The sequence below is a fragment of the Arachis ipaensis genome, chromosome B8 (assembly GCF_059453495.1).
Source record: "Arachis ipaensis isolate K30076 ecotype BB chromosome B8, ASM5945349v1, whole genome shotgun sequence".
Classification (NCBI taxonomy): Eukaryota; Viridiplantae; Streptophyta; class Magnoliopsida; order Fabales; family Fabaceae; genus Arachis; species Arachis ipaensis.
Genome location: NC_142443.1, coordinates 115,169,202 through 115,241,290, shown reverse-complemented (window position 1 = coordinate 115,241,290; position 72,089 = coordinate 115,169,202). Strand labels below are relative to the sequence as shown.

The 72,089-nt window shown below is 36.7% G+C and overlaps 6 protein-coding genes across 6 annotated transcripts in view; 3 read left to right on the top strand and 3 right to left on the bottom strand.

Annotated features, from left to right (window-relative positions):
• The window catches only part of LOC107611380 (uncharacterized), an 855-nt gene extending 556 nt beyond the window's left edge, over positions 1-299 (bottom strand). Inside the window, exon 1 of the mRNA XM_016313316.1 lies at positions 1-299. This exon is cut by the window's left edge and continues 556 nt beyond it. Within this exon, the coding sequence (XP_016168802.1) occupies positions 1-299 (299 nt within the window).
• Positions 300-35,151: 34,852 nt separating this feature from the next.
• On the top strand, positions 35,152-36,488 carry LOC107611381 (uncharacterized). The gene is made up of 2 exons (XM_016313317.1): positions 35,152-35,829; positions 35,880-36,488. The coding sequence occupies exons 1-2, from the start codon at positions 35,152-35,154 to the stop codon at positions 36,486-36,488; spliced, it is 1,287 nt and encodes a 428-aa protein (XP_016168803.1).
• Positions 36,489-38,117: 1,629 nt separating this feature from the next.
• On the bottom strand, positions 38,118-38,498 carry LOC148549335 (uncharacterized). The gene has a single exon (XM_088496542.1). It carries the CDS (start codon positions 38,496-38,498, stop codon positions 38,118-38,120), a length of 381 nt encoding a protein of 126 aa, XP_088352668.1.
• A 7,433-nt stretch (positions 38,499-45,931) lies between these two features.
• On the top strand, positions 45,932-48,600 carry LOC107611382 (serine/threonine-protein kinase RHS3). Its single transcript, XM_021109658.2, has 3 exons — positions 45,932-45,968; positions 46,126-46,919; positions 47,601-48,600. Exons 1-3 carry the CDS (start codon positions 45,951-45,953, stop codon positions 48,490-48,492), a joined length of 1,704 nt encoding a protein of 567 aa, XP_020965317.1. The 5' UTR covers positions 45,932-45,950; the 3' UTR covers positions 48,493-48,600.
• Positions 48,601-49,266: 666 nt separating this feature from the next.
• On the bottom strand, positions 49,267-53,933 carry LOC107613515 (isocitrate dehydrogenase [NADP]). The gene is made up of 15 exons (XM_016315553.3): positions 53,574-53,933; positions 52,548-52,591; positions 52,346-52,455; positions 51,790-51,827; positions 51,619-51,696; positions 51,475-51,528; positions 51,293-51,394; positions 51,023-51,114; positions 50,819-50,922; positions 50,627-50,695; positions 50,427-50,542; positions 50,237-50,271; positions 49,994-50,136; positions 49,741-49,863; positions 49,267-49,637 (listed from the first exon to the last, which is right to left on the bottom strand). The coding sequence occupies exons 1-15, from the start codon at positions 53,620-53,622 to the stop codon at positions 49,544-49,546; spliced, it is 1,251 nt and encodes a 416-aa protein (XP_016171039.1). The 5' UTR covers positions 53,623-53,933; the 3' UTR covers positions 49,267-49,543.
• A 16,791-nt stretch (positions 53,934-70,724) lies between these two features.
• LOC107614460 (Acid phosphatase/vanadium-dependent haloperoxidase-related protein) overlaps positions 70,725-72,089 on the top strand; it is a 4,542-nt gene continuing 3,177 nt past the window's right edge. Inside the window, exons 1-4 of the mRNA XM_088496099.1 lie at positions 70,725-70,912; positions 71,058-71,306; positions 71,707-71,841; positions 71,938-71,975. Of these exons, the coding sequence (XP_088352225.1) occupies positions 71,097-71,306; positions 71,707-71,841; positions 71,938-71,975 (383 nt within the window). The 5' untranslated portion in view covers positions 70,725-70,912; positions 71,058-71,096. The remainder of the gene's footprint in view (positions 70,913-71,057; positions 71,307-71,706; positions 71,842-71,937; positions 71,976-72,089) is intronic.

Here is a 72,089-nt window from a genome sequence, read left to right as displayed (position 1 = left end):
CTCTTGAAGTTCTGATCCCTCGACGCATAACTCTTGCCTTGATCCCTCTTATGGAACTCCCGATGGTCACCTCTCTCTACAACAACCTTTCTTGAGCACTCCTCTACAACCCTACTCTTATTCACCAGCTCAGAGAAAACTTGGACCTCCATAGGCCTTACAACACTCAATATGTCACTCTGTAATCCACCATCATACTTAATGTATTCCCATTCCTCGTAATCTTCTAGAGCACCTTGATAGACTTTAGAAAACTGGCAGAGCTCCTCAAACTTGCTGGTATACTCTACCACAGTCATTGAGCGCTACTTCAGCTACAATAACTCTAACTCCTTCACTGCTCTCACCGAGTTTGGAAAGTGTTTCTTGTAGAATTCGACTTGGAAAGCTTCCCAAGTTTTCACCGCAACGCCTTGCTGCAGTAGATGACGAGCTCCCTGCCACCAGAACTGGGCTTTTCCCACTAGTTGGTATGTGGCAAACTCTACATACTGGTCTTCAGGAATGTGTTGAGCTTGTAAAGCCCTCTCCATAGCTTGAAACTAATTGTTTTCTTCTGTAGGGTTTGTCGTGCCTCTAAAGATCAAAGGATTAACTTCTAAAAAAGTGGCTAATGTCATTGGGACTCCATTGGATCCATTTACCCCATTACCATTTTGATGAGCGGATAATTTATACGCTTTTTGGCATTGTTTTTACATAGTTTTTAGTATGATTTAGTTGGTTTTTAGTATATTTTTATTAGTTTTTAATTAAAAATCACATTTCTAGACTTTACTATGAGTTTGTGTGTTTTTCTGTGATTTCAGGTATTTTCTGGCTGAAATTGAGGGAGCTGAGCAAAAATCTGATTCAGGCTGAAAAAGGACTGCTGATGCTGTTGGATTCTGACCTCCCTGCACTCAAAGTGGATTTTCTGGAGCTACAGAACTCCAAATGGCGCGCTCTCAATTGCGTTGGAAGGTAGACATCCAGGGCTTTCCAGCAATATATAATAGTCCATACTTTTCTCAAGGATAGACGATGTAAACTGGCGTTCAACGCCAGTTCCATGTTGCAGTCTGGCGTCCAACGCCAGAAACAACTTACAAGTTGGAGTTCAACGCCAGAAACAGGTTACAACCTGGCATTGAACGCCCAAAAACAGCCCAGGCACGTGAGAAGCTTACGTCTCAGCCCCAGCACACACCAAGTGGGCCCCAGAAGTGGATTTCTACGCTATCTATCATAGTTTACTCATTTTCTGTAAACCTAGGTTACTAGTTTAGTATTTAAACAACTTTTAGAGATTTATTTTGGACCTCATGACATTTTTAGATCTGAACTTTGTACTCTTTGACGGCATGAGTCTCTAAACTCCATTGTTGTGGCCTCCCTGCACTCAAAGTGGATTTTCTGGAGCTACAGAACTCCAAATGGCGCGCTCTCAATTGCGCTCTCATCGCGCTCTCACTGCAGAGTCAACCAAAGCCCCCACAGTCAAACTCTAAGTTTGGTGTTGGGAGGCCACAACCAAACTCTAAGTTTGGTGTTGGGAGGTCCCAACCTTGCTCTGATTATCTGTGAGGCTCCATGAGAGCTCACTGTCAAGCTATTGACATTAAAGAAGCGCTTGTTGGGAGGCAACTCAATGTTATTTAATTATATCTATTTATTTTCCATTGCTATTTTATGTTTTCTTTAGGTTGATGATCATGTGAAGTCACAAAAACAAATGGAAAATCAAAAACAGAATGAAAAACAGCATGAAAAATAGCATACCCTGGAGGAAGATCATTCTGGCGTTTAAACGCCAGAAACAAGCATCTGTCTGACGTTTAACGCCAGAAACAAGCACTAAGCTGGTGTTTAACGCCAAAAACAAGCATCAGTCTGGCGTTAAACACCAGAAACAGGCTACATTTGGGCGTTTAACGCCAGAAACAGGCAGCAGTCTGGCGTTAAACGCCAGGATTGTACAGTAAGGGCATTTTGTACGCCTAATTGGAGCAGGGATGCTAAATCCTTGACCCCACTGGATCTGTGGAGCCCACAGGATCCCCACCGATCTCACAATTCAAATTCAAACCATTTCCCTCCCAAACTCACCCATTCACACACTTCCATCTCCTTCATCTTCTCCACTTCTTTCTTCTTTTGCTCGAGGACGAGCAAACCTTTTAAGTTTGGTGTGGTAAAAGCATTGCTTTTGTTTTTCCATAATTCAGTGGTAGAGCAATTGACTGCAGATCAAAGAGCTATGAGGAAAGAGCAACAAAGGCAAGGAAGAGACATAGAGGAGCTCAAGAGCACCATTGGTTCTTCAAGAAGAGGAAGACGCCACCCTCATTAAGGTGGACCCATTCCTTAATCTCCTTGTTCTTATTTTCCAGTTTTTCGTTTACTATGCTTCATGCTTAATTATGTTTGTGTCTTTACTATATGATCACTAATATCTAAGTGTCTATGTCTTAAAGATATGAATGTCCTATGAATCCATCACCTTTCTTAAATGAAAATTGTTTTCTGAAAAAGAAAAAGAAGTACATGAATTTCGAATTTTAAAATAGTTTAATTATTTTGATGTGGTGGCAATACACTTTGTTTTCTGAATGAATGCTTGAACAGTACATATGTCTTTTGAATTTGTTGCTTATGAGTGTTAAAATTGTTGGCTCTTGAAAGAATGATGAAAAAGGAGAAATGTTATTTGATAATCTGAAAAATCATAAAAATGATTCTTGAAGCAAGAAAAAGCAGTAAAGAACAAAGCTTGCAGAAAAAAAAAAAAAGAGAAAAAGCAAGCAGAAAAAGCCAAAAGCTCTTAAAACCAAAAGGCAAGAGCAAAAAGCCAGTAGCCCTTAAAACCAAAAGGCAAGGGTAAATAAAAAGGATCCCAAGGCTTTGAGCATCAGTGGATAGGAGGGCCTAAAGGAATAAAATCCTGGCCTAAGCGGCTAACCAAGCTGTCCCTAACCATGTGCTTGTGGCGCGAATGTGTCAAATGAAAACTTGAGACTGAACGGTTAAAGTCAAGATCCAAAGAAAAAGAAGAGTGTGCTTAAGAACCCTGGACACCTCTAATTGGGGACTCTAGCAAAGCTGAGTCACAATCTGAAAAGGTTCACCCAGTTATGTGTCTGTGGCATGTATGTATCCGGTGGTAATACTGGAAAACAGAGTGCTTAGGGCCACGGCCAAGACTCATAAAGTAGCTGTGTTCAAGAATCAACAGACTGAACTAGGAAAATCAATAACACTATCTAAATTCTGAGTTCCTATAGATGCCAATCATTCTGAACTTCAAAGGATAAAGTGAGATGCCAAAACTGTTCAGAAGCAAAAAGCTAATAGCCCCGCTCATCTAATTAACACTGATCTTCATAGATGTTTTTGGAATTCATTGTATATTCTCTTCTTTTTATCCTACTTTGTTTTTAGTTGCTTGGGGACAAGCAATAATTTAAGTTTGGTGTTGTGATGAGCGGATAATTTATACGCTTTTTGGCATTGTTTTTACTTAGTTTTTAGTATGATTTAGTTGGTTTTTAGTATATTTTTATTAGTTTTTAATTAAAAATCAAATTTCTGGACTTTACTATGAGTTTGTGTGTTTTTCTGTGATTTCAGGTATTTTCTGGCTGAAATTGAGGGAGCTGAGCAAAAATCTGATTCAGGCTGAAAAAAGACTGCTGATGCTGTTGGATTCTGACCTCCCTACACTCAAAGTGGATTTTCTGGAGCTACAGAACTCTAAATGGGGCGCTCTCAATTGCGTTGGAAATTAGACATCCAGGGCTTTCCAGCAATATATAATAGTCCATACTTTGCTCAAGGATAGACGACGTAAACTGGCGTTCAACGCCAGTTCCATGTTGCAGTCTGACATCCAGCGCCAGAAACAAGTTACAAGTTGGAGTTCAACGCCAGAAACAGGTTACAACCTGGCGTTGAACGCCCAAAAACAGCCCAGGCACGTGAGAAGCTTAAGTCTCAGCCCCAGCACACACCAAGTGGGCCCCAGAAGTGGATTTCTGCGCTATCTATCATAGTTTACTCATTTTCTGTAAACCTAGGTTACTAGTTTAGTATTTAAACAACTTTTAGAGATTTATTTTGGACCTCATGACATTTTTAGATCTGAACTTTGTACTCTTTGATGGCATGAGTCTCTAAACTCCATTGTTGGGGGTGAGGAGCTCTGCAGCGTCTTGATGAATTAATGCAATTATCTCTGTTTTCCATTCAAACACGCTTGTTCCTATCTAAGATGTTCATTCGCGCTTCACTATGAAGAAGGTGATGATCCGTGACACTCATCACCTTCCTCAATCCATGAACGTGTGCCTGACAACCACCTCCGTTCTACATCAGATTGAATGAGTATCTCTTAGATTTCTTAATCAGAATCTTCGTGGTATAAGCTAGAATTGATGGCGGCATTCATGAGAATCCGGAAAGTCTAAACCTTGTCTGTGGTATTCCGAGTAGGATTCAAGGATTGAATGGCTGTGACGAACTTCAAACTTGCGATTGTTGGGCGTAGTGACAGACGCAAAAGAATCAAGGGATTCTATTCCAACATGATCGAGAACCAACAGATGATTAGCCGTGCTGTGACAGAGCAATTGGACCATTTTCACTGAGAGGACGGGAAGTAGCCATTGACAATGGTGACACCTTACATACAGCTTGCCATGGAAGGAGCCTTGCGTGTGTGAAGAGGAGTACAAGAGAAAAACTGAAATAAAGAAGACAAAGCATCTCCAAAACCCCAACATAGTCTCCATTATTGAGTAACAAGTATTTGTTTTATGCCTTTGACTTTTTACAATTAAAACTAAGAATTATTATTGATATTATATCCTGACTAAGAGTTACAAGATAACCATAGCTTGCTTCAACCCAACAATCTCCGTGGGATTCGACCCTTACTCACGTAAGGTATTACTTGGACGACCCAGTGCACTTGCTGGTTAGTGGTACGAGTTGTGAAACATGTGATTCACAATTCGTGCACCAAGTTTTTGGCGCCGTTGCCGGGGATTGTTCGTGTTTGGACAACTGACGATTTATTTTGTTGCCTAGATTAGGAAAAAAATTTCTTTTTGGTTTAGAGTCTCTTATTATTGTTCTTGTTAAAATTTTAGAATCCTTATTTTCTTTTTCAAAATTTTAGTTTTCGAAAAAAAAAATTTTATATATTATTTATTTATACCTTGTTAAAACACTTTAAATTTATAGCTCAATTAGTTAGAGCGTGGTGCTTATGTTCTTGGTAATTGGCTATCCTTTTTTTTTTAAAAATCCTTTTTTTCAAAAATAAATTTTTTTAAAATCTTGTACCAAACTTTAAGTTTGGTGTTTTCTTGTTGATTTTTCTTTGTTTTTCGAAAATTTTAGCTTGGTTTTCTAAAAATTTTAAGTTTGGTGTTCCTTCTTCATGTTCTTGCTGTTCTTGTGAGTCTTCAAGGCGTTTTTGAGTTTTTCTTGTGTCTTGATCTTAAAATTTTTAAGTTTGGTGTTCCTTGGTGTTTTCCCTCCAAACTTTTTGAAAACAAGGAGCATTAGATCTAAAAATTTTAGATCTTGTGTTATTCTATTGTTTTTCTCTTTCCTCATTAAATTCAAAAATATCTTTTCCCTCTATTTTGAAGTAGTTTTTCGAAAATCAATTTTAAAATTCAGATTTTTTTTATTTTTTTTATTTCAAAATTTAAAACCCTTTTCAAAAAAAATCATATCTTTTTTAAAACTTCCTAACCACTTTCTCTCTCCTCATTTTTTTTGAAAATCTTCACCCATTTTTATTTATTTTATTTTAATTTATTTATTTTCGAAATAAATAAATAATTAAATAAATAAAAATATTTTTTCTCTATTTTACATCATCTCCCTTTCTCCATCATGGATCTAAGTGGAAATGAACAGTCCAAAAGGACTCTGGAGTCATACGCCAATCCCTCTACTGGTTCATATGGGAGTAGTATCTGCATACCCTCCATTGGAGTCAGTAGCTTTGAGTTGAATCCTCAGCTCATTATCATGGTGCAGCAAAGCTGCCAGTATTCCGGTCTTCCACAGGAAGAACCTACAGAGTTTCTGGCACAGTTTTTACAAATTGCTGACACAGTACATGATAAGGAAGTAGATCAGGATGTCTACAGATTATTACTGTTTCCATTTGCTGTAAAAGTCCAAGCCAAGAGGTGGTTAAATAACCAACCTAAGGCTAGCATAAAGACATGGAAACAGCTGACAGAAAAATTCCTGAATCAATACTTTCCTCCAAAAAGGATGACACAGCTAAGGCTGGACATCCAAGGCTTTAAACAAGGAGATAATGAATCTCTTTATGATGCCTGGGAGAGATACAGAGAGATGCTAAGAAAATACCCCTCTGAAATGTTTTTAGAGTGGGTTCAGTTAGACATCTTCTATTATGGGCTTACAGAAAGAGCTCAGATCTCTCTAGATTACTCAGCTGGTGGATCTATCCACATGAGAAAGACAATTGAAGAAGCTCAAGAGCTCATTGATACAGTTGCCAGAAATCAGCATCTGTACCTAAGCAGTGACCCTTCCATGAAAGAAGAGGTTAAAACAGTAACTGCTGAACTCAGTCTTGTAGAACAAGCTGCTGAATTCAATCAGCAATTGGACTTTCTAACACAACAGTTAGCCGAATTCAAAGATAGACTACAAGAGACAAGGATGGCTAATATAAATATGGAAGAACAATTGAAGCAAACAAAATAGCAGCTGTCAAAACAAATAACAGAAGAATGCCAAGCAGTTCAATTAAGAAGTGGGAAAACATTAAATACCCCACCTCAAGGCAGTAGGAAGCCAAGAAATGAGCAAACCACCCAACATTCATCTGAGGACAGTAAAAGCCCAGGAAAAAATAATTCTAGCGTTAAAACGCCAGAAATTGGGTGGAAGGCTGGCGCTGAACGCCCAGACCATGCTCAGGACTGGCGTTCAACGCCAGAAACAAGCAAGGAACTGGCGTTGAACGCCCAAAGGAAGCACAGTTCTGGCGTTTAGACGCCAGGAACAGATGAGGAGTTGGCGTCTAACGCCACTCCAGCTTCCAACCCTGGCTTTCAAATGCCAGTGAGGGATCAGACACCTGCAAGTGCTGATAATAAATCCCTCAAGAAGGCTTCTCAACCTACCCCTGTAGGAAATAAACCTGCAGCAACTAAGGTTGAGGAATACAAAGCCAAGATACCTTATTCTCAAAAACTCTGCAAAGAGGAGCAGGATAAGCAATTTGCCCGCTTTGCAGACTATCTCAGGACTCTTGAAATAAAGATTCCGTTTGCAGAGGCACTTGAGCAAATACCCTCTTATGCCAAGTTCATGAAAGATGTCTTGAGTCATAAGAAGGATTGGAGAGAAACTGAAAGAGTTCTCCTCACTGAAGAATAAAGTGCAGTCATTCTGAAAAGCTTCCCAGAAAAGCTTAAAGATCCCGGGAGCTTTATGATACCATGCATATTAGAGGGTAACTGCACCAAGACAGCTCTATGTGATCTTGGGGCAAGCATCAACCTAATCCCTGCATCCACTATCAGAAAGCTTGGCTTGACTGAAAAGGTCAAACCAACCCGGATCTGTCTTCAACTTGCTGATGGCTCCATTAAATACCCATCAGGCATAATTGAGGACATGATTGTCAAGGTTTGGCCATTTGCCTTCCCTACTGACTTTGTAGTGCTGGAAATGGAGGAGCACAAGAGTGCAACTCTCATTCTAGGAAGACCATTCCTAGCAACTGGACGAACCCTCATTGACGTCCAAAAAGGGGAGATAACCCTGAGAGTCAATGAGGATGAGTTTAAGTTGAATGTTGTCAAAGCTATGCAACATCTAGACACATCAGACGACTGCCTGGGCGTTGATATTATTGACTCCCTGGTGGAAGAGGTCCATATGACTGAGAGTCTCAAATCAGAGCTAGAAGACATTTTTAAAGATGTTCAGCCTGATCTGGAGGAACCAGAGGAAATAAAAGAACCTCTGAAAACTCCTCAGGAAGAGGAGAAATCTCCTAAATCCGAGCTCAAACCACTACCACCATCCCTGAAATATGCATTTCTGGGAGAAGGTGACACTTTTCCTGTAATCATAAGCTCTACTTTAGGGCCACAGGAAGAGAAAGCACTAATTCAGGTGCTAAGGACACACAAGATAGCTCTTGGGTGGTCCATAAGTGATCTTAAGGGTATTAGCCCAGCCAGATGCATGCACAAGATCCTATTGGAGGATGATGCTAAGCCAGTGGTTCAACGACAGAGGCGGCTAAATCCCGCCATGAAGGAGGTGGTGCAGAAAGAGGTCACTGAGTTACTAGAGGCTGGGATTATCTATCCTATTTCTGATAGCCCCTGGGTGAGCCCTGTCCATGTTGTCCCTAAGAAGGAAGGAATGACAGTGGTTCATAATGAAAAGAATGAACTGGTTCCTACAAGAACAGTTACAGGGTGGCGTATGTGTATTGACTACAGAAGGCTCAATACAGCCACCAGGAAGGATCATTTTCCTTTACCATTCATAGACCAGATGCTAGAGAGACTAGCAGGTCATGAATATTACTGCTTTTTGGATGGGTATTCCGGTTACAACCAAATTGCAGTAGATCCTCAGGACCAAGAAAAAATAGCATTCACATGTCCTTCTGGAGTGTTTGCCTACAGAAGGATGCCTTTTGGTCTGTGTAATGCACCTGCAACCTTTCAGAGGTGCATGCTCTCTATCTTCTCTGATATGGTAGAGAAGTTTCTGGAAGTCTTTATGGATGACTTTTCAGTATTTGGAGACTCATTCAGCTCCTGCCTTAACCATTTAGCACTTGTTCTGAAAAGATGCCAAGAGACCAACCTAGTTTTAAACTGGGAAAAATGTCACTTTATGGTGACTGAAGGGATTGTCCTTGGGCATAAAATTTCAAACAAGGGAATAGAGGTGGATCAAGCTAAAGTTGAAGTAATTGAAAAATTACCACCACCTGCCAATGTTAAGGCAATCAGAAGCTTTCTGGGGCATGCAGGATTCTATAGAAGGTTTATAAAGGATTTTTCAAAAATTGCAAAACCTCTGAGCAATCTGCTAGCTGCTGACACGCCATTTGTGTTTGACACAAAGTGTCTGCAGGCGTTTGAGACCCTGAAAGCTAAGCTGGTTACAGCACCAGTTATTTCTGCACCAGACTGGACATTACCATTCGAACTAATGTGTGATGCCAGTGACCATACCTTTGGTGCAGTATTGGGACAGAGGCATAACAAGCTTCTGCATGTCATTTATTATGCTAGCAGTATTTTAAATGATGCCCAGAAAAATTACACAACCACAGAAAAAGAATTACTTGTCGTGGTTTATGCCATTGACAAGTTTGGATCCTACTTAGTAGGATCAAAAGTGATTGTGTACACTGACCATGCTGCTCTTAAATATCTACTCACAAAGCAGGATTCAAAGCCCAGGCTCATAAGATGGGTGTTTCTTCTGCAAGAGTTTGATATAGAAATAAGAGACAGAAAAGGGACAGAGAATCAAGTAGCTGATCACCTGTCCCGGATAGAACCAGTAGCAGGAGCATCCCTCCCTCCTACTGAGATCTCTGAAACCTTTCCGGATGAGCAATTGTTTGCTATTCAGGAAGCTGTGTTTGAAGATATTGCAAACTATAAGACACAAGGTTCTCCTTCTATAACCATGGAGAGGAAGCATGAAAAGCTTCTCTCACTGCAGAGTCAACCAAAGCCCCCACAGTCAAACTCTAAGTTTGGTGTTGGGAGGCCACAACCAAACTCTAATTTTAGTGTTGGGAGGTCCCAACCTTGCTCTGATTATCTGTTAGGCTCCATGAGAGCTCACTGTCAAGCTATTGACATTAAAGAAGCGCTTGTTGGGAGGCAACCCAATGTTATTTAATTATATCTATTTATTTTCCATTGCTATTTTATGTTTTCTTTAGGTTGATGATCATGTGAAGTCGCAAAAACAAATGGAAAATCAAAAACAGAATGAAAAACAGCATGAAAAATAGCATACCCTGGAGGAAGATCATTCTGGCTTTTAAACGCCAGAAACAAGCATCTGTCTGGCGTTTAACGCCAGAAACAAGTACTAAGCTGGCGTTTAACGCCAGAAACAAGCATCAGTCTGGTGTTAAACGCCAGAAACAGGCTACATTTGGGCGTTTAACGCCAGAAACAGGCAGCAGTCTGGCGTTAAACGCCAGGATTGTACAGTAAGGGCATTTTGTACGCCTAATTGGAGCAGGGATGCTAAATCCTTGACCCCACTGGATCTGTGGAGCCCACAGGATCCCCACCGATCTCACAATTCAAATTCAAACCATTTCCCTCCCAAACTCACCCATTCACACACTTCCATCTCCTTCATCTTCTCCACTTCTTTCTTCTTTTGCTCGAGGACGAGCAAACCTTTTAAGTTTGGTGTGGTAAAAGCATTGCTTTTGTTTTTCCATAATTCAGTGGTAGAGCAATTGACTGCAGATCAAAGAGCTATGAGGAAAGAGCAACAAAGGCAAGGAAGAGACATAGAGGAGCTCAAGAGCACCATTGGTTCTTCAAGAAGAGGAAGACGCCACCCTCATTAAGGTGGACCCATTCCTTAATCTCCTTGTTCTTATTTTCCAGTTTTTCGTTTACTATGCTTCATGCTTAATTATGTTTGTGTCTTTACTATATGATCACTAATATCTAAGTGTCTATGTCTTAAAGATATGAATGTCCTATGAATCCATCACCTTTCTTAAATGAAAATTGTTTTCTGAAAAAGAAAAAGAAGTACATGAATTTCGAATTTTAAAATAGTTTAATTATTTTGATGTGGTGGCAATACACTTTGTTTTCTGAATGAATGCTTGAACAGTACATATGTCTTTTGAATTTGTTGCTTATGAGTGTTAAAATTGTTGGCTCTTGAAAGAATGATGAAAAAGGAGAAATGTTATTTGATAATCTGAAAAATCATAAAAATGATTCTTGAAGCAAGAAAAAGCAGTAAAGAACAAAGCTTGCAGAAAAAAAAAAAAAAGAGAAAAAGCAAGCAGAAAAAGCCAAAAGCTCTTAAAACCAAAAGGCAAGAGCAAAAAGCCAGTAGCCCTTAAAACCAAAAGGCAAGGGTAAATAAAAAGGATCCCAAGGCTTTGAGCATCAGTGGATAGGAGGGCCTAAAGGAATAAAATCCTGGCCTAAGCGGCTAACCAAGCTGTCCCTAACCATGTGCTTGTGGCGTGAAGGTGTCAAGTGAAAACTTGAGACTGAACGGTTAAAGTCAAGATCCAAAGCAAAAGAAGAGTGTGCTTAAGAACCCTGGACACCTCTAATTGGGGACTCTAGCAAAGCTGAGTCACAATCTGAAAAGGTTCACCCAGTTATGTGTCTGTGGCATGTATGTATCCGGTGGTAATACTGGAAAACAGAGTGCTTAGGGCCACGGCCAAGACTCATAAAGTAGCTGTGTTCAAGAATCAACAGACTGAACTAGGAGAATCAATAACACTATCTAAATTCTGAGTTCCTATAGATGCCAATCATTCTGAACTTCAAAGGATAAAGTGAGATGCCAAAACTGTTCAGAAGCAAAAAGCTAATAGCCCCGCTCATCTAATTAACACTGATCTTCATAGATGTTTTTGGAATTCATTGTATATTCTCTTCTTTTTATCCTACTTTGTTTTTAGTTGCTTGGGGACAAGCAACAATTTAAGTTTGGTGTTGTGATGAGCGGATAATTTATACGCTTTTTGGCATTATTTTTACTTAGTTTTTAGTATGATTTATTTGGTTTTTAGTATATTTTTATTAGTTTTTAATTAAAAATCACATTTCTGGACTTTACTATGAGTTTGTGTGTTTTTCTGTGATTTCAGGTATTTTCTGGCTGAAATTGAGGGAGCTGAGCAAAAATCTGATTCAGGCTGAAAAAGGACTGCTGATGCTGTTAGATTCTGACCTCCCTGCACTCAAAGTAGATTTTTTGGAGCTACAGAACTCCAAATGGCGCTCTCTCAATTGCGTTGGAAATTAGACATCCAGGGCTTTCCAGCAATATATAATAGTCTATACTTTGCTCAATGATAGATGACGTAAACTGGCGTTCAACGCCAGTTCCATGTTACAGTCTGGCGTCCAGCGCTAGAAACAAGTTACAAGTTGGAGTTCAACGCCAGAAACAGGTTACAACCTGGCGTTGAACGCCCAAAAACAGCCCAGAAACATGAGAAGCTTAAGTCTCAGTCCCAGCACACACCAAGTGGGCCCCAGAAGTGGATTTCTGCGCTATCTATCATAGTTTACTCATTTTCTGTAAACCTAGGTTACTAGTTTAGTATTTAAACAACTTTTAGAGATTTATTTTGGACCTCATGATATTTTTAGATCTGAACTTTGTACTCTTTGATGGCATGAGTCTCTAAACTCCATTGTTGGGGGTGAGGAGCTCTGCAGCGTCTTGATGAATTAATGCAATTATCTCTGTTTTCCATTCAAACACGCTTGTTCCTATCTAAGATGTTCATTCGCGCTTCACTATGAAGAAGGTGATGATCCGTGACACTCATCACCTTCCTCAATCCATGAACGTGTGCCTGACAACCACCTCCGTTCTACATCAGATTGAATGAGTATCTCTTAGATTTCTTAATCAGAATCTTCGTGGTATAAGCTAGAATTGATGGCGGCATTCATGAGAATCCGGAAAGTCTAAACCTTGTCTGTGGTATTCCGAGTAGGATTCAAGGATTGAATGGCTGTGACGAGCTTCAAACTCGCGATTGTTGGGCGTAGTGACAGATGCAAAAGAATCAAGAGATTCTATTCCAACATGATCGAGAACCAACAGATGATTAGCCGTGCTGTGACAGAGCAATTGGACCATTTTCACTGAGAGGACGGGAAGTAGCCATTGACAATGGTGACACCTTACATACAACTTGCCATGGAAGGAGCCTTGCGTGTGTGAAGAGGAGTACAAGAGAAAAACTGAAATAAAGAAGACAAAGCATCTCCAAAACCCCAACATAGTCTCCATTATTGAGTAACAAGTATTTGTTTTATGCCCTTTGACTTTTTACAATTAAAACTAAGAATTATTATTGATATTATATCCTGACTAAGAGTTACAAGATAACCATAGCTTGCTTCAACCCAACAATCTCCGTGGGATTCGACCCTTACTCACGTAAGGTATTACTTGGACGACCCAGTGCACTTGCTGGTTAGTGGTACAAGTTGTGAAACGTGTGATTCACAATTCGTGCACCATATTTCCATTTCCATTTCTGACTCATTGCCCCAAAATCTCATTGTGGCCTTCATGGTAGTAGCCATGTTTTCTAACGCAGTCATAAAATTCACCAGGTTGTTGCCGGTTAGTTCCGGTTCCGCATTATTTCTCCGACCTCACCCTCGAACTCGCTCGCATCTACGAGATGCCATTCGAGTCCTATTCACACCAAACAATTGATATCAAGGTGATCATTCTCAATATCTCAAGTCTAGTGCTTCAAAATCTCAAAGATATGCTTATGAACATGCTATGTTTATCAAGCAGATATCCTAAATAGCATATACACACAATTCAGAGTATGTTCAGAAACATAGTCAGTCCATCCCTCAGAATCTACGAGAACGAACTGCTCTGATACCATAACTATAACACCCTACCGCATAGAGTTTTATGCCTAGGTCGTAAATCAAAGGTGGTGAGGTATTACAACCTTCAAACAAAAAAGTACATACATGTATATATGAAGAATAGTTTAGCTAGGAGCCTTGAAAGAAAGTATAAGCACAAGAAAACAGAAATCGTATCACTTTCAAAAACATTGAGGTAGAAAGCTTGATACGGAAAGCCAAAGAGACATATGTATAAAGATATAGAATTCCAAACGGGATACATAACAAGCTCTAGTCTGGACCTGCGAAGCAAATGCCAGCTAGAATATATATATATATATATATATATATATATATATATATATATATATATATATATATATATATATATATATATATATATATATATCTCCAAAATCAACCTCTCAGAGGAATATACACGTTAATATACAAAAGTGAATAATACATGTATATAAACTAAGTACAAAGATTCAACTCTCAAAATGAATCTTCGCTTCCAAGAAAGCAATCAAGCACGCTTAGCGCGGTGCATCACATCTTGTATCTGAAAAACAGAAATTTTTCAAAATAAGTGAGAACCCTTCCGATTTCCACCAAGGTAAAAGTTCCAAATAGAGACAATATAAAATCATCGAACCCACTAGGCAATCCTAACCTCCAATAAACAGGATCCAAGCCTAGGGTCATAATAATCCAAAAACAAGTAAACATACTACGTACTTAAGCTCTCTCCACTACTCCTCTCAACCTGTCTCTTTCCAGTTCCCTCAATTTTTCCTTATCCTGTCTCTTTTTAGTTTGATACCATAGAATTTTGGAATCGAATATAATAAGGCAAACACAAGTAATAAGATGCAAACACAAGCAAGAACAGTTATATCATATATTGTAATTAACAATTAAACAGAGATATACAGGTACGCAAACCAAAACAATGCACACTCAGACAATGTCGCGTAAATGCATATGATACAAGTCTTTCCTACTGGCCATGAGCTCACGTGTCGATTACATTGCCAGAACCCGATACATCTAGTAGCTAACTCAGACATGGTCTCTCTGTCATGCGTATAAATAATTAAGCGCATTACGGGATATAGTGCCCGATCACACTCTTATGGGATATAGTGCCCGAGCACACTCTTACGACCAGAAGGAGCCACAAACCAAGTGGGATTTTACCAACCGTCCTTATTTTGGCATAGCTCAGCTCAGCGCAAGTGGGATCATACCACCATCCTTGCCACATCCTTTCCAAGAGTAAACATCAGTCAGAACGCAAGTGGAATAAACTACAGTCCTTTCTAAAATACCAGTCGAGTTAAATATGCAAGCGGGAGTTAACCCCGGCCCTTGCCAATACAGTAAAATCAGACCAGCATTAACCTTATGATTCGTGTCTTAAATCAATTTGGTATTTAACAAGTCCATTGACCATAAGTTCCCATCGTCTTATCATTCACTTAGGTTCCTCAATTCTCTATCACACTCAAACATATCAGTTTAATCTGTTCAATACACTCTTACTCGTTCTAAAGCTGGAGAACTTGTTAGGAGACTTTAAACAGGGGTTACAGAGGTGAAAAAGCAGGCTGGATAGGCAAAAACAGCTGAAAACATGATTTCTTGAAAAATAGGATAATCGTGCGCATGCATGCCTTGTGTGTATGCATGAACACCCTTTTTGTGCGTATGCATGAAACACGCACATAAAAGATGCAATTTAGAAATGCAAGCTGTGCGTATGCATGTCTTGGTTTTTTGTGTATACGCATGGTATGCACGCAAAACTCACACCAAACTCTTCTAATTCTGTAACACCCCTCATGCATACGAATGAATCATGCATACACATGACCTCAATTTTCTGCAACTTCAGCAGAATTCAGTTTTTAACCCCAAACTTCAAACGCGCATAACTTTTTCATTAAAAATTATTTTTCATTTGTCCTTCGAACGTCATAAATTACTCAAACCCAATTTTCTTTTAAAATAAGTTTCACAAGATTTGAGGGTCCGAAAACCAAGTTATGGCCCGTCGAAATTTGTCAAAATTTCACTTTTACCAATTTCATACCTTAACTCAAACTCACCAAGTTCTCAATCCTATTCAAACCAAACCATACCAAAATATTCCTAAACATTCTCAACATGTATTCACTCATTCTCTATCCCTCTAACCATTCATCACCTAACAATTCAATTCCTGATTCATCAATCAATCCAACAATTCCATTCAAGTAATAATCAAATCTGAAATCTCTCATTACTCAAATCAATAATTTCATACACACTCACCTCGTGGGAGACTTCTCACTCCATTCATGGCCTCCGCCCCAATATTTATATACATTGTCATAATAAAAAACACAATCAACCATCTCGTTCAAATTAACATATATCACACCCTTAATCATCTAATTTACAACTCACACTAACACATAGCCCATCATCAACATACAACATTTCGTTCAATCCTATCCTAGGGCAATTAACCTAGACATTCACATAACTTTACACAATGTTTATTCGAAACTCAAATATGTACCTTAATGACGGTGGTTTTTTCCAACACTTGGCTTTCTTCCGGCAAACTCAACGTCCACCAAAACATCACCACTTCGATTCTGCAACCCAAATCTGTAACAATTCCACCAAAACCAATTCCAAACAAGCCAACTAAATCATATCACTCAATCAATATAATTATTTTATCATTCATACTTAGGGTTTTTCATTCAAAATTATGGGTAACTAAGAGATTGAGCTTTCTTACCTTGTACTACTCAATTTCGGATAAAAAATCTGCTTAAGATTGTGATTGAACTTTCCCTAAAGCATCAAAATCACAATTCTCTCAATAAATTATCCCAAAAATTCAAAATTGAAAACTGAGCAAGAAGTTCAGAATTTCTTACTACAAGACTTAGATAGAATTGAAGAGGATTCTAAGACAAATGCGTGGCCATAAATAGCTTGTCAATCGAAACTCCGGATTGCAAGCTATGGTAATTTTGTTTGGGTGTGTGAATAGTGCACTAGGACACTCTTTTTTCTTTCACTTCAGCTGCTCTCCCTTACTAATGGGAAGGGTTCGTGCTGAAATGGCTAAGTTTAAAGGTTATATGAGTTGGGCTTGGGCCCAACATAGATCCGGTTCAACCGTTTTAACTTATTAGCCTAATTTTGAACCAAAATCTTTAAGATTAGCATTTTAATTCATATTCTAATTATTTTTACTTCTCCAAATTATAAATTTTAATTTTTTTAATCTCCTTAGTTCATAATTTATTAATTAATTAATTATTAATTAACCAGAATTTACACGCAAAAAGAGATAGCCTAATCATATATAATCCACTCGTTTGAATTTACTCTAATAATCATAAAATAAAAGTGTGCAGATAAAAATTCTTTGAATTAATAAACGAGTCAAACGTAAAGTATTAATAAATACCAGTAAACATATATATAAAGTACTAATTCAATAAAAAAAAAATCAAGTCGAAAAATATAGATAACTATTAACTACTTTAACTTAATTATCTAAAGCACTATTTAAGATCATTAAGTCATTTTATTCTTCTAGCAGTAGGTTTTGTCATAAAAATACATTTTCTTACAGTAACAAATTTGGCCACCGCTCTACTATATATAATCCTTGAACCATCTTCTATGACAATCGACACTTCTATATATGCTTCTATAGAATATGTATTGTACTTCTCAACTTTTAACTTTGATATTTCTGTTCATGCATTTACTGATTCAATCCATTTTTTAATGCAACATCCAATTTATCTAACTTTGCATTCTTGGTCTCTTTATGCCGTCGTTCACCTGATGACTCAATAGTTTTCTGACTTTTACCTCCTTCGTAACCGTCATAATCAAGATCAACAAAAGTTGAGTCAGTGTGTACACTTCTCGAAAGAAAGTCTTTCTTCAATATCTTCTCCTCATCTGAAGTTAGTGGCTCCTTAGTAAAAACATGCCTTAATTGTCTAGATATTATGCTATTATTAAATATCTCACGAAGAATTTCATAATCTCACTCAAATTCACTCCTTTTGAATTGATTATAATATCTTCCTTTCTACATAATAAACATAAATCTTTTTTAGTTTATGTTCATCCTAAATTAAAATAATATGGCAATAAAATAAAATCAATATATACATACTGTATACATATCATCACATACATCAAGATGAGCATTAACTTTGTTCAATTGCATGTCTCATGTAACTCCAATTCTTGCTAATAAAGTTGAAAATTCTCGATGTTACATGTATAATTGATTAAACTTTTCTTTCAACCTTTCTACACTGTAATCATCTCAAATGACTGAAGGCAATTATTTATTTATATATTCCCAAACTTAATTCTTAAACATCGACCCTTGTAACATATTCTTCTTAACATACTTATAAATTATAGCAATGAGTGCTACTATATTTTCTTTTAACCATTCTTTATTATTTCCTTTTTCACCTTTTTTTACCTATTCTATACTAATAGCTTTGTAATTTGTAATAAACATACAAGACTTTAAAAAGTTGTATTATTTTAATTTATAAAAAATATATCTCAATAACTATAAATCATGTAAAGAAAAATTTTAAACCTAAGTAGTTCATGCATATACAAGTTTCAATTAGTAAAATTATTAGTTACACAAATATCAAAAATATAATCAGTACAAAAATTTGGCTGTTGATTTACTACACTAAACATAATGATTAGTTTGGTGGTTAATTTTCTCCATTAAAATAATTTTTTATTTAATTAAATAATACAAGGCATATGCATATATAAAATAGAATATAATAAAACAAATCCATCAAGAGTACTTAGAAGTACTCTAAAAGTCAAAAATATATAAATATAACATTAAAATTTGTTATGTAAACATAATTTTCTTGTAACGTATAATTTATTAAAAACATAATGAATAAATTGTTAAAATTAAAAAGAAAAGTATAAAAAGAAAAAAGCCAACTTTCTTGTCAGTATTTTTAAGTTATTTTATTCTTCTAATTTTTATTTATTGGTACTTTATTAATTGATTTTTGATTAAACAATTTATTTTCATAACAAATTATTTTTTTATTTTGCTAAAGAAGAGAAGTAATGATGCTTGAAAAAACAAAAAAACTCTACAACCAAGTAAATTATCTAACTAAGTCCAACCAAGTTGTTTTTTTATTCAATGACTAACAACTTACTAGTTCCTGAAAAGAAAGTGAGTGATACGGATTTTGCAAAATAATATCTACCGACAAATGCACCAGGTCGCAATCAAGTAATAACTCACTTTGAGTGATAAGGTCGATTTCACAAGGATTGATAGATTAAGCAATTTTAATTAATCGGTTATTCTAGTTAAACAAGCAAATTGATGAGGTTTGTTCAAATCTTAGATAACTTGATAATGAAGTAGGTTGCGAAAAAGTAAAAAACAAAAAAATAAATGACTGAAAGTAAAGAGCGAGAATGTAGCTAAAAATTTAAATTGTATAAACTTAAATTGCAATAATATAAAGGTGGAAGAATAAATGGCAAGAAAATTAAAGTGCTGGAATGTAAAGGAAATTAATGGCAATGGACATTAAAGAAAAACTAATGATTCAGGAAGGAATTAGAGCAAGTAATTAGAATAGAAAATTGAAATAAGGGAAGAAACTATATAGAATTGGATCATTAGAGATTGGAGATGTTGTTTCCTCCAAAATTAATGGTTTTCAACTTCCTCTCAATCATGTAAAGTATATCCATGGCAGATCATAGGTAATTGAATTTCAATCTCTTGGTAATTTAATTTCTCTTAACATAATCAATTGCCAATTTCTTTATCTATTGCTCATGAGAAGAGGCGAGGTACATTTTCTGATCCCAAGCCACACATCAAGCTCTAAATCATCAATCAGGAGAATTATGAGATCATAGTCTCAAACTGAATTTTATGAATCATTTCTCAATTCATCATATCATTCAAATAGATCTAATCCCTCTCTCGGTAGAATTAGCTCTTTGAAGAACAAAAGCTCTCTCTTAGATGCACAATACTTGAATTCATAAGAAGAATGATAACATTAATTCATTTAAAATGCAACAGAGCTCATCCCCCTAATGAATGAGAAATTTAGTGACTCGGAGCTCTATTTCCAAAATGCTTATAAAAAATACAAAATGAGGTGAAGTAGAAGGCTCAAATGAAGTACAATTAGAAGCTCAAAATTCCCTTGTGAAAGTAAAGTCCCCCTCCTATACTACTTCTCTGCCCCTCAGGTGTCTTCGAAGTTTGCTTCCAAAGTGGGCTTTGATAGGCTTGGATTAGAGGCATTGAAAGGCCTGGGTGTTATTTGCTACTAACGCTCTCCTTTTGCTGGTGTCGCCAACGCCCAGGACTTGGTTCCTAGCGTTGGTTGGATCGGGCGCTCCTTATCTTAAGCGTTATCTCCATTGGTCACGCGTACGCGCAGCCCACGCGTACGTGCAGCCCACGTGTACGTAAAACTCACTTGTCACCCGTACGCGTGAGCGCTGATGCTTGCCACCCCCAACCTATCGTAGGCATTATCTTAAAGAAGGTGCCAGTTCATTTTGGCATTGCCAATGCCCATGGCACATTTCCAAGGGCTTGTTGGCGTTATCACAAAGTGGCACCAGTTTAACCTGGCTTTAGTAACGCACTTGTCACACGTACGCGCGGCCCACGCGTAGACATGAACACTGAAGCTTGCAACCCCAATTTATAGCAGGCGTTACTTGAAAAGGGTGCCAGTTCTTCCTGGCGTTGCCAACGTTAGGATCACTTATCCAGGGTTGTCTTGGCGTTACTTTGGGATAACTCCCCTTGTCTCTCAAGTTACCAACGCCTTGTTTTCTTCCATTGTTCCTTGCTGGCGTTATTCAAGCTAACTCTCCTTGTTGTGGGCGTTGTCAACGCCCTGCATCCTCCTGGATTGGCATTCCTTGAGGCAAAGCCCCTTGTTTTGGGCGTTGCCAACTCTCAAAGTTAGCATGCTCCAGGTTTACTTTCATGCATGCTCTGCTTCACCTTGATTTAACCTAAAAATACATTCATTTAGTATCATTTATTGCATCAAATTAATCTTGTATCTTCATGAAACAGTCACAAATTCAGTTCATGCAGAGATATTCCATGAAATCACTTATTTATTAACTAAAAATACATGAAGCTAAACTATAAACTAGCTAAATTAGCTAACTAAACTAGTTAAGATGCACATGCATCAGTGAGGTACAATAAAATTAACAAAAACAACACATCCAAAAAAGAGACAAACAACCCAACATATAAAGCATAAAAACTAAAAAACACGCACCACAACCACATCAACAATCAACAATACAAAACACGTGTGCCTACCAACCTACGTTCATCCCATTCCTTAAGCTACATCTCTTTATATTGCTCAATCCAGCTTTTCAATCTTTCTATATTTGGGAGTTCTTTATTAAACACTGCCTCTTTTCTCATCGTCTACACACTCCATAGCATGGAATTAAAGAACAAGACCATCCACACCACTTTTAATCTTTTTGGCACATAACATGTTGACCACAGGTGTGCCTACCACTATACTTTCTAACAAAGATTTTTTATTCACTTCAAGGCTCTGAGGTACTTTCCAGAGAGCATTCTGAACTCAATTGAGTTTAAGTACTGCGTACCATCCTCAAACCGATGGTCAATCGGAGAGGACGATACAAACCCTGGAAGATATGTTGAGGGCTTGTGTACTAGACCAACTGGTGAGCTGGAATCGTTATATGCCGCTAGTGGAGTTTGCGTACAATAATAGTTACCATGCGGGCATCAGAATAACTGAAACCACAGAGCAGATTAAAAAGATCCGCAACAGAATGCTTACTGCTTAGAGCCGCTAGAAAAGTTATGCCGATCAGAGATGAAAACTGTTAGAATATGATGAAGGAGATCACGTATTCTTGAAAATTACTCCAACAATAGGAGTGGGTAAAGCGATCAAGACAAAGAAGCTGAAAATCCTTGTTATATCGGTCTGTTTTAGATTCTGAAGAGAATTGGGCCATTGGCATATCGAATAGCTCTATCACCACACCTTTTGAACCTGCACGACGTATTTCACGTTCCGCAGCTTCGGAAGTATACTTCTGATACCAGCCATGTTTTGGAACCAGAGTCAGTTCAATTGAGAGAGGATATGATGCTTCAGGTAACTCCGGTCAGAATTGATGATACCAGTGTTAAGTGACTGCGCAGAAAAGAGATTTCATTAGTTAAAGTTTCATGGAGTTGGGCTGGAATTGAAGAACACACTTGGGAACTTGAATCTGAAATGAGAAAGGACTATCCACTCGTCTTTTCAGGTAGCTGAATCTGAATTTTGGAGACAAAATTCTTAATTAGGTGGGTAGGATGTAAACCCCACAAAAATAATAAATAATTAGACAATAAATTAATTATTATTTAAAAAAATTAGGATATTAAATTTGTTAGTTTAAAGAAGTAAAAATAATTAAAATATTAATTTTAACATCAATTTTAAATATTTTGGCCCAAAACTGAGCTAATACGCCGAATCAATTCGGCCAGACTCAAACTGGACCCAAGGCACAACATATAAATACAAGAATACAGCCCTTCTCCCTTAATCAAAAGGAAGTCACGCTGAATTGGTGGAATGGAGGAGCAAAGCAAGAACTAAACCCCTAACCTCACATTTAATTCCATTTATCTTCCATCCCGGAGCTCCAATCACCGCACCGTTTGTGGTCACGCGACCACCGCGTCGAGCTCTTCAAAACCATACAAGAATTGTGATAAATAAATCTCAGTTTAACACTTAGTCTCTCTCTCCCCCAATTTCAAAATTTTAGATATTGGGTATTAAAGAATTGAATGATTTTGATGATTTAGGTGAACTCTAGTAACGAAAAATTGTTGGGCTTTATCCAATTGTCCGTGGGTAACGGTAAGGAACTCAAAACCCTTGTGGATGTTTTGGGGAGTTTTGGTGTTGTTTTGGGTATAAAACTTTCCTTTAAAATTGAGAATTTGAAAAGAGTAGAGATTTTGGTATTTTTGGTAAAACTTTATTTTTGACCAACTTTGGCGGGTCATAACTTGACTTCCGGACCCTTAAATTTTGTCAAACTTCTTTCAAATGAAAATTGGGTCCGTGAAGTTTATAACATTTGAAAAACGAGCTAAAAATAATTTTTAACAAAAAAGTTCATGCACACTCAAAGTTTGCTGTAAAAATCTGATTTTCTGCAGACTTAGCAGCTTTTTGGGAGAAAGGGGTGCATGCGTATGCGACATGCCATGCGACGCGAAGATTACCATTATTTTGTAATCCCGCGTACACAGGGCATGTCATGTGTACGCGACTTTGTCGAAAATCATAGCATTCGTACGCGGAAACGTGCATGCATACGCGAGACTTGGCTGTTGTCCACAACACTCGCGTACACAAGAGAGGCATCGGTACGCGAGAATGTAAATTTTGGACGTCCGCGTTTTCGCGTACGCAGACGTGGCCTCGCATATGGGGAACCCCTGTCTTGGCTGAAAATGACATTTTTGAATGCTTAACCAATCCTCTAATTTTCCAAACCTCTATAACTACCTCGTAAGACTTAAACCCTAGTTTCTAATCATAGGAAGAAAAGTGGACCCATAGAGGGAGGTTGAGGAGGAAAGAACTTGAATTGAGATTTATAAACAAAGTTGAATATGCTATGAAGGATGATAAAACTAATGTTGGTTGATTGAGGAAGTGCGAAATGTAAAGATTATTATGAATAAAAGCCATATTGATAATGATTGATTAATACTAAATGATTATAACATATGCATTTCTATTTATCTGAGATATAAGTTTCTCTGGGTAGACACAGTGGCTTGCCACCACTTGCTCTAGGTCGAGACTCAATACTTGTAACACCCTAACTTTTAGCACCTCATGATCGTACTAAAAGTTCAGGCGTTACTTACCTCTAGACCTTTTTATTTTATACTATCTTTATTTAATATTGAGCTTTCGCGAATACAAGCCGAAATTTAATTAAGAAAATGAAGATTTTGTACTTTAAATCATTTAATCACAAATATATATATTATATTCACATAGCATTATATACATAGTCTTATCCAAAGATTTTCAAATACAAGTCCTACCCCTCTCAAAACCAAAACAATAAACGACGAGGGGAAAAATAAAACCTAAGACTGAACCAAATACAGAATATGTGAATACATATATACATAAAATTCTGTAGTTCGGTCGTGGCTCTGCGCCTAGGATTCCTGAACCTGCCGCTGAAAAAGAAAATCTGTAGAGGGTGAGAACATCGTCTTCGCAGGTTCTCAATAGGGACAGTAAATGCCATAAGAGTAAAAAAATAAATTGCAAATAATTACTTTATAACTTTAAAATAATTACCTTTAGAATTCTTTAAAACTCACTTTAAAGACTTTAGTTAGTTCTCTGTAAATTAAATCATTTTAAGCAAATTCCAATCACGTCATTCGGTTTTGAGTTTCAGTAATCAGTTTTTGGTTATCTTAATCCCTGACATATACAGAAACCAACAAGCACAAGCACACATGCAATACAAGCACATAATCAATTCACGCATAAATCAAATATAAGGAAATTCACAAATATTACAGCACAACACACAGAAATACACATGCAATTCACACAAATGCATATGATGAATGCCTTTCCTATGTAGGCCATGAGCTCATGCGTCGGTTGTCTATCTGCAACCCGGTGTTACCCAGGACGAACCCCGAATATGGTTTCTCCACTGTGTCAGGTAGGCGCATTGGTATTATCATGGGCGAACCCATGTCAGTCAGGATACCTTGGCATCACGGGTTTACCTGTGTCAGTTAAGCCGGATCATAATCGTAATAATTTTTGCTAGCATCTCTAATGTGCATCACAGTGAGAAACAGGCTATCAGTCAGGCAGGCATTACCGCATTAACAACCTTAGGCTATTAGTCAGGCAGGCGCTCTCGCATTAACAATTGGCACAAAGCCTAATCAAACAACCAATTCTCAATTATCTTTTTCATTCATAGTTTCTCATTCCTTTTCTTTTTGTCATACCTCTGCATCATCAAATAATCAATCACACCTCTGCATCACCACATAATCACTCACACCTCAGCATCACCAGAAAGATACACTTTCATTCATTCATCAACCGTAACCTCAAAATGTTTAGTTTATACGTATCCAAACTTCTTTAACGTTTAATCGAGATGAAATTCTTTTTCTTAATAAATTGAATTCAAACCATAACTTAAAACAAAATATTTTCTCAATAAATTGAACTTAAAATATAATACTTTTCGTAATAAATCGAAATAAAATAATATGATTCTTAAATCAAATTTTCTTTTAAATAACACGTTACACAAAGCCTCGGAGTTTTATAAAAAATTTTGCAGCATTTCCTCTAAAATTCGGGCTTTACCACCTTTCAAGGGTCCCAACCAAATCATTTTCAATTTTCAAAAATCATTTCCAACTCTCAATGTATTGCCAATAAATCAAACCAATATTTTCTCAAACTCTTTCCAACGGTTTCAAACCCAAGTCACTCTTTAATATAAATGTATAACTCAAACTTTCAATACAAAACTCTTTTCTCAATATGAGTAAATATACAAACCAGATCTTTTCCAACATAAAATCATTTCTCAAAATAAGTCTATATAAATCGGATTTCTAATACAAAGATCGTTTCTTAATATAAATATATATAAATCAGATTTCCAAAATAAAATCACTTTTTCGTATATTTTTACAAGAATTCGAACAGAACCTCCCCTTAAAATTAGACTTCACCACCCTTATGGGCTCCCTCACTTTCATAATTTCTCAACAGTTTACCAGCCTTTTATCAGCACTTATTAAACAAAAGGTTCTCAATAATCAACATATTTTATCACCATATGATTTCAATAATTGTAAAATCATTTATAGACCCTGATCACTACTACTTTTAGTTAAGGAATCAATTTTAGGAACTCAATTTAGAAATCCAAACTCAATCTATTTAACATTCATCAAACCTCCATTTCATAAATTACTCATTAGAATTTGATTCAACAACTAATCACAATGCTATTAAGTAGAAATCAGAACTTCCAACAAGCATTCAATTCCAAACAACCTTGCAAGATGCACATAAACACTAAACGAATTTCAATTCACACGTACTTAATCATCATCATACTAACACCAAAATCAATTATCATTAACTTTCACAACCAAAAATTCAATCACAATTACAGCCAAAAATCCAAACTCAATAACGTTATAATTATTAATATATTTGCAAATATCTACTATACTTTTTGGGCATTCTTAAATTAAAAACGGTTAATTTTAAAATAAAATTCCCTACCTCAGTGTCGTATTAACAACTCGTATTAACAACGCAATCGAGACAGCAGTAGCGGTATCAACCAAACAACAGCAGTGTTGTTTCCCACAGAAGTGATGATGGTTGCAGCAGAACAAAAATTTTGAATTTAATGTAATCAAGGGCAAAAACAGCTCTGGAAATTCAAGACAAAACAAAGACTAGAATTGAATTAAAACAGGAACATGGCAATTACAGTAGTGACAAAATAGAACGTGCAAATGGATCAGAACCAAGAAAAAGATAAGACCAGAACCAAGGTAGCAGAATCAAAACCAGCAGCAGCAGCCCCGTTGTTGGCTTCCGACAGCGGCAACACCTCTGGCAACGGCTCCCACCGCAGCAAACTCCAACAATCGAAATATCAGAAACCAGAAGCAAGAATGGTCATGCCTATGGCAGTAACACTAACTCGATTAGTTCCGGTAGCTAGGGATTGACTTGGTTCGTCTTCAATAGTGGTGGCGGCGGTAACCCTAGCGATGGCGATAATGGTGGTGCGCGACAGCGGCGACAGCAGCGGCGCTGCCTCTCTCTCTAGCTGCCACATTCTCCTTCTCTCTTGCGTCTTTGCTCTCTCGCATGCTACTCTTTCTTTCCTCCTCTTCTCTGCGATGGCGACGACCCCTTGGGCTCCACGGGTGACAGTGGTGCGCGGTGTTGGCGGCGAGGCAGCTCCGTCGTGGTCTCTCTCTCTCTCTTTCTCTCGTGTTGCTCTCTCTCTTTCTCTCGCGTCTGATTTCCCCTCTCTGTACGCAACTACGCATGTGTATGTTTGCGGTGTGTGGGTGTGGGTGGGATAAAGGGGAAAAGGATGGTGGTGGTGAGTAAGTGGCGAGGAGAGGGTGTGAGTTTGGTAAAAGGGGTTCGGGTCAGTAAAATTAGGGTCTGGAAATGGAAATTTAGGATTTGAGTAGAATATTAATTTAAAATTAAATTTAATTTAACATAATTAATTTTAATAATATTATTTATTTTTTTAAATTATAAATTATTTTTAATTAAATATTTTAATTTATAATTTAAAGATAAATAAATAATTTTTTTAGTTCATAATATTAACCAAAATTTTTAATTATTCAATTTAAATTGTATAAAATTTTTATTACTTTCAGTTACTAAAATTTTAAATTCCTAATAAGAAAATATTCAATTATTTAAAAAATTTTATAAATCTTAATAGAATTTAAACTCAAAATATCATAAAATTTAATTTAATTATTTTTAGAAAAATAATTTTCTTGAAATAAAATTAACAATAAATATAATAGGGTATGTTTAAAATGAACTCAACACTCATATTACATTTATATGGACCATTAGATTTTATTAGATTAAAATCAAAGGCTAATATAAAAGAAGAGTATTGATGGACTCTAATAAATAAAGAATATCATAGTACATAAATAAATGTTTTAAATAACAATACTTTAATACACAATATTTTAAATGGTAACAGAATCTTTTATTTTTAAATAAGGGATAAGTACGATTTTGGTCCCTCACGTTAAGGGTCAGAATCGAAATCGTCCCTCGTGTATATTTTGATTTAAAATCATCCTTAACGTATTTTTTTTGTATTAAAATCGTTTTTTTAAATTTTTTTGGACAAAAATGTCCTCCACTACCATCATCACCTTTACCTCCATCACCACCAGCACCTTTACTCCCACCACTACCACCACCACCTTTACCTCCACCACCAAGAAAAACAACATCAATAAAATCAACATCATCATCATCATCAACACCCACTGCCACTCCACCACCACCAACGCCGCCGCCGTCCGCCTCCCCCTCCGCCTCCCCCATCCCCTCACCCCACCCCCACCCCCACCCCGCGTCCCCTCCCCCTCACTGCCTCCCCCTTCCCCCCACCCCGCATCCCCTCCCCCTCCCCGTCTCCCCCTTTCCCACACCCCGCGTCCTCACCCATCCCCTCCCCCTCCCCGTCTTTCCACCTCCACCTCCACCTCCACCTCCACACAGAGAAACAGAAACAGAAAATCAACAAATTCAAGTACAAATTTAACACAAGCAGAAACAGAAAAGCAACAAATCAACAAATCAGTAACAATAATATTCCACAACAAAAGAAGAAGAAATCCAGAAATTCACAGAATTCCCAGAAGAAGAAGAAGCGGCGGGCGGCGGGCGGCGGGCGGCGGTGCGGCGGTGCGGCGGCGGGTCGGCGGTAAGAAGAAGAAGAAGAAGAAGAAGAAGAAGAAGAAGAAACGGGCGGCGGTGCGGCGGCGGGAAGAAACGGGCGGCGGTGCGGTGGCGGCAAGAAGAAGAAGCGGCGGGCGGCGGTGCGTCCCCCTTCTCTCCCCCCTCCACCCTCCCCCACCCCCTTTCTCGCCCCCTCCCCCCTCCCTTTTCTTTCTTTCTCTCCCCAGTCCCCACCCACTCCGCTTCTCTGATCCCTTTCTTTCCCCTCTTCTCTGCTCCCCGTCACAACCCCTCTCCTTTCTTTTTTCTTCCGACGACGACGACGGCAGTTCCAAGCTTCTCCTTCCCCCTTTCCCTCCCCTCCCCCCTTCGCATTTCCTTTCGGCCCCCCACCCCCCAAAAACGCGTTTCCTCTCCCCCTCCCCCAAAACGTGTTCTTTTCTTTTTTTTTTAATAAAATTTTTTATTTTTTTATTATTAAAATAGGAGTATTTTAGGAATAAAATTAAATTTTTTTAAAAAAAGGATGATTTTAATATAAAAAAATACGTTAAGGATGATTTTAAATCAAAATATACACGAGGGACGATTTCGATTCTGACCCTCAACGTGAGGGACCAAAATCGTACTTATCCCTTTAAATAATTAAATATAAAATACATAAATACAAAATACCTGAATATTTTTTATTAATTAAAATTAATTATTATACAAATTTTTTTATAATATTAAAAAATTATATTAAAATGATATTTTAAACTGTAACATAAAAATATAAAATAATTAAATTTTTATTTTATATTACTTGACAAATAATTAAATTATTATATTCAAAATTTATTAACTAACTATTTTTATTAAAGATATTATTATATAATATAATTTTTTATAAAAATATTTTTAAAATATAATTTATTTAAAATATTATATATAATACATGATATATATACGTAGATTATACAATCCTATATATATGTAAATTATATTTTAAAAATATTTTTATGAAAAATTATATTATATAATAATATCTTTAATAAAAATAATTAAATAATAAATTTTGAATATAATAATCTAATTATTTGTTAAATAATATAAAATAAAAATTTAATTATTTTATATTTTATATTATAGTATAAAATATCATTTTAATATAACTTTTTAATATTATAAAAAAATTTTGTATAATAATTAATTTTAATAAATAAAAAATATTTAGATATTTTATATTTATATATTTTATATTTAATTATTTAAAAATAAAAGATTCTGTTGCTAGTTAAAGTATTGTGTATTAAAGTATTGTTATTTAAAGTATTTATTTATGTATTATGATATTCTGTATTTATTAGAGTCTATCAATGCTCTTCTTTTGTATTAGTCTTTAATTTTAATCTAATAAAATCTAATGGTCTATATAAATGTGGCACATTCAATAAGCACATAAGTGTTGAGCTCATTTTAGACATACCCAATATAATAAATCATAAATAACCTATTATTTAATTTAAAAAAACTCGGGTGGTTATAATACTCTGTTGACCCTACATCGCAAGATGTGGCCGGACACTTTAACTAGCCGAAAATTCTCCCAATGAGATGATAAATGAATGATTGTGATTATATTCATTGACTCCTGGGGATGCGTGTACGGAGGAACTATCCAAGGTTAGCTATCGGACATGTCGGGTTTGGCTATATAACCGACGGATGAGACTTATCAGCCATACGACAGGCATGCATCATATGCATTTGTATGTTTTGTTTGAGTGCGCATTATTTGGTTTGCCTAACTGATTTGGCATGCTTATCTGCTATTTGTTCTACTTGCTGTGATTGCATCCTATTTGTGTTTTTCTTATATGTCTTGTATGTATTTGCATCTGAGAGACCCTTATTTGGCAGAGGAGTGATGAGGATAATTACTGGTGATTTTGGAGGGTTGAAAAAGATAAAAAGTGAAGTATTAGGTTAAAGTTAGTTTTAAAACCTAATACCTTAGATATCTTACCTAATTTCTGGTTTAGTATTGTTCTTTAAGTTTAATTCTGAGTGTTGGAGTTCTAGGATTGCCGCTGCCTTTTTCGGGACCTAACATATTACCTACGTTGGCACCTTTACCATGTCGAGAACCTCCGGTTCTCATTCCATATTATTGAGTTTGGAAAACTTCAAATTATTACAATGGTCAAACATTGTTAAAAATTATTATTAGGAATTATTAATTTGATTTTAGCTTCAAAATTATTTCATTAATAATTTCTGTTTTGTATGTAGAATTTTGATCATTGGGCATAAGCAACAAAAAGCCCAAAATATTGACAAAACATTCAGCCTTTGGCACAAAAAATATTTTTTTTTTAACATTGTGGCTGAATTATTCTTATGTTGATTGGGCTAAAAAATTATGGAGCAGCCCAAAATCATTGTGTTGAAAAACCAACATCATCATGGTCCGAATTTGAAAAGAAAAAGAAAGGAAAGAGAATTGGTTCGGTTACCTACTCTCTCTTTTGGTGAAATTCAAATTCAATTAACTTGGTTTAATTGCATTGGTAACAGGAAAGAGAAAGTTTACATTGATTTGATAGCTTTCAATGCCTCACACGTTATTATGCATAAAGAATGGGAAGTGGGTTTTAATTGATTTTAATTGATTTTAATTTCAAAGTTTTCTTTTTCTTCTCTCTCTTCTCTCTCTTGTTTTCTTGTGTCACTTTCATTAGGAAAAGAAGATGGAAGAAGCTATCAGATGTAGAAGCAGAGAAGTTAGGAAGAAGTAAGCGGCCAAGGTGATGATGGCCCTTGCAAAAAGAAGATCCAATGCATGGCGTGGCTGAGATCTTTTCCACTTATGGCAAGTTGTGGTGAAGAAGCTTCAAGATCTCCATGCCTAAAGTAGAAGCAATCTGTTCGGTCAGAGAGGAAGATCTCTGAGGTGAAGCTCGTTTTCACTTTTGTTCATCCATCACAGAAGGTAGCTACTGTAGCTACATGGAGGTAGAAGTAAAAATGGAACAGAAGGAACTGTCAAGGATCAAGAGTTCATCAAGGATCAGAAATCCTTCTTGGGGACCAAGTCAAGATGGAAGGCTCAAATTGATTAAGCTTGATGAGAAGGGATGAGAGAGAGGTAATTACATGTTGGTTTTGCTTTTGATTTTTCTCTTTCTTCTCTCTGTCTGAACCGGTTTTGAGTATTGAAGAAGAAGAAGGTGGCTTGGTTCAACCGGTTTCAACCTTGGAAGCTTCCCCTTCTATAATAAGGGTGAACGGCCAAGGGTTGAGGCAAGGAGAGTAAGCACAGAGTTCTCATAGCTACCCGAAGCTAACAAAGTTCTTCTCCTTTAATAGGTTTCATTTTGTTTTCTTTTCTTTAATTTTGTCTGTCTGAGTCTCATGGTGAAAAAGGCAAACAGTGTGAGATTTGTAAGAAAAAGCCAGTGAGAGGAAAAAGGCAGAGTGTACAAAATTAAAGAAAAAACCATAGGTGTCTTAGAGGTCCTTTGTACATCTATGTGTTGTGTATCATGATTCTGTGGGAATCTCCTTACAAGTTGGGTTAGCACTTAGCAGTTGAAAGCTTGGTTAGTGACCAAGTCAAGTTCAGTATTGGGAATATATTCTGGACTTGTCCCAAATAGGAAGGGTAGTTCCTAGGGAGAATTGGTGTTTGTAATCAGATGATTATAGTGAAATTCTGTCACTGTTGTGATGGAGACTGGATGTAGGCTGCATTGCACCTAGCAGCTGAACCAGGATACTTCTTGGTGTGATTCTCTCTTTCTCTTCTACTCCATTTCTGTTTCTGATGCGTAGGAGATAAAATTGAAAAATATCTCCTCACCGGTTACGAGACAAAATGTCTCTTGACTAGTGACGAGACAAAAAGTAGAAACATCTCCTAAAGCATTCTAAAATGCACCAAGTGTTGCTAAGCAAAAAGGGGCTAAGATTCAACCCCTCTTTCTCTTAGCCACTGATAACCATCACACACACACACACATACTCTGGCCGGTCTTGACTTCGCAGGTCGATTTGGGAATTTGATATTCTGTATCTTTTGATATTCTGCTCCTTATGTATATAAGTTTTATCCTTTCTTTTTATCTGATAATTCGTTTATGTGTGCGATGTGCTTTTTTTTTCGTGGTTTTTGTTTAAATTTTTCTTCAAAACTCCTAGTTATGAATTGTTTCAACTATATATATATATATATATATAGTTACAAAATGTAAAGTTTTGTGTGGTAGGGTGTTACAAAATGAGACTACAATTGAATTTGGCTTTTAAAATTGGGAGTACAGTTAAAAAATAAGAAATTATATTAAATAAGAATACAAATGAGTCTTTATATTATATAAAATACAAATGAGTCTTTGTGTCTCTTGTCAATTATTGTAGAATTTCCTCCTTGTTTGGATATTCTTTTCTTTTATCATTTGCATGGCTTTGAATCAAAGAAGAAATACAAAAAAATATACCAAAAAAAAAGGTAAAAAATACACTAGCAAAAAATGATCATATTTTTATCAAATTGAAAAATACACCACTACAAAATTTTCAGTAAAACACCAAAAAAATTTGAAAGACATTAAAAATAGAGAATGAGAAGAGCTTGAAATAAAAAAATAGATGAATATAGCAAAAAATTAGAACTCAAATTTTTTACTATTTAATATTCAAAGTTAATTTACAAAAATATAAACGCAGAACTTTTTAAGAATAGAAAAAGAAAGTTTGAAAGAGCCTTTTATCTTTGATCGGAAGAAAGAGAATAAAAAAATTAGCGGAAGAGAATGGAAGAAAGCTAGTAATGAATAGGCAACTAGTAGAAGACGAGTTGGTAACACAAATAGATACTAAAAAGAGATGAAAGCACTAATTTTAGAACTCAAATTTGACATCATATTAAAATCTAATTTAAAATAATATAGCAAAATTTTTCAACTAAATAGCAAAAAAAAAAAAAACTTGAAAGAGATCTCTTACCTTTAAATGGAAGGGAGAGAATGGAAGAATTGGTAGAAGAGAATGGAATAAAACTACCGGAATTGGAAGAATTGAAAGAATTACTAGAAAAGAGTAAAAGAAATTTATGTTTTTCATGATATGTGAGTGTAGTTCTAGTGGGTGAGATATAAAGAAACAAATGAAAAATCCAACAAGATAAATCAGGAGATCTTCAACAAAAAATACCGTATTTTATATTGAAAACTTTTTATCTTTTTAACTGAAAAACTGAAAATAAAAAATATTATTTTTAATTTTGTATTTCTTAAAAATATTTTTATTAAAATAATACTAAAATATTCAACCAAATACTTTTATATTTCACTTATAATTTTATTGAAAATGAAAATAAAAATAACCAAACTAATTAGTTCTTTTTTTGGTGACAACTAATTAGTTCTTTAATTTCTTTATATTACTTAAAGAAAATTTTTTTACTATATTTCACGCTAAACAAAATTAGATACACATTAATAAAATTATTAAATTATATATTTAAATTTATTAATTATTATCAAAATTCAATTATGAGATATCATGGATTTAACAGAATCTTCTCTATATTCGACTTAGGTTATTTACTTTCGAACTTAATTTTAAGATCCTAAAGGTCATTACTATGGTGTAGAAAAAAAATACATCTATAGATGACACTTATTGATGGTGGAGAATAGTATGATAACACACACATCACATGATGGACCGAGAAATGTCAGAACTTACTTCTTTATATAGAGACAAACTCTATCTTTATTGCAAGAGTAGAAGATGTTGATAGTGGTGAACAGGTGATTAATAAATTTATTTTATGTGTAAGCAGCAAATTTTATGATTATTATGTTAGTAACTTAGTATCATGGGTCAGGTAGGTAATAGTTCCGTTTTTTGTTTTGTGGGTTGGAGTTCCATTGTCATGCCATTTGTTTAAGCAGTAACATTCGTTAAGTAGCGTTTATTGAGATGAGAGATTAGAATTTAATATTATATTTAGTAATCAGTTTGAATTAAAATTTTAGTTTTGAGATATAAAATTTTAATTTTTATAATACTTTTAAGAAGTGAAAACTCATGAAATTAAAATTTTTTATTATAGAGATTGAAATTTTAATGATATTTTTTTAAAATATTTTTAGTTAATTTTTTAAATTTTACATCTATTCTTTAATTTTCATATTTATTTTAAACTAAATATAATACTAAGATATAATTCAGTCCAATATATTTTACACCAAAAATAATATAAAAATTTAATTTAGTATATGTTTCTTAATTTTTGTCTTTCAATTTTAGTTAGTCTTTTAATTTTTCAGTCTCAATCTCCCTTATAAATACAATCTTAGTTATTAAAATTAAATTTTTATCGGTTAAAGTAATTGGAATACTGATTATATTTAATGATAGAGATGAATAATAAATATTTTGATGTTTTCTATGATATGTTAAATTATATTTTAGAATGTGCCCGACACGCAGACACGGCAACTCAGCGAAGTGTCCGTGCTTCATAGATATAGAATAGAAAATATATAATTTCTGTGGGCAATGTACTTAATTAAATAAATTGAGTGAATGCTTTACATATATACATAAACCAGAAACTTCTTACGTGCATGTGCATTTTTATTTTTATGTAAACCGTGGGAGCCAACCACGGTTTCAAGTTAATACATAAACCGTGCCTACTAGGCATGGTTTACTTGTGAATGAAATATGTCATAAACCGTGGCAAGCTACTACGGTTTACTAAGGGAGGCAAATGTACATAAAACCTTGTAAGCAGCAACGGTTTATGAGGAGAGAAATTCTATATATATGTGAGTGAGATTCAAGCTGGTGAAGAGATTATTGTCACAATGGCAAGTGAGGAAGAGAGTTTTCTTGTCTTAGTGCATTGCTCTGGGAAAATCCAAAGAAGCAAAAAATCTGGTGTGAAGTTCACTGACAGAGAACCACTGAGTGTTTTCATCAGTTCATCAAGCACTTTGTCAGATTTGAAGAACAGCATCTTGCAGAAGTTTGGGGTATTTGGTAGCAAGTGGGTGAAGAAGCTATTCTACAAGATTTCCATCGCAGTTGTCTCGACCGGTATTAAGTATGATACGTTTGTGCTAGCGGCTGATGAAGATATTAGGGTTCTGTTTCATTGTGTTAGGAGTTTTCCGGAGGTCAGAATACACGAGTTGTTCGCGAAGTTGGAGGTTGGTGTCGATAGTTCTGGGGCATCAGCTCCAGTTCATAGCTCGACTGCCGCGGGAGGTGCGTCTAGCTCGATGCCTGCGGTCAGATCATCTGTTCTGCTGGTCGCATCCCCTTCATTCGCGGCTGATTTAGATCGAACGGAGGTTGTTGGTTCTGTACCTTTGGAGAATCCAGGGGTCTGTGAGCAGGCATATGAGGTGGGCACCGATGGTGGCATGATTCATGATGTGCAAGGCTTTGGAGAACCTGATCGAGTAGAGAATGCAATGTGTGACGATGACTCTGACCAGGAGCCTGTAGATATCATTGGGGAGACAGCGATGATGACACAGGTGCCAATCCACATACACAGCATGGGCCTTCAAGTTCTGGCACTGAGCAGTATCCTCCATACTTCTCCACTCTAAACTTGGAGGCTCTAGGTCAACAGGCGGACGGTGGTCCTACAGTTGGAGGCTCTTCTACAGAATTTCAGATTGGGCAATCATTCCAGAATAAAGATGAGGCTGTTTTGAGTGTGAAGGACTATAGCATCCGTCGAGGTGTTCAGTACAGAGTCATCGAATCAGATCATCTGAAGTATCATGGAAAATGCAAGGAGTTCGGGAAGGGTTGCAGTTGGTTGATTCGCATAGCGCTGCGTCAACGAAAGGGCACTTGGGAGGTTAGGAGGTATAACGGGCCACACACGTGCTTAGCAACCTCTATTTCCAATGATCACCGTCAATTGGATTACCACGTTATCTGTGCGAGGATTCTTCCCTTGGTTAGGGCAGATGCTGCGGTTACGGTAAAGGTCTTGCAACAAGCTACAGAAGCCGATTACGATTTCAGGCCTAGTTACAGGAAGGTTTGGATGGCCAAACAGAAGGCAGTGGCACAAATATATGGATATTGGGAAGAGTCCTACGCAGAGTTGCCACGTGGGATTCTAGGGGTACAATCGACCATGGCTGGGACAGTTACTGTGTTGAAGACCTCTCCTGTTTGAGTTGGGGGTGAGGTTGATGAGTCAACAGTGTACTTTCATCGACTTTTTTGGACATTTTCACCTTGCATCGAGGCATTCTGGCATTGCAAGCCCCTCGTGAGTATTGACGGTACCCACTTGTATGGCAAGTATGGAGGCACGCTGCTGCTGGCGATAGCGCAGGATGGGAACTCGAACATCCTCCCGATAGCCTTTGCCTTTGTGGAGGGAGAAAATGCAGAGTCATGGTCATTCTTCTTTCTAACCTACGATCGCATGTGACGCCACAGGAGGGTATCCTTGTTATATTTGACAGGCATAATGGCATCAAGGCTGCACTTGAGGCCCCTGAGACTGGATGGCTGCCTCCACATGCTTTTCGAGCATACTGTATTCATCATGTGGCTACGAATTTTGCCCTTACCTTCAAAGGTAAAGATGCAAGGAGGATGTTGGTCAATGCTGCCTACGCAAAAACAGAAACAGAGTTTTATTACTGGTTTCACATCATGCGGACTGAGAATCCGGCAATGTGTGACTGGGCCAACCGGATGGAATATGAGAAATGGAACCAACACGAGGATAGTGGTAGACGGTTTGGGCACATGACAACCAACATTAGTGAATGTGTGAACTCCGTGTTAAAGGGAACTCGCAACCTCCCGGTCACATCGTTGGTTAATTCAACTTACGGGAGGCTTGCTGAGCTATTCGTGGTCCATAGACAGATAGCAGAGGCACAACTCGGATCTGGGCATGAATTTTGTCAGGCGTTGGTCAAGGCTATTGATCGGAACATAAGAGATTCAAGGTGCTTCACCGTGACGTTATACGATAGGCACCAATCGGAGTACACGGTGGCATTGAGACAACACCGACCGGGAACTTCTCGCTGGGGAGCTATAGAGTTTTCCTTAAGGATCACACCTGCTATTGTGGCCACTTTTAGGCTCTCCATTATCCATGTTGTCACGCCATTGCATGTTGCGCCTACTCGCGCCTTAATTGGGCGTCATATGTTCACGAGATGTATCGTATGAGTGAGGTGTTCAACATTTACAAGCAGGGTTTTGTTCCGCCTATCCCAGAAGGCCTATGGCCCCTATATGCTGGGCCAACTATCATTCCTGATCCTAACATGTGACGTGCGAGGGAAGGTCGTCCGAAGGCAACCAGGATCCGTGGTTGTATGGATCAGTCTGTTGAGAACCAGCCGAAGCGCTGTGGACTCTGCCGTCAGCCTGGGCATATGCGGAGGAACTGTGACCAGCGAAGACATGCTGTTGGAGGGGATGCTTAGATGTGGTGTCGTTTATTGGGTCGTCCTTGTTGTTTAAGTTGTTTTAGGAAGTCTTAATTTGAGTAATGTAAGGTTGGTTAAGTCAATGAATGTCGTTCCTTTATTTAGTGTACTAAATTCATCTACTTAAGTCCCTTTATTTTAGATGTTTAATTGATTCACTTTGGTATAAACCTGATTGCGCGTAATAATTGTGACCAAATAGTTCGTAACCGTAGAATCTCAAACATATATAAATATCAAACACATAGGAAATAACATTTCACAGAAGTCTGAAACATATAATCCTAAACATCATGCTAAGTACATAATATAACATAGTTCCCACCGTACGTGAAAATAACACATAACTAGTCAGAATCCTTAATGGTGTCACTGTCATCATCGTCGAAATGACCAAGAAGGTGACCTTCGGTCCCACACAAAGGAGGACGCCTCACCCTCTTCGGTCTCTGATCCTCCTCTGGTGCTACTGTCTGTGGCGGAACGGCGCTGAATGCTGAAGCTGGGGTCCTTCCTAACGCGAACCATGGGTCAGACGGAGATGCTGCAGGCTCGTTGAGGTCAACGGGCAACTGAGGCTGAACATCGTGAATCGGTGGCTGGTGATCGGCAAACTGGGAATGAACCTCAGGCATCTGTGGCCTATAATGGGTCGCATCATCATCCCTGAGCATGTTTGCTATACCCCTAAAAAACTCTGACTGACTAACAGGATCATCGATGTCCATTCCAACGGCCGCGGTAGTAAACTCAGCAAATGCATGTGCCTTGACACTCCCGAACAGCTACGAGCTACTCCCCACATCGTAGGTGAGCTGATCCATCCCTGAGGCCGAATCTCCAACATCGTCACCAACACCGTGCTGAGTATCGTCATCCTCAACGGATGGACCTCTGCCTCGAGCCCGTCCACGACCATCCCGCCCAGCCTGTCGTCTGGCTCTACATCGAGGAACACAATAATCCACCACATCTCCATCATCAGCACCAGGGAGGTCCTCATCCAAACGGTCGTTGAGCCATCGCCACTCTCGATCCGTGGTACGTGTGCCTATACATCGACGTTGATTGACTCGCCTGTTATCTGGTCTGTCCTAAATATGCACCCTGGGAGGTGCCTACGACGACCCTCTGTGACGAGCCTCCTCAGTCAACACAATCGGCCTCGGATCCTGAAATGCAACATCTGGTGATAGGAATCTATGGGCCACACGGCACCACCACTCAAGGTACTCAGCTGATGGACCAGGGTCAGCGACTCGATCGACCGGTATCACTGAATAAAGCCGGTTCTCCCAATGCTGATGCCACTTCTGATAATATCTGGGGAACCATCGGTCCCCACCCCTGCCATCCTTCGCATGTAGCCAATCTATGTTTAGAGCTAACTGAGGGAGATGCTGAACATCGCCGAACTGAGGTAGCACCCTATCTACCTGCTGCCACTCAATCGCAGCAAAATATATCAGGTTAGTGATGCTGGTCTATAGTCTACGGTGCTCGTCCACTAGTATCTCCGGATGAATAACAGCAACAACCTCGGCAGAAGAATAAGACTCCCACATAAATTGTATCGAAAAAATTATAGTTAAGTAAGACCATCAGATTTAACATAAACCAGTCCAAGTAAAAGCAGTACTGATGTGTATTTTTTTTTATTTATTATTTTTTGAAACATTATTGCAAAAAGCATAACTAAATTAAAAGTCAAATCCAAAATTTTACAATAAAGTGCAAAATAAACTAATTTAATTCTGTCCTCATTAATTATTTTGCTAATTCTTCTGCTGATTAGGTATGTTAATAATAAACACAAATGGCTGCTGGATCTAAAAACATAATTATCATAACTGAATCAATAATTAATTTGGTTAAACTATTAGGTTATTGGATTAACGATTTAATTAGTATATTATTAGTCAAACTATTTGATCCGATAATAATTAAATAATATGTAATATTATAATAAAATTAAAATTTAAATAATAAAAATATAAATTTAATATTAATACACTAAATTCAATTTTATAATGTTATATCAGTAAAAATAATTTTTTATATATTAATTACATAAATAATTATTCAAAAAATAAAAATAATTATATAATTATATAAAATATTTTATAATATTAGTATATTAAAATTAAATTATAAAAATAAATAAATATAATATTATTATTAAAAAATAAAAATAATATTTTATAATTTATTAATTATTAGTTAGTTATTAGTCTTCGGTACGATGAGTAAATAATTGGTAGCAAAAGGCATTTCTTTAGCTATATATATAATTAGAATTTATCTATCCTATGTTCTAAAGATACATGTTAAATTTATAAATGAATAAAATTTTTATTAAAAATATAAAAAATTTTAAATTTTAATATATTTATTTTTGTATTTATTAAATAAAAATATTTAAAATTTTTTAATAATAATAAATTTATCATGTGCTCTTAAAATACATGCTAATCCATCTGCACTATAATACTAGTCAACTCAAATTTGATAATGAATGATAAAGTCTTGAATTACCTCAAAGGAATTAACATGGTTCAACCCCGTTAATGAGAAATTAATTACTAATTTACTATACTAGCTTAGTTCAAGTTAAAAACTATTTGAACACAATAGGTTAAAGATGAAAAAAAATTGGTCAAAAAATCGATTCACTAATACGGTCTTTTAGCTATTAACTTGTTTAAAATAATAAATCACAAAAAAGTTCATTTAAAAAAATATATTTTATACATAAATATATTATTTTATTATATTCGGTTCGATTTAATAGTTAAATTTCATTTGAACTTTTGAACCGTTAAATTTTTAATTTTATTGATTTAATGAGGAGTTCAATTTTTGAACCTTATTTATTTTAAATAGAATAAAATTATATCTCAAGTTAAAATGGTCTTAATTAGTTAAGATATTATTCAAACTTCAAATTCAAATCTAAAAATTATAGAATAACTCATTTATCATTTTCGATTATCATATTTCGTTGACCATTCTTTTCTTCATATCTATTTTGTCAAAACTAAATTTTTGGAGTCACATTTTTTTCTTTTTTTTTTAAACGGCATTCTTTCTTGATTACGCTATAAGCACCATGCCCCGCTCCTCTTTTCTTTTCATAAAATTTAGTAACTAAATTTTTATAGTGGCCCTGAAATTTATAATTTTTACTATTTTAATTATTTATATTCAAAATTTATTACATTAGTTTCTAAGTACTATATTGATTTTCGGACCCTTTTTAGTGTTGAGTTAACAGACAAAATATTGAATTAGCTCTTATTTACTACTCTAGACACAGGACTAAAAGACATTATTTATTTGTCTCTTGAGCAAAATAACAAAAATGAGGTCATTTTGGAGAATCATAAAAGATAAAACGGTCTTCACATCATATAAACTCTTATTTGTCTTATTGTTTTTGTCTTAAAAAACTAAAACGAAATGACGTCTAACCCTATATCCAGTGTGGCAAGTCAAAGCTAACTCAATACCTCATTCGCTAACTCAATGCTAAAAACGGTCCAAATACTAAATTAGCGCTCAAAACTGAATCTCAAAAACTAATATAATGAATTTTGAATTTGAAGAACTAAAATGGTGCACGCCATAAGTTTGAAAAACCACTTTAAAAATTTAGTCAAATTTAGTATAGAGATTATTAATTATAGGTAAAAAAAAAATAATAGATTCTATCATAAGTGACATGTAAATTATTCTCTATGATGTATTACTTTTTTTTTTTTTTTGAAACAAAGGAAGCTCAACACATTAAAGTGGAGCAAATAAAAGAAAAAATAAGACACATAACTAGCTACCAACAAATAAACCAACCCCTACTATCCCCAGTACTCTCATCCTCCCCCAGGATCACCACCACTTCATTCCGTGTAGCTCATCAACGTCCTTGTGTGTATGACCTCCAGGCTTGCTCTTGCATTCTTGAAGATTCGTGCATTCCGTTCCAACCAGATGTTCCAAATCACTGCAAAGAACACTGACATCCACATCTTCTTCCCCTGTTGTCTATTATGCATTCCATGCCAACTCTCAAACATTTCTTTAACAGTTCCGGGAATCACCCACTCCCTTCCTAGTAACCTCAGCCACTTGCACCACACCTGCCATGTTACCTCACACCTAAGGAATAAATGCTCAACAGATTCTAATTCCTTGGTACACAGTACACACATACTATCCCCCAGAATATTGACTCCTAGTTTAGTCAGCCGCTCCTTGGTGTTAACTCTACCCACTAGCACAAACCACCCAAAAAGCTCAATTCTCGGAAGAACGAAACCTTTCTAAATGGAACTCGTGAAGCTATAACTCGTTATCTCAGCTGATAATGTCTCCGCTTGTATAGCCTGGATCACAGAACTAGTAGAGAAAATACCTTTACTTTATAATTGAATACTATCTTAATCAAAATTAAGTCATTTTATAATTTAAAAATTATTTAAAAGAGGTGAATATATAATTTAATAAAATATTAAAAATTGAATCCTATTTTTTTTTTTTCAAATCAATCTTTTCGAAATAGAATTTGAGCGAAGAGGAACTGATGGTATGGGTGCTACACCTCCTGCATGTACAATGTTTCAATGCAATCTCCATATGCTGTTGTCAAAAACTCCCTCACTTCCCGCTCCATTCTGTACCCTTTCGAGAAAGTCACAATGATTTGGTAAAAAATAAATAAATTTAGATTTTAATATTTAAAAAAATTATATAATTATTTATTTTAAAAAATTATTTAATTATAAAATGATCTTATTTTAATTAAAATGTTAATTTTTATTAGGTTAAATTAACTTAAATTGTTAGAATATAATTAGGATTAAATATAATTAATTAGTATTATTTAGTATATCTGAATATTTATTATAGGATATTACGTTTTTATTATTATGATTCTTTTAGTACTTATAAATATCCTTTTATATTATATTATTTTAAGACAACTTGAATAGACAACTTGATTACACTCAATAATACACAAATTCTTCCTTTAATTTAGTCTCTTATTTCTAACATAAATTAAAAATAAATATTCAATTAAAATATTTTACATCATGAAAAATAATTTACATATTATTTAAGGGAGATTGGGTAAAATTCAACCAAAAAAAATATGTTTGTGGTAAAGGATTAGCTTACACTAAAACTTTAAGTCTTAATAATTTATACTATCGAAAAATTTTGTATGTAAAAAAAATCCAATTAATAAATTGAATCATTTCTCCATTTGGATCAATATAAACTTTAGTAAAATTCGAAAGCATCGTGATCATTTATCATCCCAATTTATTTTAACGTAAAATATAATTTTAAAACTTCCCAAATAAATATGAAATATTATGAAAAGAAGATTATCTTTTTATGGAAAAAAGTAGTTTGTTTTTGTAATAATATAAATCCGTTTGAGATGCTGTGTGGTCAGCCTATTCCTACAAGAGGAGTTCTTGGAAGGATATTTGTTAGCTTCAAATCAAAGAGCCATAAGCCAGAGAAAAGGTGATCAGAGGCTTGTCTATGAATGTAGGAAATGGCAGAACGATCTGATTCTGGGAGGATATCTGGTTACCTAGTGGTGCCTTAGAAGTGTTGTTTCCAAGACTCTTCTCAATCTCAAACTTTAAAGGTTCTGTTATAGGGAATTGTGGGTTTTGGGATGGATTAGAGTAGATATGGAGTTTCCAATGGAGGAGAGAGTTATTTCAATGGGAGTTGGAATTAGTAAACCAACTTTATGAGGTGCTACAGTCAGTTAAGCTTACAACTGAGAGAGAGGACAATGTGGTCTGAAAATTTGATAAATTTGGTATTTATTCAACTAACTCGTTTGTGCAGGTGTTGCAGGAAGCAGTTCTTCCGGAGAAAATCACAAGCTACAGTTTCACTCGTGCTATTTGGAGGGATTTTGTTCCACCAAGGATTGAGTTATTTTCTTGGTTTGTGTTGGTGGGGAGGGTGAATACTAAAGAAAGACTGTGTAGATTAGGTGTAGTTAACCAAAATGATAATTTATGCGCCTTATGTTGTAAGTCGGTGGAGTCTGCTTTTCACTTCTTTGTTGGTTGTGAGGTTACTTGGCAGGTATGGTGTGCTTGGCTGTTCGCTCTTGGAAGGATATGGATATGCCAAGTATTCTAAAGCAACATTTCAAAAGTTGAACGAATATCTCAGCAAGGAAGAATGAGAGGAAGATGTGGTTGATTGATTTCTTCGCTGTTATCTGGACAATTTGGCTAGAACAGAATGCTAGAATCTTCAATAGTCAAGGCTCAAGTGTGGTGAAAAATATAAACATGTCCTTTTTGTTTTCCGATGTGGTGGTGAACTTTTTGGTTGTTGATGACTATATCGAAGATGACTGGGGTTGATTTGTGTTTTGAGTTATTAGTCTCTCTTAATTCTTTTGCTCCATATTGAGCTTTTACTTCAAAAAAAAAATATATAAAATATTATATTACGAGGAGTGTTAGGGGTTAGCATTTTTGTTAAATTTTGGTCAGCACTTAACTATCAAAAGGAAATTGAATGATTCTATACCATTAGATGTAATCTCACACCATTAAAAACATCATTGATGACTAATTGATGGCTAAAAACCACAAAATCTACTTGTCCCTAGACTTTCTCTTATATTATATATCTATTAATGTTTAATGTCTTTATCATAAAGATAATATAATGTGAATTAGATTGATAAAATCTCAGCGTACAAAACTATTAGACGGTATAAGTGGAACTCCATTTTATATTTAATGGAGTTACTAAATTATTTTCTTAGGTGGAAGTTAAGCAATGGTGGTGACAGACATAACCTGATTATAAAATGTTAAAAAAAAATGTCAATTTTAAGGACAATGCTGGAGTGGGCAGAGAGGATAGGGAAAGCAGTTAAACCACCATTTTCCATTTTTCATATGAGAATATGACGCCTATCATTTCGGCTTCATAGTTGTGAGACCATTTCTCTTCTTTCATGTGAGAGCATTTTCTTCTTTTAATATGATCACATTGGAATAATAATCTCCATAGTTTTGTTTTGCCATTTAATCTTTCTATATATAACTAACTAAGATGGTCTATTCCTAATTGTGGTTATGCAGTTTCTATCTTCTACCCTTTTGTTCCACAATTTCCTCTCATTATATCTTAGTGTTTTTGTGATGGTCCCAATTAAGAACCAGCTCATTTCCATTTCCCACATGTCATTTTCTTCCTAACGACCAAAACAATCTTTTTTTTGTTCTCCCATACATTTCTTCTCTCTTTTTTGTTCCCCTTTTTCAAAGGAAAAGTTGTTATATTTCCGTTAACCATGCTGGGTAAAAATGCTATTACCTTTAGTTCTTGATAACTCTCAGATACCCTGAGGAGTTATCAGCATTCATGCCATTTCTGACTTTCAGGATTGTGTACTCAATTCCCTGAAATCTTATTTTCCTAAAGGGTAATCTTCTCTTGTTCATTGATTCAATAATAATTCTTTGGTTTTATTAACAATGATTATTGTATTATATGTGCATTCTGACTTTGACCATATTTGTCTTCATCAAGTTCCATGACGTGGATACCATGAATTTGGATTTTCCTTCTTTTGTGCTCACAACGTTTGCATTACGGGGTCATGCATGTTCAACACTCGAGCTTTGTTTTCTTCACTGATTTTGTCACATACTCTCAAGAAGAAATAAAATAAAACTAAACCAAAATTTAAGATTAAGCATAAATGTTACTTTCTTTTTAATTTAGGGCAATAAGCGAGAAATGAATGCTTTTAGTTTCTTATATATGGCACGACCTACAAGTATTTTCTTCTGTTAAAATAATTGGCTCATTATACCATGTTAATTTTTCTTGACCAATTCTATAATGCCTTTTATTTTGGTGGAGAACTTACTAAACTTGTTTTTTAAAATAAACATCAAATATTTAAAATTTTGTTGTTTTATACTTTTTAAATTAAATATTGATTTTGTATTTTTTTTTGGCAAGTTAAATACCAAATTTTAGCCCCATAACAATCCCTTTTTTTTTTTTTCTTTAAGCATGTCACGTTCTCCTCTTCGGAAACTTATTTTCATGTGGTTTTGGCAGAAATTCCTCAAGGGGCGTTATTGTGTTGCTCATTGATTGCATCAAAGCCTATCAATATGCCTGACTCACCTGGGGTAAGAGTTAAATCATACTATGTACTCATTCATATATGCATGGTTTCTGAAGAAAAAATCTAAGATGAATGAATGCTTCGGTAACCATTTTGTGGGAAAACTTATCTATCATTGTAAAGGACTGAGCTAAAACTTGTGTTTCATTCATCAATGGCAGAGGAAGCATAACTTAGGAGAGCTTCTTAAGTCAGATCCTGGTGGTCATAGTTCTGAAAATTCAAGAAACAATTCACCAACTCATCCTATTATAAGGGTGAATCAAGCAGCAAAAGATGGCAGTGCAACCAACAATTCAACAACCGAAGCTGCACATATGGAAGAGGTTTCTAAAAACAATGCGAAAAGTAAATCTAGACCTCAGAGATTAGCATCAATAACAAAAAATGTTGCTGAACCCGGCACTCAACGCCATAGTCCACGCGCCAAGACAAACTCAATTTATGATGTTGCAGTTACCTCACCAGGGCGGCCGCCGGCGACTTCTTCGAGGGGAGTGTACCAAGGTGCATCGAGCAACTCTAGCTCGCGCAGCAATAGTTTAGAGAGCACCAGCACACCCCTCAGACCACATACCGGTGGCGATTGTAGATGGGAAGCAATTAACTTGGCTACCAAGGCAGGCCCTCTAAATCTTAGCAATTTCAGGCTTCTCAAGCGTATTGGTTATGGAGATATCGGAAGCGTATATCTCGCGGAACTTAAAGGAAGTAAGACCTACTTTGCCATGAAAGTAATGGACAAGGCTGCACTTATTAGCAGAAACAAGCTTCTGAGAGCACAGACAGAGAGAGAGATTCTTGGACTTCTAGATCACCCCTTCTTGCCCACATTATATTCTTATTTCGAAACAGATAAATTTTACTGTTTGGTCATGGAGTTCTGTAGTGGAGGTGATCTCCATTCTCTTAGACAGAAGCAACCTAACAAGTGTTTCACTGAAGAGGCTGCAAGGTTAGTGACCTACTATGTCATTTTTACCTTTTCTTTTTCCATAAGAAATTCTTGCATATTCCTAGAGCACATTTAGTTCGTGCTCAAAAGCTATTTAAACCATAGTTACATGGAACCCTATACGTTCCACTAGGGAAACTGGTAAAATATTTATATTAAAAATATACATATAACATTTCAGTAGGCAAATGAACTAGTACCCGTTACGCGCCAATTAGTACGTGGTGCGCTACTTACTTGGTGAATTCATGTAATTATGCTTAGAACCAGTCAATATAATTAGCAATAAATTAAATTTACTTCATTTGTTTGTCATTTATCATATGAAATAGGGGTTCCCATATTTCCATATAAAATCGTTTATCATAGGAATCTCATTGGAATCTGAATTCTGCACTTCCTCTACTTACCGCTTTTCCAAGTTTCTGCATATGGTTCTGTAAAGAATTCCAAATAAACTGCAACTTGATACAATTTGATCAACTATGGTTGCCCTTACATTTTCTTATCTAAATTGAACTTGATCATTTGTAATTAAATTTCTTTAAAGAAACATAGTTAAAGCCATTTTCCATTGACAATAAGTCAATGATTGATATTTATGTACCATTTACCCATAATTTTTTCACTTTTGTAAACCAATTAAGAATTCTACGTTCAAATTTGATTCTTGTTATATAGGTTTTATGCTTCAGAGGTTCTGTTAGCTCTTGAGTATCTGCACATGCTTGGCATTGTATATAGAGATTTAAAGCCAGAAAATCTTTTAGTCAGAGATGAAGGCCATATCATGCTCTCGGATTTCGACTTATCACTTCGCTGTTCGGTCAATCCTACGCTTGTCAAGTCTTCATCTGCACACGCAAACAATGGTAGTAGTAGCGGCGACTCTGGCAGCACAGTAGGTGATGAACAAGCATCACAAAGTAGTGCAACATCAACCTTCTTCCCACGCATTTTGCCTTCAAAGAAGAACAGGAAGGCAAAATCAGATTTCGGCCTATTGGTGGGTGGAAACCGCCTGCCTGAACTGATGGCAGAGCCGACCAATGTGCGCTCGATGTCATTTGTAGGGACCCATGAATATCTAGCACCTGAGATTATCAAAGGAGAAGGTCATGGTAGTGCAGTAGATTGGTGGACTTTTGGGATATTCTTGTATGAGCTGTTGCATGGAACAACCCCTTTTAAAGGCCAAGGATATAAGGCCACACTTTACAATGTTGTTGGCCAGCCATTGAGGTTCCCGGAAAATCCACAGGTTAGTCAGGTAGCGCGAGACCTTATAAAAGGATTGTTGGTGAAGGAACCTCAGAACAGAATTGCATATAAAAGGGGTGCCACAGAGATAAAGCAGCACCCATTTTTTGAGGGAGTGAACTGGGCTCTAGTTAGAAGTGCCGTGCCTCCTCATATACCGGACCCTATTGACTTCTCAAAGTATGCTAGCAAAGACACACCACCACCAGCACCGGCACCGGCATCTGAGAAGAAGGTGGCAGATAATGTTGCTAGTAATAAAAAGAACAACAGTGCTACTGATTCTTCATATGTAGATTTTGAGTATTTTTAGCAGTAACAATCCTACTCGGATATAAATTTACTTCTTTGATAAAAGTTCTGTACAAAATGTCCTCTTACCCCTAAAGTAAAATTAAAGACACCTCTCAAGCAAACAACTGTACACAAGTTCATGTAAATTGATTTTTTTTTTTTAAATCTTTCGCCCTAGTTCAGTTTCTTTTATTTTCTGAATATTTAATATTATAATAAGTGTCCCTAAAAGATTAATATTGTATGAAAAAACCTGAGTATGTGTTTCAAGTTTCAACTGTCTATAGCTTGAATACTTAACAATGTAAAGATTGCAATACATGAGATCATTCTTGAGAGTATGGGTCTCTTAGAATCCCATTATTATATGAATTAGTTACCATTAATAAGGGTTAGTTAGTGCGTTAGTTGGAGCTCAGTAGTTGAGAATTAGTATTAAATAATCCCATTATTTGATCGTTTGTTGAGATAATCTCTTGGTCTTGGGATAGTTTGAGATCCACTTTCCAATTAAGGTTTTCACTTGTACCCCGTTATGGTTGATTTGGGGATAATATTCGAGACATCCTCTCTCTGTCTCTTATGTATTAAAAATAAACTCCCAAATCAGTCGCTAACATTTACTCAAAAAAAGAAAATTGAAGCAATCAGAAAAGTTGGAGGTTTACTGGCTAGCCAAATCAGAAGTGGTTTATTGCTAAAGCACAAGGCTCGTGAGAGATGAGAGGAAGTAATCGTAGTTGTAAGTTCATTAAATTGCATGAAGCTGCTTAAAGCTAACGCAAGATAATACTTGTTACTGAGATTAAAAAAAAATTTATTTATTCGTCTCTATCTAAATTTTTGAAAGAGATTATTCATGATACAATAGTTTCGCTTGAACTTGATGCACCACCACACATTATACTCCCTGAATTATTTGACTTTCCAAACAAACTGAGCTATATTTTAGTGATATTTGTAGGCACCAGTATAAATGAAATTGGAAAAGGCATTAGCCATAAATAAGGTAAACTTATTTGTAGGTAAAAACTTATTGGAGATCACATAGCCCTAATAAATCTTCACCTTTATAGCTTTGCCTGCATAGATAATCTAGTTTTCAGCTCCTCAGCTACTGCATCAATGAACTCTTCAGTATTTAGATAGTGAGACCTAGTAACCCTACAAAGAAAAGGAAGTAATTTAAATATGTCAAACATTTTATTTTATTAGAAAAAAAAAAAGAAAAGAAAAGAAAATGAAGTGTCCCAGTGCCAGAAATTACTTAGGCCCATGGACAAGAAGTGCAAGATCCTTTGTCATCTTTCCCAATTCCACTGTTTCAATGCAAGCTGCTTCCAGTTTCTCTGTAAAGTCCAACAATCTAGCATTTCCATCCAACTTTGCCCTGGAAAAGTTAAATCTCTTAGTCTTCTATTCACGAAGTATAATTTCTTTCTTTTGGAGTACAGGTGGGGATATTAATTTTGATGAATTTAGTACAAGGAAAATTTATTTGGATGGATTTCGACATTTACCTATGCGCAAGACCTCGAGACCAGGCAAAAATTGATGCTATACTGTTTGTGCTGGTTTCACCTCCCTTCTGATGAACCCGGTAATGACGGGTAACAGTGCCATGTGCTGCCTCAGCTTCAATGGTTTTCCCATCTGGGCAAACCTGTCACAAAATGTAGCTTCTTAAAGCAAAATCCATGCTGGAAATACATGCAAAAGAAAAAATGACAGAGAGAGACTGAAAAAGATTAGGAAAGCAATACCAGCACTGATGTCATCAAGCCAAGAGAACCAAATCCTGTTCAATGGAAAAATTTGTTCAGATCACATTAAACACAAGCAAGTCTAGTGAAGAATTTTCTAAATCCTTGTGTGCAACCAGTTTTATTACAAGCAACAAAGCTATCACGAACTAAAATCTGCTTGAAGATCACAAAAGAATATGATATCCACCTTGAGCCAAGAAATCACTCTGCACATCCCCATCATAATTCTTGCAGGCCCATACATACCCTCCATCACTTTTAAGAGCATAGGCAACCATATCATCTATGAGACGATGTTCATACCTACGAAATGAGCCATATAAATTAGCAATATAATAACATAGATTGCTTTGATTATTGACTAGCATGAGAAACAACTTATCTAACCATATCCCAGCCTCTTTGAACTTGTGCCTCCATTGAGTGTCAAAAACTTCCTGAAAAATGTCCTTGAATCTTCACAAAAGCAAAGAGTAAAAATGTGATTGAGAGTTCAGTTAACTACAATTAAAATAGATCTCAATTAGAATAACAGAGAAATAATATAAAGGCATATGAACCACAAATATGTTGCCATACCTTCCATCATATTTTTTTAAAATGGTATTTTTAGTGCTAAGATAGAGTGGCCATTTTTTCTGGTGCGCAATGTTCATCGATGCCTCAGCAAAAGCTCGGATGGACTATTTCCAAATCAAATACACCATACCAATAGTATTAAAGCAACATTCATAAATTCTTTTTAACAAAGATGACAAAAGGAAGCATCACCCAAATGCAAACCTCATCAGTATTATACATTGACAAAGCTACACCTCCAGCACCAGTAAAATTATAGACTTCTAAATCTTTATGTTCTCCATGTCCATTGGGTACTGTAAAATGCACAATTTGACTTCATAAGATGCCTTAATTTTAGACATTTAGCACGTTGATCTGTTAGGAAATTCCACTAATCAAATCTCAAGCCTGATAAACTTTTTGCAACTTCATCACGATTGTACATCTAGAGTAGTTGTGTACAAAAAACAATTAACTGTATAGGGAATTTACCGAACATCAGTTTCAGCTTTCCTGGGCCCTTTACAACAATATCAGTTGCCCGATATTGGTCTCCAAAAGCATGCCTTCCAATGCATATTGGCTTTGTCCAGCCTAAACAATAGCAAGATAAGAATCCCCACTTGATATTACAGACTAAACTCATTTGTCACAAAAGTTTTAGTTTTAAGAACCTGAAACAAGACGCGGAATGTTTTTACAGATGATTGGCTCTCTAAAAACCGTACCTGTAGGAAAGAGATTAAATGAATCCAGGATAGCAACTAATATACTCAGAACAAGAAACAAGTTACCAAACCATTAGAAAGTTCAACTACCATTTAAAATGTTTCGGATTGTTCCATTTGGACTTCTCCACATTTGCTTTAAGTTGAACTCCTTGACACGAGCTTCGTCTAAGAGAAAGAAACTCTTCACAAGTTAATTTTAGTTATCAAATTCTCAGCAAGAAAGATGTGCATAATTCCACTTGGAACAATAACGAATACCAGGAGTTATAGTTGCACATTTGATTGCTACATTATACCTGTAAAAGAAGAGAAAGAATTTCAGGATGATATTCAGGGGCCTCAGAGATTAAGAGAAATTTGTTTAACATTAAAAACAGAAACAATGAAAGCATCTTATTTTTCCTGCGATTTGACATAGGAGGCCATTTAAAATGTAAGTTGAGTTTATTTAAGTTTATATTATTTAGAACACAAGTACACGATCACATATATTCAGAACCCATAATTCTCTTTTCTGAATATATAATCTCATCTTTCTATTATTTTGCATTCTTCTGTTACTCCTAGCCTTGCTTCATTACAAAATTCAGTGTTTTACAATGTTGTGTTTACAGTCTTTATCTGATCACAGAAAGATATGAATTGGATTTTCCTATTAGAAGTACTGCAGTCGTTGAGCTTAACAATAAAGAGAGAAACAAATGAAATAAAGGAAATGCAGGAAAGAGTGGCACTGACAGCAACACCAGAATTTACATAATTTCAAAAGTTCAAATATGCAAAGAAGCCTTCAAGGCAAAACTAGATCATATACTTGAGTGTAGCTTCAGCACTTTCGATGGTAACTCTGTCATTAGTGGCATCCCGATGAGGAAGTCCTAGGTCAAAATACTTAATATCGAGCTCCAAATAAGGGAAAATAAGCTACAGAAATAAAACACAAGAGATAAGTTCCCATAATGTCTAGGAAAAGAATTCACAGCTGCTTCATGAAAATGAAACAAGACAAAACCTACCTTATTTTTTATCAGCTTCCAAATTACCCGAGTCATTTCATCTCCTACATGTGCAGAGTATGAAATATTATTCAAAGAAAGAAAAGGAACGAGTAGAAAATTGTAATCAATGATGTTTGCTAGTAGCCTAACATGATGAGTTTCTTAAGCTCAGGAAATCAGTGCAAACATCAATGATTCACAAGGAAAACCTAAAATTATATACCCTAATGATTTAATGGAAAGTTTGTTTGGGGAAAACAAAACAAAACAAAACCAAACCTACATCCATCATAGAAGCAGACAAACAAACTTCAGTTTGTGCCACCGAAGATTTTCAGATACACATATCATATAGAATATCATTGGAACATATGCAGCCTATAGCAGTAATTTCATGTTCAGTAAACTCAACAATAGGATCAGCTATATTATAACCTATTGTAAACATTCCACTGTATTCTCCATCCATTCAAAACAGAGGCAACTCTTTCATGGATTCCCGAAATCTCATTCAGCTCATGACATTTCAAGCATCAAAAACTATATCTAACATATTTTTACTTGTTAAATTTCACAACTTATTTGCTACTAGCCTGCTACTAGTAGCTGAGTTCATCATGTTAAATCCGCAGGCCGTAACATAAAATTGCAATCTCAACCTATTTGAGGATGATCCATGAATAAAGATTAGTTGAAGTAGACAAGATTCACAAACTCATTCGTGACAATATACTATGGCCCCAGTTGACTTAGATAGGACAAGACTTAGTTGCTTCAGGATGAAATCCATATTAAATTCAATCTAACAAACAAAATAGTAACAATAATTATAATAAATAAAATAAACTATAAAATCAAACATGTGAAAGAATGACGCTCCAGTTTAGCTCAATTCCGCAATGCTTAAAACAAAATCAAAGTTCCCAAAACAAAGATTGTGATTGAACCAGTTGTTCCATCATAATCCATAGTTAAAGCGCGCGAGCAAAGTGATTATAGGAATAATCAAAATAACAAACAGGTGGAAGACAGAGAGGAGAATACCGTCCATTTCAACGATGGGGTTGTCAACCCTTATCTTCTGAAACGCCATTTCTTGAGTTTGGTTGAGAACTCAGAGAGGAACAAGAAGGAAGAAACTCAAAAGACACAGTAAGAGAGAGAGAGAGAGAGAGAGAAGAGTGTGTAATAGAGAGAATCAACGAATTTCCGGTTATTGATTCCCAGTGTGTAATAGTTATCAACGCTTGCACTGCTTGGAATGGAAGGGGTCAGAGTCAGCCAACACAATACGGTTTTTTATTGGCTGTCCCAACTCCCCAATAAAATATTTTTTTTCTCTACCTTTTCCAGGTGTGCTTGAGTGCTTCAGTATGAAACGCCCTTTTCTTCTGCCGAGTGCCACTAAACATTGGAGAAACATTATTTTCAAACCTTTCGTTCAATTAATTTTGTAACTATATCATATAAGTCATAAGACTTGAGTGAAATAAAGAAAAGCATTTGAGAAAAATTTTATATGGTGTGCTTTTTTTTTTTTTCAAAATTAATTGAAAAAAATTAAAAGAATCTATTATCTAAACTAAGCAATTAAGCATTGTGTCTATGGTGGTTTTACTTTTGAATAAAAATATTATTTTAATTCTTAAAATTTGTATGTAAAATTAAAATTGTTTATTTTTTATTTTCATAAACGTTCTAAACATTAATCAAAATTTTTAAAATCATCTATTCATTAATTGACATTAATTTTACACGTTAGCTGAAAAAATTAAAAAAAAAATTAAAGTATAAAATTAAGAATTTAATTTTAATGCACTATCTGTAACAAATCGTTTTATACGTGTATCAAATACACAATGTCATATTAGCAAAAATAACTACTTTTTATATTGACAGTGTGAATGCTCATTCAAGAGAACGGTTGTAATTGCATGACTATATAAAACGTTTTACACTTTCAGTGCATCAAAATTAAACCAAAAACAAATTTGATACTCAATTTGGCCCATAAATTTTGAGATCAGATTTAAATTGACTCTAAAATAACGATTGACTCCATTCGTCCTTCAACACTTACAATGGTAACTCACATTAGTCTTGAGCTGATTTCTGTGCTTTTATGTGGTTGAGACTTACTAGACTTTCTAGAAGCTTGATTGACTCCTCAACATTCTCATGAAAATGACAGTAACAAGTTCAATTTGAAAATTTTGTGGCTCTGGAAGAAACAATCAAGCTTTTGGAACTCTAATAAGTCTTGGGCTAAAAATCCAAATCGTAAGAAGTTAATGTACCAAATCAATGAATTCAAGAGTTAATATGAGTTACGATTGTAAATTTCATAATCCAATTTGAGTTCACTAAAATTTTAAGAGTAAAATTAAATTCGACTTCAAATTTTAAGGACAAATTAAAACTCTCAAAAACAAGTATTATAATGTGTCGGTCTCACAAAACAAAGTATATTAAATTAGGGTTCTTGACGAAACTTTTTTTTGGTGGGGATTCTTGATGAAACTAATATGGCTTTTAGGGCTTCTACCATTTCCAGAGTTTGAAGTCTTCTCGAGCCAGCTTAAGTGCACAGAAAAGAGAGTTAGTGTGTGGGTATGGTCAATGACCTATCTTGTGAACTTTAAGGATAATGAAGAAATCATGCCCAATATTTTGGGGTTGTGTGTATTACGAGGTGCATGTTTGTTAATTATTTGGAATTCCACTTTGGGTTTATGATTTTGCGGCTTATCATAGGTTTAGATTTAGGAATAGCATTTGTTCTTTCGTTGGACAAACCCAAAACTAGAAAAGAATTATCCACAAATTGAAAGGTATAAAAGGAACGTTTATGTTTGAAGTCAAAAATCAAGGATATCAAATGGGAGTTGATGGTTGTTGTTGTGTGCGCAAATATCTAAGAATCGAAATTGTCAAATACAATGAAGATATCTGATCAAGTCAGACCTGATTCGACGGGACTGTGACCAAGTAGTGGGCATTCCTTGGCTAGTGCTCCTCCGAGATGTTGGGTGAGAATCGGATGGGGGGTAGACCTGCAACGATACTCTAATGTCAAAGTTAGAAAAGTGTTTATGACTATGAGGTTGAAAGCTAGGGTTAGGTTGTATACCTTGAGGGAATCGTGGTTCCCCTTTCTTATAGGATTTCGGTGCTCCTTAATTAAATCGGAAAGATACGATACGTATCTGTGACATTAAGTGCCAAAGGTGGCGCGGGCGAAATTTTTGGAACGGGTCGTATCATTGCACAGGTCCCCAATAAGCCGGGTCTGGGGTCTGCCTGTTGTTGGGTTACCTGGTTCGAAGCCTAGGCCCGGAACAATAGCCGCCCAAACATTGCACGCTTAGTTGCAACGACATCATCACGTTTTTGGGGTCCCGAGGTGGTGTTTGTTCATCAGGAGTTCGACTACAGATGACTGGTTTTCAAAAGCTCCTAATCGTGAGAGACGTGCTTGCAATTTTCGAGGGCTCACGTCAGTTCAATGGGAGGGGCATTTATTATCGTGGGACTTAATTTACCATATTGCCCTTCCAGTCCCTTCAACTCACGCTTTTTGGGGTGCCTTCATTTAAACTTTGTTTTTCAGTTTTGCTTTCCTCACTCTTCTAATTCCACTTCTTCTTCTTCGCAAATTTTGTCACCTTCTTCATCTCTCTTTCGCCATTTTCTCCAGTTTCTTTCTTTACTTCGGGCTCTGCTTCGCTTGCTAGGATAATTTTTGCTCCCTATCATTCACTCGCCACCGTTACTATCCAAGTAAGTCCTCGTTTGCTTTGTCGTATGTAAGCTTTTCCTTGTTTTCTATTTGTTTTGCTGCATTGGGTGTGGTGGTTAGTCACTACCGTGGCGGTGGCGTTGGGTGGTTTAGCGGGGGTGCCACTACATTTTTGGCTTGGGGTTTAGGCCATATTTCTTTGTTTATTTCCTTTAGTCTTTCGGCCTTCGTGATTCGGTCGTAGCTTGTAGGCTCACGGTGGTGGTGGTACCCCTATTTGTAGGTATGGTGCAAAGGAGGACCGAGCCTCGGGGACTTAGTTTTTAGGTTGGGGTGTGCCCCGAACATATTTTTGGTACAACACGGAGGTGGTGGGGACCCTCTCGCGTCTCACCGAGGGAGGCCTTTAAGAGCTTCAGAATGCCAGAGCGATCTGTGGAGCGCGGCGGCGGAGGAACAACATGTTCTCTCCCTTCCCGAGCCCCACGAACAGGTCTACTACGTCGATCCGGATGCTCCTCGGGTCCCTGACTGGATGTGAGTTTACAAACTCATGTTTGACGTTGTTGGAGTTTGGTTCCCATTTTCCGACTTCATCACCGGGCTCCATAATCGGTGTAGCGTTGCCCCATCGCAACTCCATCCTAATACCTGGGCCGCTATTAGATGCTTATCCCTGCCGTGGTGGAGGCCTTCTTGTTCTTTTTTTCTCCTGACCGTGCCTTACTGGGAGGACAAATTAAAGAAAGGGTTCATGTCCTTCCGGGTTGTCTAGAGCCGGAAGATTATTGGCCTCTTTGGGACTCGTTTCACGGGTTCAAAGAGGAATATTTTAAGGTACGACCAACCGAGGGTGCGCAAGATAGAGATAGTTCTCGAACAGTTTCACGTCGTGGATGGCAAGCTTTGCCAAGCCCAAGTAGACCTGGTGAGGGCTTGTCAAGAGAAGGAATCGACCAAAGAGGCCAAGGTCAAGGCGGAGAAGTTGGGTCAGGAGGCTGCTAGTAAGGTTAAACGCCTCAAGGATCTAGAGACCTGTTGAGGTCAAAAGGCCGCGAAGGCGAAGAGTTGGGCAGCGAAGGCCAAGAAGAAGATGAAGGCTACTGAGGCTTTGGCGGATACCTTGCAGTAGAGGAACAAAGAGGTCGTCCGAAATGCAAAGGAGGTCATCTCTGCCACAGAGGAATCCCTGAAGTCGTAGGTAGCTCTTCTGGCCCCCGACATCAATGTTTCCCGGATTGGCACTTTCAAGACAATTTGTGACGGCCAGATTGTGGACCTCAACGTTGAAAAGAGGGCGTATGTATTGAACATTTTGTACTTTGTATTTATGCCTAAGGAGCCGACTTGTGTTGAGACCGCATTGTTTGGTACTCCTTTGTAAATGTTGTTTTTGTCTTTAAATATCCACTTGGGTGGCGTTTTGGCTTCCGGGTTGATCAGGCCCATTGCGCCGTTTTTACTACTTAATTATATAAAAAAACGTTTTAAAAGCATAGAACACAGGCATCTATCGTTGTAGGTTTCAGTACTTGTAAAAAACTAAAAACTAAAGAGGAATCTCTTTTAAATTACTTTATTGGGTCTCGTTAAAACTTTCCTTTAGGTCCCTTTCTGGCCAAGAGGTGAGGAAAGAGTATCCATTACGAAATAACTTAATGAAGAAAAATGTAAAGTTCAAAATAGAGTATCAACCTTCCACGATTTGGACTTCTTAAGAGTATAACCTTTTAAGGTTGATGACATTCCAAGTCTTAGGGATGGTCGAATTTTCAAGTCGTTCCAAACGATACGCTGCCTTACTGTATGCTTCCTGGATATGGTAAAGTCCTTCTCACTTTGCTGCCAGCTTGCCCTCTCCGGGATTCCTAGTTCCTATATTGTTTCGTCATAGGACCGAATCTCCCACCTCAAAGGCCCTTTTGATGACGCCCCAGTTATACCTGAGAGACAACCGTTGCTTAAGGGCTGTTTCCCTCAGGTAGGCTAGGACTCGGACCTCATCTAGCAGATCTAGCTCCACTTCTCGGTCAATTGCTCTGAGTGGAATCTAGTACTGGGCTTTCTGATCTCTAATGGGATCACAGCCTCCATGCCGTAAGTTATCTAGAAAGGGTGATTTTATGGTTTATCTTGTGTTAAATTGAGTAGATTTTATCAACTTTTCCTATATTTATTCACTAAAATAGCATGTTTTTATGAATTCTTCCTAAATTGTGCTTAAGAGTCAAAACATGTTTTTTAGGCCCTTAATTTGCTTAATCTAATTCACTTTAATTCTATTTGATGCCTTGATATGTTTGTTGTGTGATTTTATGTTTACAAGGCAAGTATGGATTGAAGAAGTGAGAAAAAAACATGCAAAAGTGAAGAATTCATGAAGAAATAAGGGATGTGTAGAGCTATCATCCCTGACCTCTTCGTACTAAAGTGATCATAACTTGAGTTACAGAGATCCAAATGAAACGGTTCTAGTGGCATTAGAAAGCTAACATCTGGGGCTTCAAAATGATATACAATTATCTATAGTGGACGTGAGTTCACATGCTCGCGTACACAGCCCAAAAGTCGCATACGCGAGAGATGAAGCACGTGACTAGCAACTTCTGGAGCATTTTGGGCCCAATCCAACAGATTTTTTGAAGTATTTCAAGCCAAACTCAAGAAGAAACAAGGGGGGAGCAATTAGGTTCGGTTAGAAACATGTTTTAAGGTAGTTTTGTAGAGAGAAGCTCCCCCTTCTCTCTAGAATTAGGGTAGAATTATGTTAATCTATCTTAGATTTAGAGTTTAATTCTTGTTTTCAATTAGTTTTTATTGCAATTTCTTGTTCTTACATCTTTGTTCTATTAGTTCTTCTTATTAATTTCCCTTTTTATATCACTTTTATGTTTATAAACTCTTGTTGATTTTCACTTTCTTTAATGTAGTTGATGTCTTTTTATGTTTCTTATTGTTTAATTGAGTTGTTATTATTGTTATCTTGCATTTGGTAGCTTTAGATTTTATATTTCTTGCAATTTAATATGTTATTCTTTTATACCTTCCAAGTGTTTGATAACATGCTTGGCTTAGTTTTAGAATAAATTTTTGAGCATTCTTGGCTTGGAAAGAAAAATTAGGCAATCTTGAGTCATTAATACCCAATTTGGATTGGTGATCTAGAGTTGTTAGTTAATCTTGTTTCCATTAAGATTACTTATGGATTGGGGTTAACTAGGCATATTTGACTTTCTTTCGATGCAAAGATAACGTAATGGGCTTAGCTCTTAGTAATTATTGTGTTATGGTTAATGACTAGGATAGAAAACCTTGATTCTCAATCCTTGCCATGAATGCCTCTTTAGTAATTGTTATCTTTAGTTGTTTGATTTATTTTATTGTCATTTAAATTTCTAGCCATTTAATTTCTTGCCTTTTTATCATCAACCCACTTGATCTCATAACCAATAATTAAGCACTCGATTGTAATTCCTAGGGAGAACGACCCGGGAGTAATACTTTCGGTTAATTTTTATTGGTTTGAACTTGTGACAACCAAAATTAAACTTTGATTGAGGGTTAGTTGTCGGTTTAGAACTATACTTCGACTTGATCTTTATTGATAAATTCTAGACCGACATAAATTCTACTCATCAAAGGAGTTTCCCATATTGCTGACTGTGGAGAGGTGCAGTAGGACCAGAGGATTGAGCTGAGTTCTTCCGCCTAATCACCCTTCTTTTGTTCCAACCTCTTCTTGATACCATTTAGGATTACCTTGTTAGTAGCCTCTACCTGGCCATTGGCTTGAGGGTGTTCGATGGAGGAGAAGTGGTTTCGAATCCCCAACCCCTCGAGAAGACTCCAAAATTTTTTGTTGATGAACTGGGTGCTGTTGTCGAAGATGATGACTTCCAGGATCCCGAAATAGCGGACCACTTGCTTCCAGAAGAACTTTTTAGACTGGGCTGTCGTTATTGCGGCCATGGCCGCTGCCTCGATCCACTTGGTGAAGTAATCAATGGCCACTATGAGATATTTAAGCTGGCCCCGCGCGGTTGAGAAGGGTCCCATGAGGTCGATCCCCCAGATGGCGAAAGGTCGGGAGGCTGTGATGGGCGATAACTCCTTTGTGGAGACCTTATGAAAATTGTCGTTCTCCTAATACTTAACCCCCAATCTGACAAGCTTCATCACCTCTTGGGTTATCATGGGCCAATAATACCTGGCCCTTACAACTTTTTGAGTGATGGCCTCCCCCCCATATGATGGCTGCAACATCTCTCGTGAATCTCCCTCATCACATAATTTGTCTGTTCGAGGCATAGGCATTTCAGGAAGGGCTAGGAAGCTTCCCTTTAGTATAAAGTCCCCTGGATTATCGTGTATTTGACAGCCTTTCTTTTTATCCATTTTGTTCCGATGCATCATCGGGAAGCTTTTCCTCCTCTAAGTATTGTCAGATGGGCGTGGTCCAGTTGGCATCCTCTACTACACCCACCGCTAAGGTTACCAATGGTTCTGTGACCGCCTCATGGATGAGAGAGTGATTTCCTCCCGAGGTCTTGGTACTGGCCAGCTTTGTTAGCAAGTCTATCCTAGCATTTCTTTCTTGGGAAACATGCTGAACTATCACCTTTCCAAAGCTGGTACCCAATTCTCTAGCTTTTTCTAAGTACTTCTGGAGGAATAGATCCCGGGCTTGGTAGGTACTTTTGATCTGTGATGTGACCACTTACGAATCGCTTTTGACGAGCAAACTTTCAACCTTGAGTTCCCTGGCTAATGAGAGCCCAGCTAAGATGACTTCGTACTCAGCTTGATTGTTCGACATTGGGAATTTGTATTTGATATATTGCTCGTACAAAAGCCTGTCTCAGTTTTCCATAATCACTCCGCCCCGCCTGAGACATTATTGGATGCTCTATCTACATGGAGTTTCCACTATTGGGTCGAATGGTCGGCATCGGGGCTGGCCATCTCGGCCAAGAAGTCAGCCATGGCCAGGGATTTGATAGCATGCCTCGTTGACCATGTCATCATTTTTCCCTTCAGGTCAGGTTTTTACAGCACCTTCCTGATGAGCTGGTCGATCCGTACCACGATCGGGTGGCTTTGGAAGTATTGCCTAAGCCACCGAGATGAGACAAGTACGGCAAAAGCTAATTTTTCTAATCCCAAGTATCGATTTTTCATGTTTTGGAAAACCTTGCTAATCAAGTATACCGGGAGATGTCGGCTCCTAGCTTCCCTTATGAGCACCGCGCCCATGGTTTCATCTAAGATCACCAGGTATAGATATAATGGCTCTCCAACTTGTGGTTTTGACAACACTGGTGGCTCTGACAAAAGTTTCTTGAAGTGTTGGAAAGCAATTTTGCACTCCTCTATTCATTGGAAAACGATCCCCTTTTTTCATCAAGTTGAAGAAGGGAAGAGTCCTTTGCGTCGAGACCCCGAGAAATCGTGAAAGGGCCGCAAATCTCCCTGATAGTCTTTGAATATCTTTGATGGACCCTAGGCTAGCCATCTGGATAATTGCGTCACATTTCTCCGAGTCGGCTTTGACCTTCGCTGGGTTAGCATAAACCCGATGAACTTACCCACTTCCATTACGAAGGCACACTTTGCCGGAGTTAGGCGCATCTTGTGTCACGTAGGGATCCGAAGATCTGATGGAGGTCATTTAGTAGTGTTCCCGACTCGGCAATTTTGACGAGTATATCATCCACATATACTTCTATCGTCTTGCCGATATGATTATGGAAGATTTTGGTCATCAGCCGTTGGTACATGGCCACCGTGTTCTTTAGACCAAAATGCGTCACTGTATAGCAGTAAATGCCATCCGGGGTAATGACTGTTGTTTTTTCTCATCTGGTGGATGCATCGGTATCTGATTGTACCCGAAATATGCATCCATGAAGCTCAAGTAGTTATACCTAGATGAGGAGTCGACATGGCTGTCAATGTTGCGCAGTAGGAAGGAGTCCTTGGGACAAGCCTTGTTAAGATCTGAGTAGTCGACGCACATCCTCCACTTACCGTCGGGCTTCCGAACCATAACCACATTCGATAGCCAAGTGGGGTATATAGCTCTCGAACAAAACCGGCTTGTAGGAGGATGGCTCTTTGTCTTTTTACTTCAACCGCTCTATTTATCGGCATCTTTTGCTGCTTCTGTGCTACTGGTTTTGCATCCACCTTCATGGCCAGTTGGTGAAACATGAAACCGGGGTCTAGGCCGGGCAGGTCCGCCAGTGTCAACATGAAGAGATCCCTATTCTCTCTTAGGAGGGATGCCAAAAGAGCCTTTAGTTTGTACAGTAGGCTGCAATTGACGAAAGTGTACTTGTCCACTGTCTCCCCGACTTGCACCTTTTCAAGATCCTCTTCTAGCTCTGGCCTGGGTCATTCTTCTATCCTTGCATCTAGATCTACCACGAACACTTTGGTGGCATCGCAAGATTTTTTTTTCAGAGGCTCAGGCTGGTGTGATCATAGGCTACTGCCGCCTCCAAATTGCCGTAGATGGTTCCAACGGTGTCGTCGTCTGCCCAAAACTTCATGGTTAGGTATCTTGTGAATATTATCACGTAGAAGTCATTGAGTGTCTTTCTCCCTAAAGTGACGTTGTAAGTGGTAGAATCTTTCAAGACAATAAAGTCGGCCATGACAGTTCGTCTCTTGACCCCGTTTCCTATGGTGATTGGGAGCTTGACCGCCCTGTCCGACTTGATGAAGAAATCTCCCAGGCCTACCATCCCATTCTGGTGGGGGTGGAAGTCGGAGTCCTAGAGCCCGAATGCGTCGAAAGCATTTCTAAGTAGGATGTTTGAATCAACGCTAGTGTCTACTAGTATCTTTTTTACAATCCTAAATCCTATCCTGGCCGTGATAACCTTGGGGGTTGTCAGCTACATCATGGATCCGGCAATCCTACACTCGGAATGTGAAATCAGGAAAGGTAGGTGGTGCACAGTGTTTCGAGGCGGTTGCTGTGAAGATCTTAAGCTCTTTCTTCTGGGAGGCCCTCGACTTCTCGCTTGACCTTCCCACCACCACATTGACTATGATGGTGGGGTCCGCCTCGGTCTCTTCCCTTGATGGCTGTCTGGCGTCTCGGGGGTTGCAGCCCTCTCCCGTTTTCAGGGATCTCTCCCTCACATATTTTCGAGGTTCGTGTATTATTTTCACGAATTCAGAGAATTTTCCATGATGGATGGCTTGTTCCAAGGCATCCTTTAGGTCAAAACAATCTTGAGTCCTATGCATGTACCTTTGGTGGTAATCGTAGTATAGGGACTTGTTTCCTCTGATCTATTTCTTGAGCTGTTGTGCTTTCAGGATTATGCCACGATCGACTATCTGCTGGTAAACTTTAGTGATAGGAGCAGTTAGAGGGGTGTAGTTGGTGAACTTTTCGATCTTTGAAGGTTAGGGAGGTCTTCTCGATTGCTCTTTGGCTCCTTCCTTCGAGAAAGGGAGGCTCACCGCCTGACAGTGAGGTACAGAGGTTGAGGCATTTCATTTGTTGACTGCCATGACCTAGCTAACTTCTTCATCATTTATATACTCCCTTACCATGTTTTGGATTTCATGCATGGTCCATACGGGCTTGGTGGTTAGGTGTTTTCGAAAGTCCTTGTTTGTTAGCCCGTTGGTTAGGCAGAGGCTGGCCACCAAGTCTATTAGGTCGTCGATCTCTCAACATTCGTTGTTGAAACGATCCAAGTACTTCTTGGTGGACTCGTTTTCGCGTTAAGTAACACCTAAGAGGTTTATAGGGTGTTTGGCCTTCGCGATCCTAGACGTGAATTGGGCCAGGAATCTTTGGGATATAACGGTAAAGTCTTCGATGGATCCTTGAGGTAAGGAGTTAAACTACTTGACAGCCGGTCCGACGAGCGTTACTTGCACCCATGACTACAGGCTCGTGGCGTCGTCTTCTTTTTTTGGTCATAGATCTCTTGTGCTTCCATTCTCGCGATCCAAGGTGTTCTTGGCATGGAAAGCGCGAGTCATTTGTCCGGGTTGGGTCAGTCCTATCTCGCCGCCTCCTTGTCTGTGGCTCTAAGGGATCTACTGAGGTCTCTCTCGGTGGATGGTCCCTGAATAGCCCTCCGACGACAGCTAGAAATGATCCCTGGCTGCTACCTCCCCCTCTAGGTTCTGCAATCAGTGGCGCAACTCCTGGATAATCCGGGATTTGTCTGACCTAGTTCTCCCGAAAAGGGTTGGGAGCCAGCTTCTGGGTCCAAATTTTGGCGGCTTTGTGGCTGGTGATTGGGTGTTACCGTTGTGTGGACCACACTCGGGACCCAAACCTTGGCCGCAGCGACGTCATCTTGGGGGTTGTGTTCGTCGATGATCTCTTCCGAGTTCCGGTCACCCATGGGTCTGGATGCCCTAGCAGTTTCTCGCTTGCTGGGTCCCCACAGACAACACCCATATTCAGGTCGGACCTGACTCGATGGGACCACGACCAGGCAGTCGGTGTTCCATGGCTAGTGCTCCTCCGGGACGTTAAGTGAAAATCGGATGGGGGGTGAACCTATAATGATACTTTGATGCCAAAGTTAGAAAAATGTCTATGAGGTTGAAAGCTAGGGTTAGGTTTCTTACCTTGGGGAATCGTGGTTCCCCTTCTTATAGGACTCCGATTCTCCTTAAATTGGAAAGATACGATGCGTATCCGTGACATTAAGTGCCGGAGGTAGCGTGGTGTGGGATTTAGAATTCCCGTAGCTTAACCGGCAAGTGCATTGGGTCATCCAAGTAATACCTCAGGTGAGTGAGAGTTGATCCCATGAGGATTGTTGGACTAAGCAACAATGGTTATCCAATTGGCTTAGTCAGGCGAACAGAAAAGGGTTGTTGATGGTTGAAAGCTCATAAAACATTAGACAAGAAAATAAAGAAAGCAATTAAAAGGTTTGGTGTGAAAACAGTGAGAGAAAACAGTTAAAGCTTTGGAGATGTTTACTTTTCTGGATTAAAAGTTCTTACCAACTATTTTAACAATGCATGATTCATTCCATGGCAAACTGTAATGGACTAAACCCTAATCTCTTAGTGATTTAGCCTCTTCTAACCTTCATTAACCGCCACTCTCGTGGTCACTTAATTCCAATTAGAGGGTTAAGTTCAAAACTAGTTTATGGCCACAAAAATCCTAATGACCCAAAGCTAACAGGATTATATGTCACATATCCCAATTAGTTCATGTAATTAGCAATTTAGGAGAAATTTATTTTCAATCTGTTGTTCAGGCGAGATAACTCTCTCGAGAATCACAAGAACTCATGTAGAAAAAAGGTCATACTCTCGTTCCACCTAGATTCATAAGATTAAGAACGAAAACAATCCTTGAAATTGAATCAATACATTAATTAAAATAGAAAAGCATTAGTTCTAATCCATAGAAATAAATAGAGCTCCTAACCTTAATAAAAGAGATTTAGTTGCTCATGACTTATAGAGAAACTAGGGTTCTAAAACGTAAAACGTACGGAAGAGAGAGGGTCCGAGATGATCTTTTCCCTTTTTATACTAACCTAATTTGATTTGGAAACAAAATAAAATAATAAAACCTAAAACTAAAAGATATTGTTTGTAAATAAAAATTAAAAAAAAAAAATGAAATATAACTAATAAATGCTCAATCCATTTGAGATGCCAAAAGAGGGGAATTCGGTCAAGCTTGTTGGCGCTAAACGCTGGCTAGGCGTTTAATGCCTAGGGGGTGCTGCTAGCTTTTTTTCTTTTTGCTCCAAACTCTACCAAATTACTCCGAATTTCACCTGAAATCATAAAAACACCAAAACAACTTCAAGTAGCATCCAAGGAGGATTTTTTTTGCACTGAAATCAAGTAAAACTAAATAAAATCTAACTAAAAACAACTGGAGAATGACAAGAAAAAGGATACAAGATGCTCACGCATCATAGCGCAAGCAGAATTTTTGGAACGGACCTTATCATCGCGCGGTCCCTGATAAGCGGAGTTTGGGGTCCGCCCATTGTTGGGCCACCCGGTCCGGATCCCAGGCCCGGAATAATATCTTTCATCACGTCGAATATCCCATATCTCACTCCCTTCATAGCTGTAATGGAAGAAGATACGCGTTATTCTATTATGGTTCTTTGAACAAATATACATATGGCTCTAAAATAGTAGAAACGAGAACTTGATCGATTCTTTTATTTTCTTCATGTTTTTAAAGGAAAATTTCAACGACCAAAATCAATAAATAACAATAAAATTAGGATTTTTTTCTGAAATAAAAAATATTATTTCCAAATACAAATTATTTTAACTTTTAATACCAGGATATGTTTTTTTCTTGTAATTTTAGACAAGTTCGCCGCACCCCCTGGCGAACTCTATTATTTTTATAGAGTTTGCCGCACCCCCAACAGACTTCAAAATTTATACGAAGTTCGCCGCACCCCCGGCGAACTTCACCTTAAATTCGCAAAATAAAAGCATGGGCTGTAGAGAATCGAGCTCAACACCAATATTTCATTCTTCTCATTGGTTCTCGTATTGTTATTGTTTCTCTAGAATGTCTACAAATCCGTTGTTTCTCGTATTGTTTGGACAACCAATAATTATGTACATGGGACTAGAAATCAACAATCTAACAGTGTTGAAGAATTTGATATTGCATTCCATTGGACAACAACACATGAAAAGAGTGAAATTTACTACAGATATCAAATTGATGTAGACGACACTTTGTTTTATAAAAGGTATATTACAATTGTCTTTGTTATTTAGTTATTATTTTTATTAGGCCATAGTTTTGAAATTTTTTCCTGTTGTTTTAAATAAGGTATCAGTTACGTGATGATGAGGACGTACGTCTAATAAGGTCGTGGCACAACTGATGGACAAATGTCCATCTGTTGGAATTATTCGTGTTTCTAGTTGAGTTGGGTGGACGAGGATCATCTACAGATACTGTGGATGATAGTCCGTTAAGTGGACATGTTAAAAGAAATATTAAAAGGACGATGGTTAATATAAAGGGGAATGCTAGGGGGACAATGACTTTGTTGAACAATATGAACAACCACCAATCAAATAAAAACACACTACACCTCCAAATTAACCCTCTAAATTTTAATATTAAAATAACTATCCGATATATCTATTGTTTACATTGTTTAATATTTTCATTGTTTACCTATACTTTTCCTAATATAAATATGCTACCTGAAGGTAGTCAAGAGGGATCAAACGTTGACCTTCTTAATGCTGGCATGATGCAAGATAATGATAAAAGTCATAAGGGTTCTGCTATCAGGAATCCGATGATGGATCCCTATGAAGACATATTTAAACTAATTGTCTACCTTACATCTTAATCAGTTTATAAACTTACTAACGTGTAAACTAACTAAAAATTAACTAATAAGTTACTCTAACTAATATGATAGACCATTTCTTCTTGTAATTTCTTGTACTTTCATGTACTTACATTCTCTAATTAATTCTATCATTCCCTATCAGCAGCACACAACCTTTGGTGGTTCCTAAACCATAGTTTGACTTTTTTGACTCGAAGTCGCTGCCAATTACAATAAGTAGTGCTACTGTGAATTTAAGAACTTTAATTTCGGAAAGGTAAAATATAGATTAGAAGAGAATATGATATTGAAGAATAACATTGTCACTTAATGAAAATAATATGGTCCTTCTCCTTAAATAAATTTTATTATGGTTGGTTGATGAACCACGATTTTATGACTTATTTTGGATTGAATCGAGTGAATTTTATCAACTTTAGTCACACTTATTCATATAATTTGCATGTTTTTAAGTTCCCTTTCGAATTTTGTGCTATGATTGAAAACATGCTTTCTAGGCCTTTAAATTACTAATTTTTTTAATCCTCTCATGTTACCATTCGATGCCGTGATGCGTTTGTTGAGTGATCTCAAGGTTATAGGGCTGGAATGACATGGAGGATGGAGAGGAAGCATGCTAAAGAGGAAGGAACACAAGAAATTGAAGTTTGAAGAAGTTGGTCCCGATGCGTACGCGTGGCTGACGCGTACGCGTGGTGAGTGTCACGTGCCTCAGTAAAGGGAATACGCTGGGGGCAATTTTTGGGCTACTTTTAGTCCAATTTCAAGCTCGAAAATGAAGACAAGAGGCTGGGGATGGAGCTGGGACAGACACAATTCACTTTAATTTTAGTTTTTCGATTAGTTTTTGAATTCTAGTGAGAGAAACTCTTACTTCTCTCTAGGGTTTTGGTTTTCTTAGTTTACTTTCAATTGGATCTTGAGAGAAACTGCTACTACCTTCACACCTAGTTATTTTCCTTATAATTTTCTTCTTTAATTCCTATAGTAATCTTTTCAATTTGGTTATCTTAAACTCATATTTGGATCTTGTTAATCTTGAATTTTATTAATGCATTGAGTTATTTCCATATCCATTGTTATTACTTGTTTTGTTATTGTTGATTATTGTTAGTGGTAACTTGAATTAGATTATTTTCTCACTTTTATCATGTCTTTTATTTTTGCTCACCAAGTGTTTGAGGAAATGTCATCTATGATCATGGAGTAGATTTCCTTGGTTTGGGGTTGAGTAATTAGAGCCTCTTGAATTGTTATACTTAAGTGTTGATTGGTAATTGAAGATTGTTAATTAGCTTGAACCTCACCAACTCTAGTCTCTCTCCATGAAGTGACTAGGACTTGTGAGCTAAAGTTAATTGTGTTCACTTGACTTTCTTTCAATCCATAGAGGATAACTAAGTGAGAGCAATGAGCCTTTACCATCACACTTAGGAAAGACAATGAGGATAGAAATTCCTTTTCTCACCCCTAACCAAGACTTTTTATATTGATTAACTGTCAATTCTTGCTAGTTATTTATTGTTCTAATTTCTAATTATTTATTTTTCTTGCTCTCAACTTCGAAAATTCCAAGAAAATCCTAACTAATGATGTGCATCTTGTTTCAACTCCTTTGGAAGACGACCCAGAATTTTACTCCTGGTTATTTATTTTATTTGTGACACACATTTTAACTTGACCAGCGAAAATCTTGTCGGTTGGGACTATATTTTGCGACGTTAATTTGGAAGAAACTTTTTGGTAATTCTTGACCGACATTTATCCGCTTGTTATTGGTTGCCGCCAACGATAGGTAGTACTATTGTGAATTTGAGAACTTTAATTTCGAGAAGGTAAAATATAGATAAAAAAAATATAATGTTAAAGAATTACATCATCACTTAATAAAAATAACATGACCCTTCTTTTTAAATAAAATTTATTATGGTCTTTATTAAAAATTTAAATATGTTTGGTCCTTCTTTTTAATTAACCTTTTATTAGTGGTCGTTATTGCTAATTCTTCCTAAATTTTAATGTCATGTTGGAGACGATTCACAATTAGAAAAACTAATTTTTAATGTCAATTCACAATTTTAGTTAAACATTTTTTAGTTAGAATTACAAAACTTATATCATTATATTTCTATTTAACAGATACATTTTTTTTTTGTTTATATTTGCAAAATAATCAAACCTCTTATTAACAAGTTTCTAAATCATTTTTTTATTTTAATATGTGATTACATAAATAGAAAATTAATTATTTAGGAACTTATTAATAAAATATATGGCTATTTTGCAAATATAAATTAAAGGGTTTGTCGTTAAAATAGATGTATAATGATGTAGGTTTTATAATTTTAAAAGGTAAACTACTAAAATTATCTCCAATTTTTTAAGAGGCTAACATCTTTGATAACAATAAAAATATTTTTAAAATATTATAAAATATGATAAAAGTAGTAAAAAAAATATTATTTTTTATAAAAGATAAATAATTTTTGTATTTGACTTATAAATTTGAGCCAAAATTTTGTTAGAATATTTAGATAATTATTTAAAAAATATATAAAAAATCAGATAAAAATTTGATCTTTAAATTTATTTTTTATTTTTTTTGGCTATTAGTATTAACAAAAATAAAACCTAAAAAAAATATAATTGGCGTAAAATCATCAAATTTTGTAATAATTAAATATTTTATTTTTTTAATTATATTTATAAAAAATTACATCAAAATTTAATTTTTAAGACATTTTTAAAAATGTATTTATCGTTAAATATTTTTATCGTATTTTAAATTATTTTAAAGATATTTTTATCATTAATAATGATTTTATCTTATCTATAAAAATATTTTTAAATTTTGTTATCGATAAAATTATTTTTAAATAATTTAAAAAACAAACAAAAAAAATACTCAACTGTAAAAAAATATAAAAAATTAATAAAAAAATATGAGATGACTCGCTTGTCAGAAACACAAAAAGAAGTTCTATTTATTGTATCACTATTTTTCGTAAAGGTGGAATATTTTTATCTATAATGAAATTTTGGAACATTTTTATTGGCTAAAAATTAATTCAGCCGCATTTTTTTGGTTTACTCTTTGAAAATCACAGCCGTCGTCGCTCACCAAGCTCGCTTACTCACGTTGCTCACCTCCCTCTCCATTCTCTCCTAGCTGTCGCTCACCTCGCGGACTCGCCTCTCTGGTCTTCGGTCTCTGCTCACCTCTTCATCCGTCACTGCTTGCTGCTCTCCGGTCTCTGCTCACCTCGCCGCCCCTCACCATCTCTCTGGTAAGCTCTCCTCGGTTCCTCGCTCACTCCTTGCTGCTGCAGTGCTTCTTCAGTTTTTTTTTTTTCGTGTTAAATTTTTATTATTTATTTTTTATGTTAAAACATAAACTAAACTCAAATTATTTATAATTGATTGACTGCGAAGCGAGAGTGCAGTCCAGAAGAACAAAAACAGATAGATACAATGATGACGTTGCAGCACTACTCCATTTTCTCTCCAATTAATCCACCAGTCACCAAACACAGAAACCCACTTTTGCAACACCACCACCACCACCACCACCACCACCACCACCAACACTTCCCAAAGTTCAATACCCTCTCCACGTTCAGAATCTCTTCAATTGGCGCTGCTCCATTCTTCCAGGACATTGCTGAGATTGCTCAAAACAAGGTTCCTCCATTTTCCTGATTTATTCTTTTTATTTTTGCCTCATAAATGCTAATCATGATTTTCTCTTGATACTCTATGAGATTCATGATATTTGTCACGTTAGTCATTTATACATCGGTTAAAGAATCCAAAATCAAGAAAGGTTTACCGAATTGTTTGTTAGAATATCCTTATTTAATAACCCTGACTAGTTTATAGCGTAAATGTGTATTGTTTATTATTCTGACCATTATGCGAAGGGTAAAAGAGAAAATACTCAACAAATTTGACATAAGAGACACGAGAACTAGAAATATATTGAACTATATAATCTTTTTCTAAAGTGAGGAGGGAGTAGTTTTTAAGCAACCCCACTTCTTTGTGTGCTAAATTGGTTTTTCTTGTTTTTTTGGGGGCTAAGGTTCTGATTGCAGCTGGTGCTTCAGTGATGATTGGGCAGCTTTCTAAGCCATTTAGTTCTGTGTTGCTGTATGGCAAGGACTTTGATATCAAGGCTATTATTCAGGCTGGAGGATTCCCATCATCGCACTCTTCTGTATGGACTTTGTAAAATCCCGTAAAATCAGTTAAACCTGTTTCCACCTTTGAGATTCTGTTTCTCAAAATGTTGTTTGCATTTTCCTGTGGATAGGCAACAATGGCTTGTGCAACATTCCTTGGCCTTGAGAGGTAGTTATATATATATATATATATATATATAAAATAATTTGGTTCAAGTCAATTTTAAATTCTCTATGTAACCTCTTTAAGTATAAGGTTTGTTATATTAGAATAATTCATCTC

What these genes read in the sequence shown, in the direction of transcription:
- LOC107611381 (XM_016313317.1), top strand. Translation starts at nt 35,152, where the DNA reads ATGGCAAGTGAGGAAGAGAGTTTTCTTGTCTTAGTGCATTGCTCTGGG. An exon ending in AGACAGCGATGATGACACAG is followed by an intron (nt 35,830 to 35,879) that starts GTGCCAATCCAC and finishes GGCACTGAGCAG; the next exon opens with TATCCTCCATACTTCTCCAC.
- LOC148549335 (XM_088496542.1), bottom strand. Translation starts at nt 38,498, where the DNA reads ATGGACATCGATGATCCTGTTAGTCAGTCAGAGTTTTTTAGGGGTATA.
- LOC107611382 (XM_021109658.2), top strand. An exon ending in TTCACTGAAGAGGCTGCAAG is followed by an intron (nt 46,920 to 47,600) that starts GTTAGTGACCTA and finishes CTTGTTATATAG; the next exon opens with GTTTTATGCTTCAGAGGTTC.
- LOC107613515 (XM_016315553.3), bottom strand. Translation starts at nt 53,622, where the DNA reads ATGGCGTTTCAGAAGATAAGGGTTGACAACCCCATCGTTGAAATGGAC. An exon ending in CATTCCGCGTCTTGTTTCAG is followed by an intron (nt 51,395 to 51,474) that starts GTTCTTAAAACT and finishes GCTATTGTTTAG; the next exon opens with GCTGGACAAAGCCAATATGC. An exon ending in GAGTGATTTCTTGGCTCAAG is followed by an intron (nt 50,272 to 50,426) that starts GTGGATATCATA and finishes TCCATTGAACAG; the next exon opens with GATTTGGTTCTCTTGGCTTG.